The following is a 72,089-nucleotide window of genomic DNA, read 5'->3' as shown; positions in this document are numbered from 1 at the left end:
AGATAATGGGTTCAAATGGAGAACACACTAAATTCAAATAAATTAATCAAATGCTCCAGATATTTTTCAATGATAGATACAGTAACACATCCAAGTACAGATCAAAATGCAACCAAGCTTTATCAGTACAACAGTTTAAAATATCTGTGTACTTTTTCTAAAACATTTTAAATATCATTTTTAGATTTATTCACTGAAGAATTACATTACACCGTAGAGACTAAAGGGATATCTGAATGACTGATCTGAACCAGTGAAAATGCGTTGGTCCTCCCTGAAATGTGACATGATTTGATTACCAATGTGAATCATAGAATTAGCAATCGCAAGACATCAGTTATAACCCATCCTCTGTCAGGCTCAGTGTGTCTCTGTTGAACATGCAGAATGTGTGTCTCTGTTGAACATATAATATAACTGAAGATGGTTCGCCTCATTCGTTATGCCAAGTTTGTTTTCCAGATATTAAAGGGTGGGGAAATGTCTCTCTATTCTACGTGATGGGACTAAGTGTAGAAGGAACTTAAATAATGCTAATCAAATGACCAGCAGGATTTTGCATGGGCATACTGAAAGAATCAACCACATAAACTTAGATTTTTGTGTTTCAGTCAGATTTTCTGTTGAATCAAATCTGGCCCAGAACACTGAGGAATGAGGGACTGTTTGTGGAATCCAGGCAGGAAAGTGGCCAAATGTTAACTGAACCCTTTGAGAGTTCAAATGAAATACTTTCTAAATTACTAAGACATGCATACTGGTGCTCCAGTCATTTGAACATGTAAGTGTTGCAATTTGAAACGAATTGTTCAGTCTTAAAAAATGCTGAATTATATGACAGTGCCAATACATTGAGGTAAAAGCAGGAATAGCTTTTACCAACACTGACAGAAATTGCAGTAAATGCAATGCCTCAGTGGCATTGGAAATCTGATATTTCATTCATGCGATTGAGCTGAAGAAACAAAACAACACCTTGGCTTGTAGTTACGCATACTCAGTGGAAACCTTTACCTGGAAGCCCATTGCATTTCACAATTCTTGACCATACCCTTCTGTGCATCAGCAAAGCCAGTGTTTTGTGTGTGTGCGCGTGTGTGTGTTTGTTCACTGGGGAGAAATCTAAAACTCATTTCTGACCCTCATTGTGGAAGTGTTAATTGGCCTCCTGAGTTAGCAGAATTTCAGGGTAAAGTTGCTATCCTTGATGTATCAGCACTGTAGCCACCAGTGACTGACGCTTTCAACTCGGACGCGTTCGGTGCATATCCTGTATCTCATTAAAGCCCAGCGTTGAAAACCACCCACGGCCCGGCTATGTCCACCTGGGCAGGCGCTTCAAAGAAATCCCAATCAAGCAGTAATTAATCAGGTTTCAGAGCCAGTGAGCCTGGGTGGTGAGGTGCTTACCGCTAAGCCGGTTAATCTGCATTAGAAATGGAGAGTACGGTAAATTCCGCAGAAAGAGACGCAGTTGAAAAGAGACCTCCTGCACATGTCAGTGTGAATTTGTGTCTTCTTTTGAGCTGACTAAATTTGTTAAACGTTTCTAAGGCCATCTTGAACATCTGCTGCATTCAGGTTATCTAGGCTGATCGACATTGAGCACTATGAGCACTAAATTAAAACGTTTTCGGTTAGTCCAGCTATCACTGTGTCTTCGGATTCCATGTTACTTACTGTAGTTAATCAATGAGAAATTAACAAGTGATAAAATAAATAAAATCTAGGTATAGTATGTAAGTATAGCATAAAAATAAATGACAGTTATTCTAACTGGCGATTCAGCCAGAGTTATTGACTCAACAAGTCAAATCCAAATAAACCTGTCTGAATATAACATTTTAAAACATTCCAATGAAGGATACACATCAACAAGTAATAATTCAAATACTAAATACTTCCAATATAAGACATTATTAAAATATTCAGTGATTCAAATAATTATTTAACTTATTTTAAATTGTACTGAAAACATTTACTCTAAAGGATTAAACTGTGTTTAGTTGAAGAATATAGCCTCCTTAACACATTAAACCAATCTGACTTCATACCAATAGTACACCACTGCCAGTCACTTGGGAATTTGAGGAAGCAAAACAGTAATCTGTTCCATAAGAGGAGAGCAGCAGGAAGACCCAAAGCAGATTGTGACACTGAAACATACAGTACCTAAAGGGAAATTCATTTGAAAGTGTTACATTCAAACAGTGCTGGCCATTTGGTACAATTCAACGTGTAATTATGGGTTTACTTTTGCTAAATGTGAGTTGTGATGCATTCATGACTATTTGTTCCAGAATGTACTTCCAAACACGAGGTTCATGTAATTTCTTTGAAAATGATAATGCATGCTTGCTTGCAAAACATCACAAATGTTTGCTGAATTTGTTTCCCAGGACGAAAGTAAAATATTAACTCACTTTCCACTACCGCTGCTTTGCGGGGCTGTCAGAAATGTTTCATCTGATGCCGGCATTTGTAACAGGGCTTCATTTGGAGATTTCAAATCCTTATTTTTAATCCCAAATGTTTTTAGATTGGACAGCATATGTCTGTGCATATGAAAATGTGCAAAAAGCAAAGAACAACAAATATATTTGAGAATAGTTCATGAATATATTCATCATTAAGCAACAGAATATTTTCAGTAGTAATATGCTGTTTGGCTATACATACAATAATGGTATGCAGATTTCACTTACGTTACTGCACAGTCTATTTCTGACAGGAAGGCAATGTTTAAAAACTGATATATGCCAGAGATACAATAATTTAGCCTTGCGATTTAAAAACTAAAAAGAAAAATGCTTACAAAAATAAAAATCCTCCAGAGTATTCTGTACCCACAGTGACTTAAATCTCATTGAATAAATTAAAACCCAGGCCATTTTCATGTATTGATTATTATCGATAAATGAGCTTTTTGCCACTGACAACCTCAGAACAAATTGGGTCACATTGCGCATCGGTTTAAAATGTTCAGTCGGCGAGAGGATGTGAAAATTTCATTTCATTTCACTGCATAAACATGACAGAGTGATGTCAGCGGGGAAGTTATATGGCTAACAAGACTGCTGCTTCACCTCGGGGTCACAGGCCCCGGTCTCTGGCCCTTACAGAGGCACAGTGTTAGACCACTAATCCGCACTTGACCTCCGCAACAGTTTACCAGGGCTTCTGCTAAGCTCGGCCCTTTCTTTACGAAGGCTTTCTTTACCCACGCCATTACCCAGGTCATATTACTGTATACAACTGGGCAGGATTTAGCACCAAGCATAATAACTAACACTAAGAACAATTAGCTCACAAACCATTGCATGATTTGTTAAGGATTTCAGGACAATGCCAAAGCTTTTTAACATACTGTACAGTACACAGATACATAACTGTGAATAAATAATTGTGTTAGGAGCAGAGAGCAGGATCCAATTTTGTCAGTCTGGAGGATGTGTTCTTTAAGTGGAGCATTTATAGAACACAGACTGACCGCTTGGTTGTCTATACTACACACATGCCAGCCAAGTACTGAAATGGACTGTCTGAGATATCAATATTTGCAGCAGACATAGTAAACATTTGAACTTATAGAAATGAGTGGTTAAATTGCTTGTGGAAAAGAAATGTCAAATTAAATGCAACTTGTTGCCAGCTCTCTACTGCCATCTAGTGAGACATAACAAGTGAATAAATGGTGTTATGTTACATGGAGTCAGTACAGTACAGAATGCATTTTAATAACACAAGCCCAAATGGAAGGCTGGAATGAAAAGATTTGAGGTTTCAACCATATATGTTTGATTGTTCAGGGTATGTGTTATTTCCACAACAAACAAACCAAAAAATTGCATACAAATATTTTATCCATCCATCCATTATCTTTACCTGCTTATCCTGAACAGGGTCGCAGGGGGGCTGGAGCTTATCCCAGCATACATTGGGCGAAAGGCAGGAATACACCCTGGGCAGATCGCCAGTCCATCGCAGGGCACACACACCATTCACTCACACACTCATACCTATGGGCAATTTAGACTCTCCAATCAGCCTAACCTGCATGTCTTTGGACTGTGGGAGGAAACCGGAGTACCCGGAGGAAACCCACGCAGACACAGGGAGAACATGCAAACTCCACACAGAGAGGCCCCGGCCGATGGGGATTCGAACCCAGGACCTCCTTGCTGTGAGGCGGCAGTGCTACCCACTGCACCATCCGTGCCGCCCATCAAATATTTTATTTAAAGGTTTATTAATTGTACATTTTTGGAAATGTAGTTCTATTGAGATCTCTCTAAACTTATTAGCATGTGATGTTTTCTGTAAAAAATATCTAATGATGATGATTATTATTGGTATGATTCTTCTTCTTCTTATTATTATTATTATTATTATAATTATTATTATTATTATTAATAATAATACAATAAAATCATGCTTTCAAATAATATTTCAGATTAAGCATTTTACTTTCATGGGCTGGACATTCTCCTACTTTCCCCCCAATCTTGTTCCCAAATAAATAAATAAATAAATAAATAAAAGGGCCATCCCTCAGTGACGATGGCCCCTCGGTTCAGTAAATCTGCTATATTGCAGGTAGACCCAGTGTTTTGGAACCGGGAGATTGGCCCCCTGTGCTATTAGGTGCTAATGAGACACCCCGTGGCATCCCTCAGACCTGACACGCGCTCCAAATGACAAACCGACAGCACTGACCTCTGGATGGGGGTCACAGGCAGGTCACCCCCCCCCCCCCCCCCCCCCTGCTGGCAGTGGGAGTAGGAGGGCTGCCTGCTCTTCCCTAATAAAACACACAGGATAAACTACAGGAATAACTCAGAAACAATTTCTGCACTGCTCCCTGTCATGGACCCCGGTGCGGCTGTGTATGGGGGTCAAACCTTCTCCCCTCTATCATACTTCCCTATTGCTGGGAAGGTCTGCATCAATCTATCTCGCAATGTAGAGGCTGGCCTATCTGAATGCTAACATTATCATCCATCGGGCCTATTTTCTAAATCTACTCTATTGAGATTTGCAAACAATATTGCTTCAGCAGCAGACTAATCCATAGAAAAACAGTTGCTTCAGCTCGGATCCAGTGTATATATAAGTGAATAATATAAAACTGACAATAAAAACTAAAGCTAAGAAAAATTAATAATAAATAAATAAATAAATAAATAAATAAATAAATAAATAAATAAATAAATAAATAAATTAATAGATACTCATCACAGGGCAGTATGTGTTCACTAAGTCATATTACTACAATAATCAATCATATATATATATATATATATATATATATAATCAATAATTCATCATAAAAGTAATAATTACATACAAAATTAACCATTACCACAGAATTTCATTTTACAGGTTGTATAAGGCTTTTACCCTAAGCCCGCTCCCACAACAGGCACTGAACCACTTGATATTTAATGTGCTTTGCTTTCATTTTTTTTTTTTTTTTTTTTTTTTTGAGTGGTAGTGCAGCCAGCGTGACACAGGAACGAAGAGCAGGTCTGCTCCCCTTAACCTGTTCCCATTCACCCGGATATCCCTCTTCAAAATCCCCCCATCTCCACCTCACCAACACCCACATCCACTCCATTAGAGCAGCCAGACGCAGTCAGGTCAAATCAATTTGCAGGCGGGGTAACTATCATTTACTGTAATTTGGCCCCGTCAGCCTGAAGGAGAGGGAAGGTTAAAAGCTGTATCGTCATGGGGTCGTTTCATACGGTCTCCACGGATACCGCGCGCACCCACCATCTAAATGGGACCACCATCTGCACTCTTCCCTGTCCTGAGTGCAAGGCATGCTGGGAGGAAAAACACTACCTTATGCTCTCTGAAGTTCCGCTAATTTTTTACCTTAGCAATGCTAATTATTTCTCGAAACTGTGCGAACACAAGAGTGGAACGTGAATATCAGCGAAAGCCTTGAGTCATGTAATTACAATTAAATGTAAGTAAATCTGAAACGAAGCCGCCCATTCGTTCTGGTCCTAATACGCATTGTATTATATACTCTACAGCTGTGAGTAGTGTAGTATGTTAAGTCCGTGTGTGTGCAATGCATGGCTACAGCACCGTTTCAAGGATGAGAGAATGCACCATAACACCAGTGTGGAGATGGTCAGGGGTGACAGTAAGGGTGATGTTAAGGTTCAGATGCTGTCCCTACAGATAGCTCCTCTTGGGTTTTTCTACAACACTCTGCCACTCTTTGGGAATTACAGCCGTACATTATCTTTTGAGAGACGGCAGACGTATTCCTCAAATGACTCTACATTTACTAAGTCTCTTAAAATATGTACAAATCCCTTAGGTCCCAGTGATGCCGAGAAATATAGAGCAGACAATTTTCCAAAAGTGCAATTTAACCCCTGGAGGGTGGACTGCTTCATATAGTCATTTCCGTTCCATAATTTATGAATGATGTTACTCATGCAGCGCTTCCTGTTGAGATACGTCCATATTGCTTTTATACCACAGATCTTTAATTTAAATGCGTCAGACTTAAAGGTGTGGTTTGAGTCCCTCTGGTGGAGACAATGAGAAATACATCAGAAATTCATCTGCTTCGACAGTTGTGCATTGCTGAAAGAACATTAGACTTACTAAGCAGGTATGAACAATAGTAGTGATAGTAGTTGTATGTACACTGCAATGAAATAGAATATGGTTGTTGGCTAGGTATGTTTGCTGGGGGACTTAATTAAGTTAGCGACGACAGGGAGACGAGGTGGAGGGAAATGGTCTTCACCATACAATCTAACCAGCTGTTCCACTCTGCCCAAGATTCATAAAATGATGGCCCTTCCCCTTTCAGGATAAGCGGGTTAGGATAATGAATGAATGAAACTGCTCTTTCTATCCAGTGCAAAATTCTATGAAAGAAAGTGGTTCCATAACGACTGTAGTGGGATTGAGGTGCAAACATAATAACCGCAACTAGGTGGCAGCACTGGTAACGAGCCGTGTCAGCCACTCCCAGTACAGGGAAACACCTACCGTAGTCGGAATCCAAATCCAGAGACTGCCAGCGTTACATGCATCCATGCATAAGGTAACATGGGTTTTAATATGGATGCATCTCAAGTAGAAACATCTAGTTAAAGGGTTATTTGGGCAAAATGGTTCTTTGTTTTGGGAGCTTTCATGGCTTTTTTCAGTTGAAAGGCAGCACACATAAAATAGCATGTTTTTTAAATAATCTTCTAAAACTCTTTTTACAGGTTTAGAAAAACCACACCCACAGTAGAGAGACGGTAAATGGTGAATGCTGCCATACTCATTGAAGATAAGATATATTACAAGAAACATAGATACATATCCATTCCTAAGCCATATGAGGCAAGAACAGGCCAGCACGCAGACTGGATGCTGCAAAGATACTGAGATTTATAAAGACATGTGTGAGGCTTGGTTTAGTCTAAATAAACAATGACCATTTAAAAGCAGAGATCTGCCAAGAATCCTGAGAATTGTAATCTTGCGGCCACTTTCTTTGTTGGAGAGGCTTCTCCGTCACGCTAATGTCAGATATTGGCACATCAGGGAGTGTTGAGTTGATTTTATAAATAACGCTCATTCATGAGTTTTGCATTAGGAATTTGCATTAAATTAACTTGCTTTAGTTCACTTTGTGAGTTGAACTGTCTACATCCAGACTTTTTCACCATATGCCAATGAAAAACCAGTATTAGCAGAGGCCATGACAGGGTATTATGCATATAGAAATGAATACAGACTCAGCGCTGAACATTGGACTGTTTTCAGACTCTAAAAATGTCTAAAAATCTTGCAGTTCATGGCCTTCAACACTGGAGGGAAATGTTGAGCTCAAAATAAATTTAAGAAAGCATGGATCGGCAAGTCAAAAAATAATGAAGCATTCATCAAATATACCAGACCGCATTTCTGTTCTATTTATTAAGAATTCATTTTAAGGACAATATCATTAACAGGACGATATCTTCTATTGTAAGTAACTGAATTCTTGATGAATACTGCAACACAGGGAACTGGTTAAACAAACAAACAAACAGAAGCCTATATGACAAATTAAATGCATTTCAATCTCAAATTAATATGAAATGAGACCTGGGTATGTGTACTTCTACACTGTGCATGTTGACTACTTTGCAATAAAACAATTTTTACCTTCTTAACCTGAGAATTCCAAACAGAATTTTATTTGGGCATGCTTTTCCCCACAAAGCCTTAGCAAACACTGTATATCCAAAGCAGACTTTCAGGAAACCAATATTTGTTCTTGAAATAGTACAGTTATGTAGGTTTACGAGGAGCCTGTCAGAACTAAAAGAGCTCATTCAACAACCCTAAATTAAAGATGAATGGGGAACGAGACAGCGTCAAAGACAAAACCTTTACATACTAAACACTGCCTCGGTGAAGACAGCTTTCAGATTTCTGTGCTTAAAATTGAATTGGCAAGGCAGAAAACTTTGAAATATGCCCATCTCCATGTTCATGAATAGGAGAATACCAATGAGCTTTCTGTCATTTTGAATCTTAGTGGTCCTGAGTAACTCTTCACGTGACCAGAGACAGCCAGAGGAAGGCATTATTATGCAAAAAAGGGGTTTTTCCCTCACAAAGAGCATACATATCTTGCACAAAAGATTTCTTCACTGCAGTACAACACATGCAGTGTTCCTCTCCTTCAATGGAAATACAGTCATTTCTCCTCTCTGTACCCCTCACAGCTGGCCTTTATGCTATCGCTTTACAGTGTTAAACCGTACAATAAGAAAATTCAGACACCACTCTCTTTTACACACTGTCTTATCCTTGGTCTGCGGTACTACATAACCTCCCTTATTTCCCGGTTGCATTGATTTGCATTCCTCCTCATCGCAAAAATGTACTGCCTAAATGACTCTCTTCATACCGTTAACAAAGACGTCCAATTAGAGGCTTTTCATTCACACGCGCACGCACATACAGTACACACCCACCCGCCCACATAGCCTGCATCTGGGGCATTGCGCAAACATGTCGCTATGGCGATAATGTGCGCTGCAGCCTTGACGCAGTGGCCATCTTGTTTGGCCTGTTTCGTCAGAGGCGCGGCACTGAGACAGCAGTCCAGCGCTTTGGTTTGTGACTCGGGCTCCGCAGGCAAAGCCTTTCATTCTCTATGCGGGAGTGCGTTCAGAGTTATCATGGCATTCTGATCTGATCGACTGGGGTGGCTGCATGGAGAACTGTGGGCTGACAACTCCATTTGGTTTAAACACACAATGTGTGCACAAAAATGGTTCTCCGAGGCACTGAAAATGTACCTTTGTACCTGATGGAAATGTTGGTCTGAATATTTTGATGACTTACTGGATTATGGGATGTACTGTAAATTAAATATTGTATTACACTCTCAGAAGAAGGAAATCCGTCAAAGGACCCTATCTAGTTAAAGGGTTATTTGGGCAAAATGGTTCTTTGTCTGGTAGCTTTCATACTTCACAACTATGATAGAGGGTTCAATAAAGAACTAAAAAGAGTTCCTCTATGGAGACAAGCCAAATAACCCTTTTTTTCCTGTTGAAAAACAGCACACTGAGAAGGATAGCACTTTGTATTATTTTGAATGTTTCTCCTCAGCTGTGTTACAGATGGATGACTGAAGTAAGTTTGGGCCAGATAATGCTATGACTCAAATGTTTTTATTAAAATAGGCGGTACAGCAGGATCAGCAACTTCATGTGGTATTCTGCTGTTATATGCTCACTGTATGCTTCAGAAAAGCTTTTTTATTTTTCAAAATGTCTCACTTTTAGCTAAACACGCATCCAGCATGAAATATCCTCCATCGTGTATCTGTTATTAATTCTGCCACCATGTGTGCCCTAGGCAATTCACTATGTATTAATTCAGTCAGAAACAGAAATCTTCTGAAATGTCACGCTCCAGTGTTTACATAATGGGTTCTCATTATTAATACTTCTCCAGCCATACTATATAAGACTGTACATCTGTTCTTTAAAATGTTGCCCCTTCAGAAGCAAACACTGTTGTACACTAATATATGACAAGTCATATTTCTGAAATGCTACATTCACACACACACACTCACACACACACATGTACACACACACACACACACACACACACAGACATACACACGTATGCAAAAGGAAAAAGGAAAATCTGCCAGTGTTTAAACCCCAGGGCACAATTCATCCGGTTCAGCATTCACGAGCGAGTATTTTTAAACATAAAGAAACCTCAAAGCCTGTACTTAAAGGAGGGGTCATGCGAGGAAAGATGGAGGCGTGCCATTGAAACCGCTGCCAGATTCACAAAGTTTTCGGCTCCTGGTCTGATGAGCCCTCCATATGGAGCTCCCTCTCTCCGTTTGTCCTTAAACCTGGACTTACACCGCTGCAGGGAGACGCGGTTGAGGAATGGGGTACGATTCCACAGACTCTACTCGACTCTCCCTGTTTTTGTAGAGAAATGTGAAACAGAGGGAAGTCGGGGTCATGAAGACAAGGTATCATGACTGTTTCCCCTTTTACAGGATGCTGTCATTCCCCACTCATCGTGTGACACACAACTGAAAGCAACGGCACTGAGCTGAATTTAGACAGCGCGTACTACACTGTCACAAAAACCCACATTATTCCAGACCACCCCCTCAGTTTGAAATACTGCATGCTCCTTCAAGTGGCTGGAAAGGTCTGTATTTACTCCTGCCCACACTACATGAACAGAGCAATAACTTGAGTATTTTGTAACATTCTTCAAAATATATTTTACAGATTTCTTTATATTCAAACCAGATTCAGTTCCAGTAAAAAAGGATTTTCTGAGAGTTCTATAGGGCTATAAAAACAATTTTTATGAAGATATGATTTTTGCCTGTATACAGTGATATGATTTTTTACGCAGTATATACAGTGAAATATTACATTTATTTAATTTGACTGCATGATGCCCATACGTATACGTATACGCCCATACACACATCTGTGTGCTCTATACCCTACACAGAGGTAAAGACTTACTGTATCACTGTTTCTTCATGTAGCACAGACGACAATACCAAGTACCTGCTCATTTTGTCTATGAACCGACAAGAGTAATTCCAAGTTACACAGGGCTGAAAACCCTCAGTATGCTTAATGATACTTTGCAAAGGATGAATGCATTAAGGCTGTAATTACAGAATTCTTTGTGGTTTCTAGAAACGCCAGGTTACTTAACTGAATAGAGGGGGTAGTTTGACACACTGGCACATCCTACATGTGAATGTTCACATGTTCACATGTCAGATGTGGAGGCAACTCTAATGACAGTCTATATATAGAACACACACACATACAGACAATTCATTACTTGTATTCATCGATATTTTATTTTTCCTGTTGTTTTTTTCCTACATATATTGTTGCAGTCAATGGCAGTATGTCAGGCAATTCTCAATGTTTCTTTGACATTATAATTACTTTAAGTGTCACAATCTTGAATGATTGGTTAAGTGACTCTCATAATATTTGATCGCACTCCTTTTTAATGTCACTTCATAACATCATTATATAATTGATGCTACCTGGGCTAAACTTTTAGTGCCTAACTAAAAGTTGGGTAAGAGACAGAACTTTCAGCCAAGTGAAATGTTAGCACTTCTGAATATAGCCATAAATTTGCGAAATGTGCAAGACACGGTACACAGGAGGGTTTTAAAAAAAATATATCTTCATATGAATCAGACTGGCAAGATTCACCTTGTAAATATTTGAACATAATACAGTTTATAATTTTTCTACAAAAATCATTCTTCTCTGTCCTTTTAGGTGTTATGTTTGGCAAAAGTCAACAAGCCAATTGCTCATACAATTTTCAAATGCAAAAAAAAATCCTATCACAGAGCACTTTTGGTTTTCACTTAACAAAAGTGCATCCATATATATCCTGTATGTCTCTGTGTGTATGGTCATCTGTTATACATAATTAACCAAGAACAAGCGGGGATAATGCATGTGCACTATAATCACTATAATACTATGATGGTGTTGGTTTATTATTTTAGCTTTCAGATTTCAATTATTGCTCCATTGTCAGTTATAAGCTGAATCACTTTCATACTAGTTCAGATACCAGAGCAGCCTTTAGCTTAGTGGCTAAGGCACATGACAGGGACACCAAAGGCTGGTGGTTCAAGCTCCAGTGTAAGATCCACAATAAGATCCATGCAGCTGTTGGGCCCTTAAGCAAGGCCCTTAACACCACATTGCTCCAGGGGAAATTGTCCCCTGCTAATCAACTTTAAATATTAGCACTTTGGATAAAAACATCAGCTACATAACTTTAATGTATGCATTATATGGGTACCTAGTTATCCACTAGCAAGACTCAATTTGATTCCTGTTTGACACAAATATTATTGACTATTTCATATAATCTGGCAACTAGTTACTATTTTGGTAACTAACCTAATGAAAGTATCATTGAACACTTGTAATATGAACATGAAAAATATTTTCTTCTCAGAGCTTGAACAGCAAAATCTGGCAGCCATGATTCTACTTGTTTTAGGTTTAGGATTTTTTTTCCAGTTTATCCATTCGTCAAAAATGCTTTAGAGTCACCAAGCTGAGGTTCCTAGTTTCACGGAAGTAAATTGCCAGGCCCCATTGCCCAGTGTTGACTGTCAGATGGCTGCCTGGGCTACAACTCCCAGCACAAAATACAAACAAACACATAGAAAAAGCATATAGATTTTTATATTGACTCAATAAATAGCAGCGCATTAAAACTATTATCATTATTATTATTATTATTATTATAAATTATTATTTTTTATATTTGATGTTTTTATTGACCCAGAAAGAACCGACTCCTTGCCAAATCTGTTATGTTTACATTTCTATAAGTTGCTCTGAATAAAAGCATCTGCTAAATTCCAGAATGTAAATATATTATCTCATCTTGTTGGCTTGTGTCTTGATGCAAATGCACAGAAAAAAATGTTGATATTCATGTATAAGCCTCAGGAAGACACCCTCACATTTCATACTGTACATATGGAATATGTTGGAAGATATTTGTGATCTTCTAAGAGCTGAGTGGTCCAAAAATAAATACTATCGTGGTCTAAAAGATGCAAGCTCAGTTACAAGCCAGTTACAAGCTCAATGTCTCACCTTACTGACCAGTCATACATGCAAAAATGAGATATTCTGTACATAGATATAGCTTTATAGCTACTGTATACTGTATATAATGATGTAACTTATTAGGTTGGGTAACTGCCTTATTCTTCTCAATCACTATATCAATATATCCTATTGAATATCAATATTTTGTAATCAAGTATTACTTCTGTTCATTTTGGGGACAGGCACCATAGTTTGGCAGCAAAGCTTTAATTATGAGCACATGAAATGGGAAATACAGCGACTTTGTGAACGGGAGGAAAAAATTTTTTTGGTCTGATTAATAGTACTACTGGGCATATACCATGGAGGTTTTCAGGCAAAAAGCCAGGAATACAAGGTTTCTGAACTGGTAAATCATATACTGTATCTGGAATTTGCTATTCTGCTACTCTAATACTGATAGCAATGTCCAAGGTAAACACAGCCGGTAAATGTATTTCACAAATGCAAAAATAACAAATCTGCGCTCTCTAAGAAGCTGTTCAATGACCTTGTCCCCGGTTTTGAAAGGGACATGACATACTTATTGACTTGAGAAGGTAAAATATATGTTTTCAACATTGGATAAAAACAGTGGATTGCCTCTTCTCCCCTTTCCATGTATGTATCGCCCAGGTCTCATTTGCTTTGGGATCTTTTTATCTGCCTGGATCTTGATAACATTTCTGTGTGTTACTTTGGACCGTATGGGCTCTTTTTTTTCAGCCCGCGTATGGCGTGTGGGGCAAACCGTGGTGTGGTGAGGTGCCATTTTTGTCATGGATTTTGACTCCATTTTGTAATTTTGTGACTTGCCTTGCACTGAAGTGGGAGGAGAGACACTGTTGGAGTGCACTGCAATTCTGTTGATTCGGGCCAGCACTGCCTGTCTGCTCCAATCAGGCCTATGGCACAAGTCGCAGACCAGTGTACAACAAGTTGCTAATTTCAGCGCCTTTCCATAGGTTCTGCAATGATCAGAACCTATTCAAAAGCTCATCAACCATTTGTGTGGACCAACAGTATCCTGTCCAGTTTAACTGGACTAACTCCCAAGCAGGAGAAATGCTTACTTTGCATTTATTGTTAATTGTCTTTTTTATTTTTTCATAGGTTAATTCTTGTATTTATTTCTGCTTTAAATTGTTTATGGCTGTTCTTATACTGCACTGTGGCCCTGGGGTACTTTATTCCATTCTTTTTCTTAGACCTGTTCCATTTCTTAGTGTGTAATGAGAAGAATGACAAAGAAAGCAACTTGAACTTGAACAATCTTTGAAATGGGATGGGCTCTCCCTCTATAGCTGGGTTACTCCTGAGACTTCTTCCCATTTGGGAGGTTTTTCACACCGCTGTTTGAGGGTTTGTCTCTCCACAAGGGAGTTTTTTTTTTACCTCACATGCTTGCTATTTTGGGGATTCAGTTCTGGTGTTTGCTCTTCTGCAACTCTGTAAATCATCTTTGTGACAGGCTTCTATAGAAATAGCAATACACATAATTTAATTTTAATGACTATTAACATGATAGCTACATGCAGTAATGTCACAGTGAAATCTAAATTTGCTTTTTCATCACTCAATTGGTCATTAGTCAATTCTGTATAACCTCAATAATGTGTAAACGTATGTATACCAAAAATATATATAAAATTGTAATACTTGTGTATTTTCATTCCAAAGCTTTGTTCCCAGCACTTCCTGGAAAATTATTTTAACTGTGATTTTACATCATCGAGTAGCAGTGTGTCTAGTATTTCTGTTAATTTTCCCCTCACGCAGTCCTCCCCCTTCTCATTTGACGTCATATCGCAGAAGCTAGTACTGCTCTAACTTCTGTTTCACTGTGACTCTAACAGTTTTAGTTATTTTCTCAAGTTCATTCATCAACATCATCTGCCTTTGGCGGTTGGCTTGAGCTGCCATTCCATACTGTAGATTATTCCATGATGACTCTGCACCTGGGCTCTGCACCTGTCTAGCTGGCAAAGAACGTCAGCTAGCTACCTTATGTTTGCGTACCACCATGTTTCAATACATAACCAAGTTTGTCACTGGTATGAGCCGGTAAATACCCCAAATCTAGCTAGACATTTTTACAGTGACAGCAGCTAACCAACAAGACCAGAGTAAGGGAGAAAAAATGTGCGTCTTCTGTGATGATTTCATCTAGTTGTGCTAGTTGTGTTTTCCCACTTCACTGATGAAATGATTGGATTTTTTGTCAATACTGTAGTTATGAGTTACTTTAACACACTAATCATAGTACATGTTTTGTACAGATTGATAGAAACATATGACAAAGAAACTGGAATAGACAGAAACACTGATCCCACAGTCTCAATTCAGTGGTACAGTGTTATTTTGAGGCAAAACTCATTGCTGGACATTTTTCAAGAGGACAATCTAATGTCAAAATGAGAAGATGTGGGGTAAGAAGGCTCACGCACAGCCCACAGACAGCTGCGGAAGAGACAGCCCAGAGACAATGTTTCCATTCAGAGCCTGACATTTCTCAAAAGGTTATTTTTACAGAACCTCAGAACCTAAAGCTAACTGCCAAATGGCAACGTATTATTTAGTTTTAGAAAAAATAACTGTGTCATAATATGGGTTTTTTTTGTGCATCAAAGAGTGGTCTCATGTGAATAAAAACAAAGGAGCAATGGGCAAAACATGCATGCAATATTCATACAGTATATGCAGTTAATATGTAAGCTCAACATGCAGGCTGTGTAGCTCTTGGCTTTCACTAAAATTCACAAAAACACCCTTTATAATGGAATAGCTTTCTATTTAATAGAATGTGTATCTTTATAATAGATTCATCATTAAAATTAATCGATCTATATGTTATTTCTTATTGAAAAAAATGGCCACAGAAAAACACCATAGCAATTAATAAACTGCACATTTTGAAAATATCTAGAAAAAAAACTATGAACTAAATATGCCAAGTGTCCAGGGCTTCTGTTTTGAATTGCCAGGGTTTCTGTTCCACCTGCCATACAGTACATGAAAATGTATGTAAGTGGATTTTTTTTTTTACCAAAATGAACTTCCCAAAAAGAGTATCACCTAATTATTTCCAAACAGTTAAAACCATGCAGATAGGGAAAGAAACTGGAAGAAGATATTAAGAGAAATATGTGCGTCACTACAAAAACTTGATTTTGGAATAATTATTTAATCCAGCAAACATTCTGTTCTTCAGTAAATGTCAGTTGTGAACAACTTCCAAGTAAAGCTGTGTATAATTAGTCTTACCTTGTTGGAAAATAAAAAGGACATTGCCTGGGATTCAATAAATATTTGTCCTAGAGTTTGGCCTGAAAATAAATACAACTCCCTTTTCTCCAATGAAAACAAGGGGCTTCCTGACAGTCAACTCTGGTCCTTATGTTGACAAACACCAAAAGCAATCAAAAACCCAGAATCAAGACTAGATGCTAAAAGCTTTCTTGTACCTGCATTAAGGAAGCGCTTGAATACATCTGACTAGTCCAAAACATCTGAGAAACCAACTTCTCAATTACTTTTCTGCTAAAATGGGGGGACTATGTATAAAAGGGATGTAATTCCTACATGGATTTAGATGTAAATACCCTCAAACTAAAGGTGATAGTCTGTAGTTTGCACTTTAACGTCATAGGTATTGTTTCATTGTTTCAAATCCAATTAAATCCAATGAGCTGGAGTACAGAGTAAAAAGAACAGAAATTGTTCCACTGTCAAAATACTTACATATTTCAAAGTATAAAACCAAATATATTGCAGGTTATTCACAGAGGTTTGTTTTCAATTGGGCCTGCCAATGTAGATGTAAATGTCTGGGAAGTAAAACACACGGATATATTTTGATACATTACTCTGCTAGAAATATATATTTCGAAACATACATACTAAAAAATTATTTGGAATAAATGCAACATATTTCATAAAAGTAATTTATTGTAGTCACTTACTGTACAGTTCAAGACAATGCTGTACAATGACTATTATCTTAGCTTTCTGAAATTAAACATATCAAACCCATTCTGACATATTTGTTTCTTGCCAACAAGCTCAAGCCCCACAGGCCTTGTACAGCATTATTTATGATAGAAAATTAATCTTTCTTACAGTGAGTTCCCTAGGACATCCTCTTATGAAGGCAAATGTGCTGCAATATAACTTATTTAAATCCCTCTCACAGATTATATGAAGTGCTTTGACAAGCTTTTCCTCACTTGTAAAGTATAATTCCGTGTGATGGAATAAAATGGTAATCCATTTTACATTTGCAAATCATTTCAAATAGAACCATAGAGGGGGGGCTGACAGTGTGCTCTGAAAGACCTCTTTCCACAATGTATAGTAATGGATAAAAATGGAAGGCTAAATGATGTTTAATTTAAGTAGTGGTACATTTTACTTTATTTGACTTGCATTTTGACATGGTATGAAATAAATGGCTAAAAGCGTTTGCTTCCAGAGCTCATCCACAATGCAGCATTGGCACCAAACCTTACTTTATCACCTCCTGCCATAAACTACAATTTATTATATGTAACAAGAGAATCAATCATAGAATGAGGGAAACATTTCTCCTGACCAGAAACTGTAAGCTTAATTCTCCAGGAAAGTATTGTAAAATAGAGTAGAATTGCGCTTCAGCATGTTTCAGTCTTAAGCTGTGCATTTGAAATTGTATGAGATGGTCAGTATCATTACTCCATGAAAATAAACCATTTCACATTTAATCTAATGTAAAACTCGTAATCCCTTCAAGTAAACAGTCATTTTGAATGTGTCCATCCTTTTATGAGAGTAAAATATGCAGAATTAATTTGACAAAAATTACATGAACATGAACATTCCAGTCCAGATGCACTGAAGAAATGTATTCCATATGTGAAAAATAAATATTTCATAATATAATGGTTTTCAGAATGTTCTCTCAGCATTCTAACCTGCAGATTAACAATTTCCTACAATATCAAGATAAGTCATGGTTGATTCCACATTAACTACACTACACTGCCCATGACATAGTAAGGTCAGTCATGCCATTTTTGCCGGGCTTGGAGGGTAGGGAAGTAATGTCGAATGAAGTGGCACCAGAACTGGTCAGCTAAGTCCTTTTCTTGCGACTGAGCAGCTCAGACTCTGGGTATACTACCTGTGGTAACGATGAATCCAGCCATCCCACCAAGAGACAGTTGGGAATGATTGGATCCAGATCTGCTATATTGGAGGAAACATAGTGTAAAGGCTTTGAATTCAAAATTCCCTCAATTTCGACCAGGACAGTCCTTAGCACCTCATCGTAAACTGTCTGGGCTCCAATAGTGGTATTCAAGGCTGTCTTGATAGGCCTGATCTCTCTCTCCTAAGATCCCATGCACAGCTATCTGATCTTGTAGGGCTGGTTGGAGAGCTGCAAAGGTCTCTTGCAGTTCAGTGTTCCCGCCTTTGAAATCCGTCCGTTGATCAGATATCAGTTTATGAGGCTTCCCTCTTCAGGCCAGGAATCTGCGAAGGGGCCTGTCAGGAAGTGATGTTCTTTCTCCACAGAATGGGGTGGCATAATGCACAGTTTTATCTTCCAGGATCTGTACTGCTTCCACATCTTGCTTTGACCACTTCTCACTTTTGTATGGTAGCATGTCTAACTGTCATCATTCCTACAGCTCTGCAATAGGAGGGTCGATGCTGGTCAGGAGGCACTGTTGAGGGGAGAGGCTGTGCTGGATGAACTTGGAGGGTTCTTGCCATGTCCAAACCAGCTGGGTTTTGATAGCAGCAGGACCACCAGGAGAACCAAAATGCACTGGCTCAGTTGGAGTAAACAGGTAGGGGTAGTTAAATCGGGTCGGTATGTGAACCAAGGCCTACCTCTTCAGCAGTTAAGGCATTCTTGATGATGAAGTACCAGTCTGGCTGAGAGAAACAGCAGTGCCCCAGATAACTCATATATTCTGCCTTACTGTGCATAGCGAAAATCTTCAGATTCACCATGGAAAGTTGTTGGATTGCTTCATATAGGAGTATGGTATGCACCGACCCGTCATCCAACAGGGTATAGGTATCCAAGAACTTGCTACCGTTTATTGCTCATCTTTTGCACCGTAGCTCTTTGTGTGATTTCACGCACTCTTTGTGCTGATCACTGCAAACTGAGTCATCTAACTGGAGCCTCACTTCATACTCCAGCCACTCAGCCAGATACTGGAGGGTTAGAATTGATGTTATCCTGGGGTTCACGTGCCTCAGGAAATGAGCTCTGAGGTCATGGGGCAATTTGGCCAAGAGGCGAGACACCAGAGATCCGTAGCTCATTTCGGTCTAGCCTTCTCGCCCCATCTTCTCCAACATGCGAACAAGTGCTTGCACTCTCAGACCAAAACGCTGGAAAGCCTTAGTATACCCACTCTTCATATTAGGTCTGTCCATCAACAGAGCAATAACTTGCAGGCCAAGCTGATGAGGCTGCCCATACAGTTCTGCAAGTTCGCACATTGTGTCACTGTAAGTGAAGTCGCTGTTTCTGTACGAATCAGCAATAGGCAATGCATCTTCTAACTTTAAATGTTCCACGAATATTTGAACCTTGATGTGACTCCCTTGGGTCTTCACTGACAAAGTCAGGGAGCTTCAATTAAAGTCCACGGTATGTGGTCTCGCGAGCAGGTAGAGACAGGCGGTCAGCGGCCCTGGGATATCTACAGTGGTCAGGTGAGTGGAAGGGCAGGTGGGATACAGTGATAATCAGGTGGCTAACTTGCTCAGGTGGGCACTCAGGTGAGAGAAGTAGGTGAGAAACGGCGACGATAAAGTTATGGTGATTAAGCGGGGCTGAAAACCCTTTTGATCCTCCGTAGCCTCGCTGTTAGCTCCTCAACAACTTTGTCACGCTGGTTACTTTGCTAAAGTGCATTCACCCTGGCTGCTGTTGCCCTTGAGTGTGAAGCTTCGTCCACATTGCTGTGTGAAGGCCTGGGTGGTGGCTGAGTGTATTACAAAGCAGAGGGGAAGGGTGGTATCATCTCAGCTAATTGCCCAATGTCCTGTCTCAGTTCCTGATTCTCATCCCTGGTCAACCGCCGGGCGGCAGCATCATAATCTTCAAAACTCATGGACACGTAAGTTCTGCTCCTATTCAAATGCATATCCCCACAATCACCCTGTTTTCCCCCACTCTATTTACATTTCCTTTCCTGGCGTTTATTTGACGTCTAGGTGTCGACAACCATTTGTCTGCACAACCATTTGGCCTAACCAGGAAACCTGTCAATAAACATTATCATATCTAAAGGAGTGTTTTGTCACCATGGATGAAGCACTTCCTTTCAGATACTGATATAAACTCTGTCATTCCCAGTAATGATTGTGTAAGATTGGTGAAAGCTCAGGAGAATGTACACACTACCTGGAACCACGAATAAAGAGCTGAAACTTGTCTTACACCCTCGAATTTCGAGTAACGACTCTTTCTTTCCTGAAATGCGATTCGAAGTACCAGCAGCGAAACAGTTATAGTATTGAAGAAGAAACAAGAAGTTCTTCTATATGTACACAGCAAATCGATATTACCCCAAACTCTTGTGCTGCAACCGTTATTTCTGCATGGACACGTCCACGTAGTTAGAACATTTTGGGTGTGTATGGCGAGACACAGTCGTGCAGACCCACACACAGGTCTGCGGATGTGTCAAGTATAAATCAAACTTTATACTTTCCACATGGATGGACGCACATTATTTTGATGCCGTCAAATCAATTGGAGCATTTATACTATTTGCAGTTGTGTCTCCACAGCAAACCAATATCATCCCAAACACTTGTTGTGCTGCCATTATTTCTGCATGAGCACGGAACAGCTGTGGGATATAATAAATTCCTTAATATTATCAGGCTGTTCCTTTAGGATTCTTAAACCACTGCTTAAGAAACTAAATTTGGATCCTACTGACTTCAGACGTATTTCAAACCTCCCATTTCTATAAAAGATGTGTAGCTTAAGAGCTCTCTTCTTTTCTTCAGGCTAATAATGTGTATGAACAGTTAGTATGCCTTCATGAAGAAATTTTGGTCAAATCTCCATACTCTTCTGGTATAATGGCGGTCTTTTATACAATAGGCTCACACTTTCAACTTCATCTGCTGGAAAAATCTATATCTCTTCCCCTCTCGGCCGCAAGAAGGGAGCCAAGCTGACTCCTGAAGAGGAGGAGGTCCTGAATAAAAAGATCACAAAGAGTTAGCACAGACACAGAATTCACCATAACGCCCCCCTCGCAGCTTATTGCCCTTGGCCTCATCACTCAATGCAGCCCATCTGTGCTTGACGGGGTGTGGTCAGGAGCAGTTCACTATCACCAGGTGTGAGCTTCAATTATTCAATTATTGTCCTCTAAACTGGTACTCCGTTTCCCTTCAGGGTCCTAAAGCCCTCCAGCAACTCAGTAGGGAAATACCTTCCCTCAATCACCTGACCCAGAGGTATTCTCCAGCGGCAGGCCCTTGATGAGGGCCAGGTTGGCCCAGTGGTACCCTGAGGGCACCTCGGGGTGCCACAGTATACATATATATATTCTTAGCGATTGTTAGCACAAAGTCTTTGTTTATACATCCATTTGGCTAGCTAACCTTAGCCTCACAGAAAATACTTAGCAACGGTAAGTTAGAATGGCTAGCAAATGCTTGGTTGCTTATGATATTCTTATGTTTTATCAAAAACTGTAGGCAGCAATTATGTAAAGTGCAGTTGAACAGTCTGAAAGCAATATATTTTCTTGCTACTTTACAAACATCATAGTCAATGAGTATCTTAGACAGTGAACTGGTGTGGCACTGTAATGCAGTAGTAACATATTTCAGTTGAAAAAAAAGATCCTGTGCTACTTGTGGGCCAAATTACCAAACCCTGTCACATATTAGTAGAACCCAGTCAAGATTTCCTACATGACAAACAAGCAAACTAGAGGCCTAAAAATATGTATATGGCCTGGATCATTTGTTTTTGCTAAGAAAAAAGATCGCTAATATCAGAGCTTGAAAATCCAGGTACAGAAAGTACAGAAAGTCCCCAGTATTTAGTTCCAATCTCATGGAATGGCTAATTAGCACAATTTTTGAGCCAGGTGGTAGAAATGATTAGGAAAATTGGCTGACTATATTCCTGGGTGGAAGAAACGCGTGGCAGGACTTTTACTTTTTGAACCTAAATTCAAAGAATATTAAAGAAATTGAAAGGCCTCCCCAGTATTTTGTTCCAGTCACACAGACTTGCTAATTAGCACAATTCTTCAGCTGGGATGTAAAACTAATTAGTGAAATCAGCTGCCTGAATTCATGGTTGCAAGAAACACATGGCAAGACTTTCTGACCCCTGGACTTTCCATCTTATAGTAGTATAGTAGGCTAATAGTAGGCCAAAGTCCATGGGAGATAAATTCTTACTTCTTACTTACTTATTCTTTGCAAGTTGGATTTTTTCCACATTAAACGTATATTTATATTGAGAAATATAAAGCCTCTGCATGATTCTGAAAAATGGTTTCTGCTTTTATAACCTCCTGGCTGGACTACAGTAATGCACTACTATTTGGTTGCACTAATTGAACCTTGAAAAGTCTCCAACTGGCACAGAATGCAGCTGCTAGGGTTCTTACAAACAAGAAAGGAAGAAATGTGAACCGTCCGGTCTAGTGCTCTAGGACAAGAAACCATGAAGATAGCATCATTGTAATTTTCTAAAGAAATAAAACTTATTACATTTTGATTGGTTCATTAACTAATCCAACCTCATATTTGCTATTAAATGTTGGCACAATCTGATCCCAATTTTACTCATTTATAACTAGGCTCAAAGGCACTCATGGTACCAGGACAAAAAAGCCCTTAAAATAGGATATGCCAAACTAGACCCTGAAGAAATCTCCTTCACTCAGACTGCATTGTCTATTAAAAGCACACAACTTCGGAATTCTCTACCTGGCAGCATGAAACAAATTCATGACTTCCCCATTTTTTGCTCTATAACTAAGCTTGGCTTAAGCAAAAGCTGTAATTATGACCTGTACAGATGTTTCTGTATTCTAACCATCACAGTTGTATTTCCTTTTTTCCTGTAAGGCATCTTTGTAACAATGTACGATATGAATATAATTTAATTGAATAATACAATAAAATAATTGTACTTGATTCCATGTACATTTAATAAAATGTGTTTCTAATAAATGTAAATGGATTCAGGTGTCAATGCTCACTCTCTCTCTTTCTGTCTCTTCTTGCTTTTTTTACACTTACACAAATATGCATGCATGCACACACTCAGCTGGCATGTACTTTGACCCCTGCTGCCGTGCCCATGTTGGCCGACAGCCAGATTCCTGCACACATATTGCACGCCTGTGAGGATTCTGGATCCTCACTACGCCTGAGTGGCCTTAAAGTCATCCTTACATAATTGCCAACTGTCTCTAAACATTAGGGGCATCCTTAAAAAAATACATGCTTCACCAACAGCTGTGTCCTCTCCATTTTGCCTTTCAGATTGTATTTTTTCTTATATAGTATTTTGTGAAATACTGAAGCATGCTATACCACTCACCATACACACACACACACTTGGGGGCAGCATGTAGCCTAGTGGCTAAGGTACATGACCCAGAAGGTTCCTGGGATGTGGAAGGTTGGTGGTTCAAGCCCCGGAGTAGCCACGATAATTTCCACGCAGCTGTTGGGCCCTTGAGCAAGGCTCTTAAACCCACATTGCTCCAGGTGGGATTGTCCTCCTGGAACAAATTATTATTATTATAAAAGTTACAGTAAAGGGCCACATTTGCAGATAGGTACTCTCTGACTCCAACACTTTGAAACTCCTCACATCCCACCACCCAACCACCTGTCCTCTTGACCCTATCCCTTCTCCCCTTCTACAATCCATCTCTAATGACATTCTCTCTTTTTTCTCTTCTCTAATCAACACCTCCCTTTCTTCCAGCACTATGCCCTCTTCCCTTAAGAGGGCCAGAGTCACACCCCTGCTCCAAAAACATACTCTTGACCCCTCTGCTCTGAACAGCTACCGGTCTGACTCTCTTCTTCGCTTTCTATCTAAAACTCTGGAACGGGCGGTCTGCTCCCAACTGTCAACTTATCTTCGCTAGAACAATCTTCACGATCCTAGCCAGTTCAAGAGTGGCCACTCCAATAAGACCGCCCTACTCGCGGTCACCGAGACATTCCCATCTGCTAAAGCCAAATCCCTCTCCTCTGTCCTCATCTTCCTTCACCTGTCCACCGCCTTCGATACAGTCAACCATGAGATTCTGCTCTCATCGCTGACTGGGATGGGTGTCACAGGATCTGCACTGGCATGGCTTTCCTCCTACCTCTCTGGTCATTCCTACAAGGTGACTTGGAGGGGCTCAGTCTCCTCTTCTCTCTATACACCATGTCTCTTGGTTCTTTTATCTCTTCCCATTACTTTTCTTAACATTCTTATGCCGATGACATTCAATTCTTTCTCTCCTCCCTCCCCCCAATACCCAGGTCACCACACAGATCTCTGCCTGCTTGGCTGACATCTCTGCGTGGATGATTGCCTACCACCTGAAGCTTAACCTTGACTAGACTGAGCTTCTCTACATCCCTGCTAAGTCCTCTCCAACAATCAACCTCTCACTGATTGTTAAGGACTTTGTAGTATCCTTCTCCCATATGGCCAAGAATCTTGGGGTGACTCTTGATAACCACCTCACCCTTGCTCTGCATGTATCCTCCACTGCCAGAACCTGCAGGTTCTTCCTCTACAATATACGCCATATCCATCATCTCTTGACGGAGAAAGCCACCTAGCTCCTAGTCCAGGCGCTCGTCATTTCCCGCCTGGATTACTGCAACTCCCTTATGGCCGGTCTCCCAGCTTGTGCCATCAAGCCCCCAGGTCAGCGCATGTCATCCCACTCCTCATTGGTCTCCGCTGGCTTCCTATTGCCACACGCATCTGCTTAAAGGCCCTAGAGCTGACATTTCAGGCTGCTAAAGGGACTGCCCCACTTTACATACAATCTTTAATCACTCCCTCCTCCCCAGCAAGACCGGTCTGCCAGCTCGGGTTGCCTTGTGGTTCCCTCACTACGAGCACCTGCCGGTCGATTTGCATGTCCACGCCTGTTTTCCATTCTGGTTCCTCAGTGGTTGAATGACTCGCCTACCACTGTCAGGACAGCATATTGGAGAGTATTATGCTTCAAATAGGTAAAAAATCTGACATTTGAATTGGAAATAGCTTGCTATGCACTAATTCACCTCATGCACAAGCCAGTGCTTTTCTGTTATCTGATTTAAACCAGTGCCATGGGCCTCAACATATTTGTGCTTGTTTTGCAAATTAATCACATCGCACTTATATTTGTATTGCCATTGTGCTTTCCATTGGACGTAAAACAATCATCCATCCATCCATCCATTATCTGAACCCGCTTATCCTGATCAGGGTCACAGGGGGGCTGGAGCCTATCCCAGCATACATTGGGCGAAAGGCAGGAATACACCCTGGACAGGTCGCCAGTCTATCACAGGGCACACACACCATTCACTCACACACTCATACCTACGGGCAATTTAGACTCTCCAATCAGCCTAACGTGCATGTCTTTGGACTGTGGGAGGAAACCGGAGTACCCGGAGGAAACCCACGCAGACACGGGGAGAACATGCAAACTCCGCACAGAGAGGCCCCGGCCGACGGGGATTCGAACCCAGGACCTCCTTGCTGTGAGGCGGCAGTGCTACCCACTGCACCATCCGTGCCGCCACCGTAAAACAATCATAATAACCAAAATGTTGTAAATTAGTTTTAGAATGGGAATTTCACAGACTTTTTGATATCATAGAAAATCAGACTGTTATATACAGTATAAGGTTATTTTCTGTACAATTACGACACACACTAAAAGCCATACTGTATATATACAAACTGAGCACTTTATTAGGAACATTTTTACTTTATTACACCTACTTATTTATGCGATTATCTAATCAGCCTATTGTGTGGCAGCAGTGCAAAAATGTGATCTACAGTAAATCCTCAAATTGTGTCCGGGATTCTATTTGAAGCCGGGCCTCGGACAATAGCCGGGGGCGTGGCCGATTCGGACAAATAAAGGCCGGCCCCCAAATAATATTGCCTACCAGTAGGGCTATCAGTCCATGAGCACTAGAAGATTTCAGTTTCGATTTAACTCAATGAAATAAAAGAGCTCTTCATAATATTTTATATTGTTGGTTGGTTTATTACTGTTGCCAATGAGAAGTCGTTGTCCTACACCATGGGTCTCCAACACGTTGCTCTCAAGCTACCAGTCGCTTGCCGTCCCCTTCTAAGTAGCTTGCCAAAGGCTGAAGCAGTATACATTTAAACACAATTGTTGCCGCGAGGCATTCCAGCCTACGAATTTAATAGAAAGTAAATCAGGCAAAATTAAAAATTAACTAAATTTAGGCTACTTGGCTACGCAATAAGGTTTCCATGTATTTACAGCACAGCGCACGTTCAATGAATGAATGAAAGCGGCTGCCTTGGCTCGCAATAAACAGACGGGTGGAAATCCCGACACTCTTTCAACGACATAAAACTTAACAGTGAACCATCAAATACCCCCCAGATTTCAGTGCTCATCAGTCCCAACATTTAGCAATAGAACCAAACAGTCCAAAAGTAAATTAAATCCCAAACCAAAGCGAAAATCATTTGATAGCCTACTGTTATGCTGCTCCAAACGAAACGCATGTCTCACAACAAAACGCACTTTAGGAAAAAAAGATCCTTAACTTGCTGTTATCTACGCTAATTTGTTATTGTTCATGAAGGCGTGTCTGGCAAGTTGTTATTTTATGGATTCTGGACTTGCATGTGATTTATTGTGTTTGAGAATATTTGCAATAAACTAAGTCTGTTAAGACTGACACTATGACTTACCAAACGGTGTTTCCTGATTAGCCTACACAAATTGATTTCTGAACGGTTACAGGAACTGTTGAACAGTGTTGGCCCACTTTAAGTGTAGCCTTTTACTTTATTTCTAAGAATAAAATTCTACAACAGAAGCCTAATAAGAAATAAAGGCCTGCCTCGAATACAAGCCTGCCCCAAAAAAAGGCCTGTGCTTTGTGCAGCCTAAGTAAATAAAAGACACAAAGACACAATTTGAGGATTTAGGGTAAGTGACTTTGACCATGGAATAATTGTTAGTGGCAGACAGGGTGGTTTGAGTATCTCAGAAACTGCTGATCTCCTGGGTTTTTCACACACACTATTATCTAGAGTTTGCAAAGAGTGGTGCAAAAAACAAAAACAAAAAATCCAGTGAGCAGCAGTTCTGCGGACAGAAACGCCTTGTTAATGAGAGACATCAGAGGAGAATGGCCAGAGTTGACAGAAAGGTGACAGTAACGCAAATAACCACACATTACAACAGTGGTACGCAGAAGAGCATCCCTGAGCTCACAACGCATCATAACTGTAAGTAGATAGGCTACAGTAGAAGTAAAAAAAATATAAGTCTAATAAATACCTAATACAGTGCTCCCTGGGTGTATTATTGTTCTTATAGCATCAACAGTCTCTTGGGATCAGTAGCTTTAATCTGGGGCAGCAGAAACTAGACCACAATTGCTTCTATCACAGATGTAATTGAACTGAGTGAAACTTAGTTTCTGAGCCCATGCTATTTTTTGTCTTTGAAAAGACACTTTGTAGATTCAGTGAGAGTGGCTGTCTCGATGCCCAGTCTGTTGTTCCTTGAGTGATGTGCATGCTCTGTGACAGCTGTGTCACTCTCTTTAATCCCAGGGACAATAAGACACAGCTGCCCTACAGACTTGCTTGAGAAGCACGTAACAGTTATTGATGCACTTCAAACAGAAATCCAGTGCTGCAATAACTTATTCAATAAGTTATTTTGAGGACAAGTACATTTTCCTTCAGAAGCAGTGGAAGCAACCATGCATTTAATTTCCTGTTCTTTATAAAAAATAAATGAATAAAGATGTACCCTAAGATTAAGTAGACCATGTTCGCCTTTTTCAGGTGTGAATTCATATCTTTTGAAAGCCATATAATCTAAGCAAGGCCACAGCATTCCAAGACGGCACTGGGGTAATGACTACCCCTAGAAATGGGCAGTCTAAATTGAGGGGGAACCTTACTTTGATAGCCTTTTGTAAACATTTTGAACGGAAACGTTTCTCGAAGATGACATGGAATTAGCCAAAGACAATACCAAGGGGCACTCTCTACCACCTCGCAGTCTTCTCTATGAGCCACAGGAGTGGGTGTGGCTGTGAGAGTGTAACTCAGATCAATATTTCATTGCTTCATATTCAGATCCAGCGACCCAGAGGGCCTGCCCTTCATTCCCATAAATTAGTCACACATGTTAAAAGAATTACTCTCCGCTCTCGCAGTAGACAGACTTTGAGGATCCACTCAATCACAGCATGCATACTTTTTGTCTTCCCCTGTTAGCATCTCTCCGGGTTTCTTTCAAAGCCTGGTAGTGTTGTAAAAAATAATGATCTGAAATAAAAATGCATGACAGTGATGTATCGCAGAGTATGATGGGAGACATCGTTCTGTGAACTTGTAAATGTTAATGTCTGTACAGGATGAGAAATGAAAGTCAACATTCGTCTGCAAAATTAGTAGCCATCTTACCACTATACAGTTCCCTTCTAAAGTATGAAGTAGAGTAAAATAGTAGTTATTTCTGCTATATACTTATGGCATTTGGATTTGAGAAGAAAAGATTAATGTGAGACAAAAATGGTCTCTCTGTTGACATGGTTTATTTGAAGAACATGTTTTTTTTATACTCACCCCATTCTCATCCGTGCAAAATTAAGTTTTATATGTGTAAGTAATGAAAAGAAAATCCACCTTCAACCATATACAAATAATCAGGGCTGTTTTTATTTGTGAGCTTTTCGAGGGGGTTGGTTGTAGGCAGTAGGGAAATATTGAGTAACTTCAGAGAATGAGTGTTTTTGTCACACACCTGTGCATGTGACCTCAGCTCAGGCCAACGGATAGAAGCTGCCTCCTGTACAGTTAAGCAGCTCTCCAAAGACACACGCACAAACCCGGTCTGAAAACAGGATGCCCACTCAACGCTTGGGAAAACAAAGAGGTTGTACAGGAACAGAATATATAAAATAAGAATATACTGTAAGAATACCTTATACCATATACATAGCTTTCGAACAACATTAAAGCTGTAGGATTAAAGCTGTGGACTGAAAAGCAAGGAGATTATTTTGCACGTGCTGCATTATCTATTTTGTGTTGCTTCAGCATGTTGATAACCGCAACATGTAACAGAATGTTCTCAAGTTGTCTGTGTTTGATGGTTTCGAGTCATATGTGGCCTGAAGAGGCCCCATGCTCCACAGCTGTGACGCAAGGTTAGGTTTCGTTAGCATATTAATTTTCTGGATGCCTGTTCAAATGACCTGCTAGTGTACTGCATCTGTTTACCTTGATTGATCATAAAAAGTAACTGTAAAAATTGTTTGTCACTGGTGCTGGTACAGAAGTTTGGCTACTGTAGCTCAGAAATATCCCTGGCAGCAATAATGAGGTTTGACATGAATAAAACTATTCCTGTGGGAGGGAAATATTGCAAATATTAAAGATTTATTTTATTCAATAATGTTGCATAAGCTGAGTGAAATAGGGCACCAAAATATTTTGTTTTAACACAAAATACTGTGCTGTCTGGTACAAACCAAGATTCTAATTGTAGGTTTCTCTAATACTTAAAAAACATATTTCAAGCATAGACTTTGAATGGGAGACATGTGTACTTAATTCAGTAGTTTCCCTTTCCTCTAGTTTATCAGAGCCTAGCTGCTGTGTTTATGTATTTGCATGTTGAAATTCATCATGTTGAGTTGACTTCTACCTTGTGTGGTGCCAGGAAGAATGTTGGGGTTCTTACCCTACTCACAGGCATGGTAGCAACTGTGATTAATTGTAATCACTGCAGCAGCTGCCCATTAGTTTGTCTTTGACCAATCAGCGATTAACAGGATGGCTTGCTTATCACATTGTTTAACCCCATTCCTGGCGCCTTTTTTGTACCTCTTTGGAAATGTAGTGACATTTTGATCCGAGGACTAGTCACGGTATCTGCCGGCAATGGAAACACACCGACCGCAGCTTTGGTACTGTACAGCACGACAATGGAACAGGATGGGGTTTACAAGACACAGGTGACACTAGTGATTAAACAGTTTAGAGAGTCCCGGCGGAACCTCACACTGTTTTCTTCAATGGAAAGCGGCAGTTGTGGAACCAGTTTTAATAGTGCTCTCTGTTTTGAAATGATTCGAATGGTTATGATTTGATATGCTGCCCACCCTCCCATGATCCATTAATCCAAATGAAAGCTATTTCCTGTATCAGCGATTTTCCCTCTTTGAATATGGAGGCTGATAGCATGGGGCTAGAGGTCTGCAAAGGGAGGTTAACCTCTACCTGTTGTGAAGCTTCTCCTGAATGTATGAAGTCTGCTTCTTTGCTACTTGTATCTAGCTTACCGCTTGACAGGTTTGCAAAATGCTGATGCCTCCCTTGCAAATGACTTGATACCCAGCCAATTGCTGACAAACTGTTGCCAAGGTACTGGCTTCTGAAAAGATGTAGGAATACACAGTCATTCAGTTCCAAACTCACAGGAGCTCAACTGTGACAAAATCTCATTGAAAAATGGAAAAAAAAAATTATAAATGACAAATTGTGCCCTGTTGTGATATCACTTATCTAGTTTTAATTCTGTATGTGCAGAACACACTAAAAACACTGATTATATGTTGAGATCGCTCTTTTCTGTCCCATGCATTGTCCCATGTGATTTATAGGGAATAAAATATTGTATATGAGAAATGGGAACCAGTTCTATCACACTTCTAAATTCTCCTGTTAGAATTTATTATTGTTTTTATTTTTAGTGTTTCCTTCTAAGAGCAAAAAATATTATGATGATGCTGATTATTCCAGTTATACTATTTTACTACATTGATGAAACTATTACAAGCATTGCAAGATATTATTTGGTCACCAAAACAGTATGCAAATGTATTTGAATTTCAGATTATTTCTTTCAGGCCTTCTTGGCAGCAGCTATTCACAAAGATAGATGAAGTTTTATGTAATGGGACTACTCTTTGTTTACCTTGCAAGATTTTCAGCTTTCAATTGCCAACACCACCAACAAACATGAAAACGGACTATTATCCTGGACAATGTTTAAAATACATTGGTGTGAAACCATGAAACTGTAGTTAAGGATCTCGATAGCCGCATCATTACAAACAAATGTCCATGTGCAGGGCTTTTTGGCTCTAAGTATACTAAAGGCTGATTACTTAGAGACCACAATGGACTGTCAAACAATGGTGGGGGCATTATTCTACCATATGTTTAAGTAGTCCTGTGAGCACTTTGTGGCCTTCCCCGACTCCCCCCCGCTAAAGAGAGGAAGTGAAGCGTACCAGGGACAAAAGACACAGAGCTTGTGCTTATAAAGAAGCAGTCTGGTTAATCACTGTCTTAGACTATAGGAATAGGTCTTTTCCGTGACCCTGTGAGCCAGGGAGTAAAGTTTAATCAGAGCTGCTCTGTATTTCAGCAGTAGTGTGTGGGAATAAGCGTATGAAAAGCCAGAGCTATTCAACAACTTTGACCCTTGAGAAGATATAAGAATAGGGTTTAGGTTTTGCTTCTGCAGAAAATGTTACACTTTTTTCCCCCCGGTCCTAGTTTTGGGGAATACAGCACAGACTATAATGAATGTGTAAATTAATTAAGCGTAAAGTGAACTATTAATATTGTTGCAGCAACATGAAAAGTGTATATTCCGTAATATGAAATGACCCGCCCCCCCCTACTATAAAATTTCCCACAATAAATTACACCCTATTTACAATATTCAACAGCTCATACCTGTGTTGTTACTTTTTATATGTCAGGCAAATTTTAATGTTGAGAATGAACTATCATGATGGAATTTATTCTTGTAACTGATATGATTTTCTTGCATGTTAATAAGCATATAGAGAAATTCAGAGAATTGAATACTATAAGAAAACTGAATTGTAAGCATCAGAACAAACATTATTTTATTCATGATTAATTAAACATGATTATAATTTTGCAGATATAATCATGTTCTGGCATTCATTTTCACACGGCAGTACATTTTATAACAGGAACTGCTTTATTTCTTGCATATCCTGTGATTTTATTTGGTATACTGCACTTTGTGGTTTGAATCTACCCCTGGCCCTCCACCTTTCTGGCTCTGCTGTTCCAGAGGTCTTGCCCGGTACATTTTCCTATGACTCATTAGCGCACGCTTGAACCAAAACAAAAATAAAATGTTATCTGCCCATAACAGAAATTAATAGAAAATTAAGGTCTCAGCCACCAAAACATTTGTTAATGTGGCGTGGCTACAAGTCTGATCGACGTCGAGTCAGGACACAATCACTTTTTGACCTACAATAGGCCAGGGTTTTGTACTGAATTACTGAGGTCAAAATGTCTGGGTGGGAAACTTCATTTCTGCTCCCCCAATTGAGGTCATGTCGACCTCCATGTTGACGTCGATTAGACATCTAACCGACATCAAATATTTTGATGGTGAAAGGAGAAATTATGAGGATATTATTTCCCGATCCCAGCCAAATGTTATAGGCAGAAAGTAACTGTCAATCAGGTTTCATGCCAATTTCAGCTGGTGGGAAGTTGAATGCTGCATCTTTTACACTTAGACTTTCACACAACGTAGTTTCATTAACATTTTACATAGAAACCAACTACCAAGGCCCAAATAACAAAATGCGAATGTGTTTGATTCTATTGCACCCGGCTGCTGTGCTGTATGTGCAACAGTGAATGAATCTAAAGCCTTGGAGGTCCCACTACATACAAATACAAACCATATTTCACATGGCATGAAACATAAAACCATCCCCTAAGAACTAAAACACTTAACATTGTGAACCTACTACTACACTCAACCTGTTACCATAACCATGTCTACTTATTTTATTGCCCATAGCATTATCCCCCAGGGGGGCAAAAGAGCGCAGCTAACCAGGAGAAAGTCAGCCTTGTGTCTCAGGGGCACTGCGGAGGTAGAATCTTCCAGAACAAATGGGCCAAACTGCCCCAGAGACGCTTCAGTGCATGCATGTGGCAGCAGAGAGATCAGGATCTATTCAGACAATCCGAGATGCCACAATTAATTGAAGGTCACAAAGTTATCTACTATCCACCAATCAGCAGAAGCAGTTGCTGCGTGTGTGTGATAATTTCATCCGTAATCAGCAGATACCGAAAATGCATTCATTGGACTCTTACATCGGACTCTTATATCGCCCAGATATGAAGTCAGATATGCCGTGTTAAAAACTTGCAAATTCCAGACAGAATAACAATGAAGGGGTTGAGAAATTAATGTGATCACACTGGCAAGTATTGAGCAGTATACTGTATACTTTATCGGGTAGACAACTTTAATTACAATGGACTTAACTGTTCATGGAAATATGGATATAAATGTAATTTATGTTCAGCCTTTTTTGCATAAATGTTTATTTATCTTTATAAAATCTATAGCAGGGGCTGCCCGATTTTCGTACCACTAAATACAAGCATCACAAATACTTATTCATCAAGCGATTAACTATTCACACAAATTTGCATACATGTAGAAAGGCTCACGCATACAAGCACACACACAGACACACACACAAAGCACAGGAATATTGAGCAGCCTGTGAGAAGGTTTATTATTCACTTGGACAGCGATACAGTTCAGAGCCTGATGAATTGCCTTTGCGGACACGCTGCAAATAAAAGCCAGACAATGCAGAACATTTGAAGTGAATTACATTGTATCCCACACAGGCCCAGGAATGAACCAAAATACTCTTGCAACATTGTCTGTGTACTGAACACCACTCTTGATTTTGGGTTGGGGCTCAGACATCTCCCCAATAATGTTTCTCTTTTTCACAAGTGCCAAAGTCTGCAGTTTATTGGAGGATTGGTTGGCTATGGAACATTCCTGCTGTTACTGACAATGATAGAAAGGCCTGTATTCAAGCTAACTTTATGCTAGTTTGGCCTTAGCTTTTAAAAAGAAACACTATTTTTCCATTTCAGTGGGCTCCAGAATTAAAATAAAAATGAAAAAAGGCTGCATATTATGAACAACACAGATACTAATCTATATGTTACGTTCAAACATATGGGAAACTACTTATATACGATGTTATTTCATACGTTCGTACATATACATTTACTGTCATGTTTCAATGTTTTTTATTCAGTAATGTCTTTCTGAATATTATTGCCACTGTTAACGTAACTATTATTGTAAATAAAATCAAACACAGTGAGATTGCCAACAAAATTTTACTTAGTCAAAAGAAACAATATTGTGTTATTCCATCACTTCCTGTTCCACTAGAATAAAAAATTTGGTGACAGGCATGCAAAATCCTGTTGTCATCCATCAGCATGGAAAAAGCCAAAGAACTGTCAATTCAGAACGGACAGATTGTACTTGTCACAAATGGTTGGCATTTATATAGCGCCTTTATTCAAAGCGCTGTACAATTGATGCTTCTCATTCACCCATTCATACACACACTCGCACACCAACGGCGATTGGCTGCCATGCAAGGCGCCGACCAGCTCGTCAGGAGCATTTAGGGGTTAGGTGTCTTGCTCAGGGACACTTCGACACAGCCCGGGCAGGGGATTGAACCGGCAACCCTCCGACTGCCAGACGACTGCTCTTACTGCCTGAGCCATGTCGCCCACAATTCTTGTAATGAGTACAGAAAAATACATAAAGATGGTCAGGGAGTCCATAAAGAACCCATGGATCACAGTTTAAGAATTGTTGAGATTGGTCGCATTTTGGAGTCCCCAAGTCTCAAAAAGAATCATACAATTGCAAATGCCTACCAACAAACTCTTTGTTTACTGAGCACAATAAACAAAATCAAGCATCTGGAATTATGACTGAAAGAGAGTGCTATGGTCAGATGAGACCAAAAGACCACATGTTGGCCACACATCATTGACATGTTTGGCGCCAAAAGAGGAATGCTTCAAGTAGAAGCACATCATTCATAATGATGGTGGGTCATTTATGTGTTGGAGATGTTTTGCTGCCAGTGGTCTAAGGGCACTATTTAAGACCAATGGCACAATGACTTCAACAGAGTACCAGGGAATGTTTTGAGGAAGCTGAGACTTTGTTGTAGGTACATTGTCCAGCAGGGCAATGACTACAAACATATTAAAGAACACATTCTCTTGATCTTTGTCACCTCAATTTATGTTGCATAATATATTGAATTGGCAGCTCCAGTTATCATGTAATCCATGCACTGTAAACATGGCTAGCCAATTGAAATTAATTTGTAAATCCCCATTGCAGATTATTAAATCAAAGCCAGGGCAGATGACAGTATTAGTTTTGATTGACTGAAGCCATGCACCCTAGAGCACACCATTCACAAGAATGTTCCATTTACAGTAAACTGGCTCTACTCAGCCTACAACAGAAATCTAAACCAGGCATTTACATATTTTTGTAATGCACAATGCTATTACTTCTGCCAGCATACAATTATTTTAAAATATAATATTCACATTGCAGTGAATAAATAATATGAAATATTGACAATATGCTAATGAAATGTTCCATTGAGAATGGAAAGTGGTTTGTAAAATGGTTCCTTTGAAAAAGTGCCAATGGTACATTGTTGCTACCCCCACTACTCCTATGCCTGTGGTATCAATGGCTTTGTAACACAGAAGCAGCTGCATGTAGGCAGATATTTTGCTGCAATAGCCATGGTAACAATTCTCCATTGCTAAATGTGTCCTTTAGAAAACGGCACTGAGACCGTGCCCACCGTTGTCATATAATCCTGAGCTCAATCCCTTTTCTGAGACTGTAGAGCATATTTTCTGATATTTTCATGTTTAAAATCTGTATCAAATCAATGAGTAAATTAATGAGTGCAGTGCATTCCATAAGTATTTGGGCAGTGACGCATTTTTTGTTGTTTTGGCTCTGTACTCCAGCACATTGAATTTGAAACAAATGAGGTGCAGATATAAGCGTAAACTTTCAGCTTTAATTTGAGTTTCAGTGACCTCATTTGGCATTTCCGACCACAGAACTGCTGCTCACTGGATGTTTTGGGTTATTTGCACCATTCCCTGTAAATCCTCGAGACTGTTGTGCATGAAAATGCATTGCAGTCTGGACAGCAACTGAACATCATGACCATGTCTGCATGCTTTTATGCATTGAGTTGCTCCCACATAATTTGCTGATTAGATAGATTGCATTAAAGAGCTGGCAGGACCACCTAATAAGGGAATGATAAAAGGAAACATTGGTTGCTTTTTAGCTCTTCAATACTTGCAGCCTACTGAAAAGCATATTTATGATATTGTCTTGGGCAGTGAAAAAATAGTGACATTTAAATACAGGAGTAATGAAACCTCAGTGTCCACATCTTCATTGGAGTGCTGAGGCAGCCCTGAGCTTCATGTGAAAGAAAAGGAGAACTTGTAAAATATGCAAGCTTTGTAAGTGGCCCCGGATAAGGGTGTTTGCAAAGCAAATAAATAATGTAATGCACACGGGTGTTCTCGAGACTGCATCTGTCTTCACTGACCCACTCCAGAGATGTAAAATAGCGCACTGCAGTAATGCACTATATTTTTGCAGTTACCAATTTGGGGAAGCTTCTTTTTGGCACCACACTTAGGAGGAAAATGTTTTATATACATCATCAAAACCAAAACCGGTCTAAAGACTTATTTTCTAAAGACTTTGGTTGATTCCATTAAATCATTAATAAAGCGCGCTACTTTATGCATGTTGAAAAATGTATGTCAATAACTGTACTATTTTTTTAGTTTTTTTTTAGCACTTTTTGTGAATATATTATCTGGGGTACCCATAATTCTGGAGCCCGCTGTATGAATAAGTGTGTTAATTATAAATACTGTGATCATCTGAGATAATCAGTGAAGTGAAAACAACAAGATTCAATATGACCAATAGTGCTATGTGTGAGAGCAGAGGCTAAATAAAAGCATGCTTGACTGGACATGTAGGCCATGCATCAGTGCATGAGAAGCTCAGGCTTGATGGTTCAGAGAATATTTTTGAGTCAAGAAAAAATATATTTTTTGAATGTAGATGACTGTTTGGGGCAGTTCATATTCTAGAAGCCATGATAAACAACACATCTCTCTGCCAGAAATGTATACAGTGTATATCGCTGCCTCATATGTGAGTGTGTGTGTATATACGCATGCATATATGCATTATAAAAGTAATATGTCTGGCAGAGAAATACACTCAATGAGCACTTTATTAGGTATTTATTAAACTTACAGTACTGTGCAAAAGTCTTAGGCACCTGTATAATGTTCTGTACAGATAAGATTTTTTCAAAAATAATTCAATGAAAGGTCCTAAATAAACATACTATTCATTTTACATTACATTTTAGTAATTTGGCAGAATAGTTAAAAACTGAATCGAATCAATATTTTTTTGTGACCACCCTTCGGTGTTAAAACTGCATCACTTCTCTGAGATAGCCAACGCTGTCCTGCAGTTCTATAAGATAATCAGCAGGGAGGTTGTTCCAAGCATGTTGGAGAACTTGCCACAGTTCTTCTGCAGACTGGTTGGCTCCTTGCTTCTGATATCAGACAGCCTTGATCAAGTTTTTATGTAAAAAGTAGTCAAAAAAACATATTCCTGAATAAAAACATTGAAATGTGAGTAAATGTATGGAAATAAAAGTATATCATTTCCCATACAGTATGTTTGAACATAACAGTATAGATTATTATTTGTGTGTATTTTTATCAAAGGTGCCAATAATTCTGGAGATGTATAAACTATTTCTGGAAGCACATATAATTTATTTACAGTTAATCTTTCTCAAATTAATTGTATCTAGTGAATGAAGTGACTATTTCTTTGAAGAAAAATGGCAGTCTTTATTGAGTCAGCAATGTTGTCTCTTTCAGTAATGCAGTTGCAGCCTGAATGAAGATTCAAATAGGAAATAGCGAGTTGCTAGGAAAATGCTATTTCCGTAAGAAATTAACATTTACTATAAAAGCCAATTATCATCCACTAAGTACTGTATGCTTGAAAGCAAATCTCTGAATATGGAAATGGGGCTGGGCTATAAATAGAGTTCCTTCATCTTTAGGAATGAAAGACTTTTGGGATGTCATGGAGCAATCCTCAGTTTGGGATTATGAGTACTCTGGAAGGCCTCTGAGGTGATCAGCTGTTTTGGTGATTAGAGTGTTAAGGTCTCATTTAATAACCATGGTTAAGTAACCAACCTACTTTCATGTGCCTTTGGTGAGCCTTAAATAGGATGGATTACTCATTTTCTCAAGCACACTTTTCACTGTCACATCTACTGTATCTACAAGCAGGCGCTCTAGCACTGAATCAATCACCTCAAAACTAAAATACAAGAACAGTGACTTTCAGCTAATTCCATATTAAAGACAGAAAATTCAAATGAAAATGGCATGATTTCACCAATTTCATGTAGAAAATATTCTTTAAAAATGGTTATTTCTTTTTTACTTCTCATCTGTTATACTGTATATATTTCTCCTCTGGGAATACGTAAGGGATAATACCCTATGAACGAATCAGTTATGAGGAAATAATTGCCCGACAGGGAGGTGACAGCCTAAAGGGCAATTATTTCCTCATAACTGACTCATTCATAGAGTATTATCATGCTTATACCATGGCTAACATTCAAAAGTAATGCAGCTAAGTACAATTTATTTTTAGTTTAGAAACAAATGTATAAATTGAAACATGATGGGGATGGGAGAAAAAAAGAAAGTTTTACATCACAGCTACAAAAATCATGTCTTGTTCTTGCAAGTTACTCTCCGAACACCAAGTTAGCTCACTATGTTCCGAACAGTGCAACTTTCATGACAAATAAGTAAAAAAATACATCCAGATCAGCTTTGGTTTTTGTGTGTGTGTAAAGTCGACTTCCTTCCATTTTCATAAAACTTGGCACGAGTCACATATGCAATCCATTTCAGCATACAGTGACATAGTAATGGTGATCCACTGCGACATTGTGGTGGGGAAGCTGTTGCTAACGACATCCTACGAACCGGCCAGGCTATACGGCGGTGCTCGGACCATCGTGAACAAACATGGTCTTCCTAACACAGGGACGTTATGCAATTAATTGTCGTTTTCTCTATAAATATTGGTCCGATTCACATCAATCAAAATGATTTAGTGTCTGGGATAGTGAATAAGCAATCATAATCATATCATACACCACATTCCTCAGGAGAAAAATTACCACTGAACGGATGTTAACTTCTGGTGGAAGCGGCTGCTTCCCTGTGTTATATTAAGGAAAGCGGTGACTTTAAGTTGTACGCTCAGTTACATTATGTTTGAAACATCTCCCATGGTTAGCTTTCCGACAATGTAAAGTGCAATGTAGCCTACAGTAACATAATTTTTGTCACCAGGTTTGCTATAACTGGACTACTTGCAGGAATAAGTAATGCGCTTTGCATGATATTCCATGCACTGATATTTCTTGGATATTTTGGGTGTGAAAAAATTCTGCAAACCTGTTCGATCTGTTCTCGTTAGCAATGTTATACAAAGATACTGCACATCCACGTGACACGTCTCGGCCAATCAGAATGCCGTATTTGCCCTAGGTGGTCAGTTATTTTTATCCGTGCCGTGGAATAATGGAAAGAGAATGGTACTATTTTTAATCATAATTTACAACAGTCATACAGTACAGTGAAATGTGAATACTGTTATTAGTGATTTAAACCCGGAGGTAGGTAATAAACATACAGAATACACATATTCTTTTTTGTTATGCTTTCTTAAATATATTCATTTATGACATTAAATCCTTTGCCATCCACATATGAATTCAAAACTTAAAGTGGATTTTTTGTATGTATTAGTAATAAATACAGCAACTACATGTCTGGCTAATTAAATTGGTTTCTAAAAACATATAGATTACTTAATGCACCTGTGCTATGAATTGTTCATAAAAGAGGTCAACATCTGTCTGCTCTCTTCAGTGTGTGATTCAGTCATTACTGGGACCAATACTAGCTAATTAGTGACAGTTAGTCACTAACTTTTAGTGATATTAAATGACAAGAAATTGCATTGCTGATGTTCCACTGTTTGAAACGGCCTGCAGGACAGATTTAACATGTTGTTCTTTGGCCCACTATGATGCACCACTCCTATAAAACCAGCAGATAGAGTCTTGGCTCTATATGCTTTTCTTCCACAACAGCTGACAAAGATGCTTTGAAGACGATGAGGCGCTTCCTCTGCTGGGTGGTTACTCTTCCCCTAACGACTATTTCCCATCACTGGCCGCACAGCCCTACCTTTTAAACCGCCACTTTAACGGTTTTTAAACCACTTCCACCTTCTGTGCTCTGCAGACTGTGCTGTGTGTTTGGATAGGGGCAGCCTGCAGAGCACAGCTGCCTAGCATAAGAGCTAGATAGCATCACACAGGAAAGATGATTTGAAGCTGTATGGCCTAGTATGAAAAAGCACCAATAAAAGCCATTGTGGACTGGCAAGCAATGGAACTTTCCAACTGTCAGTAGGTTCATGAGGGTCATTATGTCAGCTCAGTCTGATGCAGTGTTTCCTGACTTTTCCCTAAGAGATCACAAACCCAACCTTGGTGAAATATTCAAAAGTGTTCCCAATATCTAAACTTCCTTTTCATTGTTACTTACTGTACCAAGCACATCATAATGATACAGTAAGTGATAGTGACAAGAAGGTCTGTGTTTATAGCAGTTGTCGTGTAAACAGCACAAACGGGAGCTGTTTTTAGTTTTCATAAAAAGTATACCTATACTGCCTACAGAATTATTGGCACCCTTCATAAATATATGCAAAAATACTCTCAACAGTTATTGACAAAAGCTTTATTATTATCCAATATGTGTCAAGTGGTGTGGTGTACTGATTATGCAATAGAATCAACCAAAGTCTTACATTTTACAAATAAAAAAATATACCCAAAAAACAGGTTTCAAAAATATTGGCATCCTAGATGACAGCCAGTCTTTCCCTCAAATTTGTGATAAGGTTAGAGAACACATTTGGAGGGATTTTTGACCGTTCCTCTATAAAGAACTTTTTTTGGTTTGGGCTTGTGGATCTCCCACTTCAGGTCAGACCACTGGTTTTTGATTGGATTTAGGTCTGGAGACCACTAACATGCAGTCAAGGTAGGCAAGGTAGGCAGTGCCTACCCTGTGAAAATCACTGGATTGAGCTTTTCTGAAATAATGACATTTAATAAACTTGTATGTATAATTTGTGCTTTTTATGTTCTTTCTCTGCATATTTGCAATGTTTTTAAGATTTTAAATATTTTATATTTTAACATATCCTTTTATGCTGCTTCAAATATGAAGAGAATGCCAGATGATAGGTAGGCCCTGTCTCTGCTTTTTTTACCTGTTCAATCTAAATGTGAGTCTCAGAGCTCTTTCACACATGCACTCTTTCATTAATATATACTACACAATTAATCAGAAGGCACAGCTGTTCACTTTCTTTAAGTGTAAATATGTCTATATTGTATTGTAAATGCAACTGCCACATTTAGCTACATTTTATGCGGTTGTGTGTATCTCAATTTGAACAGTAGCTAGCTAAGTGCTGAGAAAATGGAGATACAGAAAATTAAGTTGTTTTCAAAGCTAGATTTCCAAGTGAAAAGGTAAGTTTTGGACAAGGTGAGACCCACACCAGAGTAGGCCAGGTTTGGCAAACTCTAGGTGCTTGGTTCTGTTTATTATGCCCAGTAAGGGCTGTCTTCATGCCACCCTTCCAAAGAGTCGGTTGGTATGGAGGTTCCATTTTATGGTCCTTTATGAGACTTGGTGACCCCAAGATGCGACCAATCTTTGCAATTCTTAAACTATGATCCTCGTCCTCAGTTCCTTATGGCTTCCCTCACCATCTTCCTCGCCATCCGTGGGGACAACATGCGCTTGTCTCCTCTTCGTGGCAAGTTTGCAACCATTCCATATGTTTAAGTTATTATTATAGCGCTAATTGGTATGTTTAACCGTTTATGTATTTTTTTGTATGCGTTACCAGACTTGTGACCATCAATTACCATCTGTGTCTTCATAATTGACAGTTCTTTGGCTTTTCCTATGTTCATGGATAACAAAGGGATTTTGCAAGCTTGTTACCTCATTTTTATACTATAGTGAAACGGGAAGAGATTGAATGACAAAATATAGTTACTTTAGACTGAGATTAACTAAATCAAGTACAATTTTATTTACAATTTCACTTGGTTTGATTTTATTTACAACAATTGTTAGGGGTGCAATTATTTGTGCTGTTTACTAAATACAGCCATTTTTCAAGGGTGCCAATAACTTTGGAGCTCACTGTGTGTATGTGTGTGTACGGTATGTATATGTCAATTTCAGTTTCTAATTTTCATCCAGTTAAAACATGATAGATGCAAAGCAGGAAACAAAATCCTCATAAAAGACCAATGCTGCAGTATAATAACAACATGTACAGTCCCCTCAAAAAGTATTGGAACAGGAAGGCCAATTCCTTTGTCTTTGCTATACACTGAAGACAATTGAGTTTGAGGTCAAAAGAAGTACAGGAGATGACAGATCCAAGTTTCAGCTTTTATTTCCTGTTATTTTTATCTAGATTTGTTGAAAAGCTTAGAACATATCACCTTTTGTATGAGACCACTTTTTAGGTGAACAAATGTATAGGAACATGTGACTGACAGGTGTTTCCTGTTGCCCAGATGCGTCCTGTTAGATTGATTGGTAAAACAATAAATAGTTCTGAATGTCTACTCTTGGTTTGAGCCTTCTAGTTTTGCCACTGCATTTAGATAAACCAATAAGAAGACCAGAGAGTTGTCTTTGGGAGAAACGCAAGGCATTTTGAGCCATTGCACAAGCATTGGGGATAGCTTGTACAACAACTTGGAATGTCCTGAAAAAGAAAGAAACCTGGCATATTGAGCAACAGACATCGAACAGGTCAACCAAGGAAAACAACAGCAGTTGATGACAGAAACATTGTGAGCTGTGAAGAAAAAGCCCAAAGCATCAGTCAGTCACAAACAATCTCCCCAGGGCAGAGGTGAAGGTATCTCAATCAACTGTTCGAAGAAGACTAAGAGAGCAGCAATATAGAGGCTATACCACAAGATCACTCATCAGAAGTAAGAGTAGGAAGGGAGATTACAATTTGCAAAGAAGTACAGAGATGGGCCACAAATGTTTTATGGACTGATGAGACCAAAATGGTCCTCTACCAAAGTGATGGAAAGGCAAAAGTGTGGAGAAAGAAGGGATCTACTCATGATCCAAAACATACAAGTTCATCTGTAAAGCACGGTGGAGGAAGTGTCATGGCTTGGGCTTGCATGGCTGCTTCTGGACTGGGCTCACTAATCTTTATTGATGATGTAACTCATGATGGTAGCAGTAGGATGAATTCAGAAGTCTACAAAAACATTCTGTGTGCCAATTTACAAATAAATGCGTCCAAACTAATTTGGAGGAACTTCATCATGCAGCAAGATGACCCAAAACACACTGCCAACACAACAAAGGACTTTGAAAAAGTGGATGGTTTTAGACCCTCCAAGTCAATTACCAAACCCTATCCCAATTGAGCATGAATTTCACCTCCTGAAGAGGAGATTGAAGGGCAAAAACCCCCACAAACAACTGAAAGAGGCTGCAGTAAAAGCATCACAAAAGGCAATAGTTTCACAGGCTTGATACAGTTATTGCAAGCAAGGGATATATGCTACCAAATATTAGGTGCTATTTACTTTGATTTACTGAAATACTCTCTGTTCCAATACTTTTGCTCACCTACAAATTAGGTGGTCTGATGCCAAAGGTTTTATGTTCTTAGTAGTTTAACACATCTAGGTATAAATACCAGGAAATAAAAGCTGAAATTCTGAACTCCTGTCCCGTGTTAATCTTTTTATCTGAACCCCGAATGTATTCCGTTTATTGCAAAAACAAAGGAATTGTCCTTGCCATTCCAATACTTTTGGAGGGGACTGTAGTACAGGGCATGGTAGTTCACAAATTAGACAAATGCATCACTGTGGGTGCAATACAGAGGCACCATGCTGTGACTGTGAGAAGCTTTCAAACCACGTAGTTCACTGCATTAATCAGCTAATCCACCATATGCATGGAATTTCTGTACACTGCTATGTGATCTTTCACTATTCATGAAGGGTATGTAAAGTATTATAGTAAATCAATGCTTTCTCGACTTAACCGTAAACCTTATGCAATTACTTTGGCTCTTTGGTTTACTGATTTACAACAGCCTTTTTTTAATACTTCCTTCAACTGGTACTCTCATACAGTACTGTATGTGAGCAGTCCCTGGCTTACTGCAATGAGTGACTACTGTTTATATCCTACAAAAAGGAGGTAAATTTCTTCATTTCTGTGAAATGAAATAATTTAGCAAAGTGTCATTGAGTGAACAGAATTCAAACCTTAGGGTAGAAAGCAAAATGATCACAATAGTCACAATGCACCAGTGTATACAGCTTAATCAACTTACTGTAGTGATATAACAACTTTAAACAGCGGAAGTATCCCAAGATACAGACGTAAACAAATGTTCTTGGCAATGTACCCCTTCTACCTCATGAGACCCTTAGGGTCTGTTTCTGACACTGACTGCCACATATTTGAAATATAGGCTCAGGCGCAGTTCTGTCTGTGGCTGGATCTAGTACATAAAAACTACATCCTTAACGCCTAGCCCCTGTGAGGATGTGAGATGCACTGCAAGGCCTCGTCCTTAGAACAGCCTGTACTCCTGTGAGGTCTCTGTCATTTCCTGTCACAGGATACGGTACATTCAGTTGGAATTGTTAATCACCCATGTCCATGTCTGGCCCTGTGTAAGAAAATCTCACATAATAAATAAGTAAATAAATAAATAAATAAATTCATAAATAAATATAGAAAATGGCAGGCCAGCCTAATTTATTTACAGTGGCTTCAGAAAGTAGTCAGACCCCTTCAATAACCCACAATGACAAAGTGAAACCATGCTTTTAGAAATTCTTGCAAATTTATAAAAAATCTAAAACTGAAATCTCAGAAGTATTCAGACCCTTAATTCAGTTACCCCTTTGGCAGAAATGACAGCTTTGAGTATTCTTGGGTAAGTAACCACAAGCTTTGCACACTTGGAAAGTTTATCCAATTCTTCCTGGCAGATCATCTCAAACTCTATGAGATTGGATGGGAATTGTCTGTGAACTGCCATCTTCAGGTCTCTCAATTGTAGGGATGTGACAAATCATCAGTTTTACCATCCCATTTTCTAAATGGTTAACCATGTAACCGATACTGCTTATGACCACTAGGGGTTGTATCTTATTCATGAAAAATAAATAAATAACTGGAGTAGCCAACTGACCGAAATTTAATTGCACTTACAAACTTTATGTTTGGCCATCTTGAATAGTTTTGTTTAAATGTCAACATTGTAAGTGAGATAATAGCCTAATTGCCAAATTAAATATTTACTTTTACATTGACATTGTGCTCACAGATGTCCAGCAGTCTGTAGTTAAAGCCATATAGGTTACATCCAGGCATGCTGTTCAATCGGGTGTCATTTTTTAAAAATCTTTGCGTTTTCATTCTGCTAATCTATGGCTTCTGCCTGACAGACTTTGTTGGCATGAAATGTGACCAATGTGAAAACTTTGTTACAGACAAGGTTGTGCACTCAAAATTCCGTGGTCACGTTAATGTCCATTGTCCAATATTTGCATGATATATGGTAACTTGATAACACCGTTTCATGGTAGCCACACAATAAAATCTAGTCTATTTTAGGCAGAGAATTTGACGGTGCAAATATAAAAATGGGATTTTGTACAGATACCATAATCGACTGGTCTAATGATTTAATTTTATGCCAACAGTTTGTATGCAGTTTAGCTTACATTTAAATGCAACCATAAACTTTGCCCATGCATTTGATTTCATATGGCACAGGGACCGTCTTATCACACCAGAGAATCTTTTTCCAAATGCCATTTGGGCTGTCATATGTCTTTTATTCAGTGACTTCCGTCTAGCCACGCTACCATAAGAGGACTTCTGAGGCTTTGTTAGAGTGACTGGATGGCCAAACCTTGGATGAGTCCTGGTTGTTCCAAACTTCTTCTATTTCACAATTATTGAGGCCACTGTGCTCCTGGGAACACTCAAAGTTTCAAAATGATTTTGCCCAGATGACACAATTTTATTGCGGCCAAGGTCTACAGAGAGTTCCTTGGACTTTATGGCTTGGTTTTTGTCCTGACATGCAGTGTAAATTGTGGGACCTTATATACACAGGTGTGTGCCTTTCTAAACTGTGTCTAATCAATTCAATTTGCCCAGGTTGACCCCAATCAAGACATATCTCAACGATAATTAAAGCAAGCAGGGTGCACCTGACCACAATTTGCAGTGCCACAGCAAATAGTCTGAATACTTATATAAATGAGATATTTCAGTTTTTTATTTGTAAATAAAATTAAAAACATGGTCACAAATGTTTGTCATAATGGGTTATTGAGGGTAGATTGATGGGCACAAATGGCCATTCTATCCATTTAAAATTAAATCTACAACACAATAAAGTGTGCAAAAGGTAAAGGGGTCTGAATATTTTTTGAAGCCACTGCATGTATTTGCTTTTGTGTATTGCTTATTTAAACACTTGTAAAATCACATTTGCAGTCATGCAATGAAGTGTCAAGAAGGAACAGGTATTCTCATGAGGTGTCAATGCTGACAGAAATATTTTGTGTCCTGTGCCAGAATTTGGCTGGCATGAAAACAATGGAATATTTAGGTGTGTGAAAATCTAATAAAACTCACATGGAAACAGGATGTGTCAGACATTTATTTTTCTGAGGGCTAATTTTGTCATTTTTCTAGTTCAATGAAAAGACCTGCATGTGTTTGCCGGCCCCAGTTTCCGAAGCAACGTGCATCTGCCTTGGAAAAGCCTCCTGGTCCATCTCAGGGAAGCTTGGCTATCTACAGTATTCCACTAAAATTCCCCTGTCTTTCTTTATCATAACACACTTGGGGTACTACCAACAGAAAGCATATTTACAGCAGCTCATCAGAAACCCTGTAAATATCTAACATATAATATATCACTACTCACAAAAACTATCTGGGCCAAATGCTGGACATACCCTTGATCGGAAGCAATGAAATATTGTCCCCCTTTGATTCGGACTCCTTTCAGACTTAAAAATGAGTGTTGATGATAGTGGCATTGACCTGCCAAAATACTGTATGTCAGACTTCTGTAGCTGGTAGACCTCAGTGGCTCAGCTTTATCAGGGCAGCAAATTTGACCAGGATTATTACACAAAAAGCCGTTCTAGCCAGAAATGCCGATTAATAGGGGTAGTAACAAATTGCGTCAAAAATGTGCCTTCTCATTTTCCCCTGGTAATTTAATCCTAATATCCCTCTAGGATTTAGAGCATCAGCTCTTCCAATTTACTCCACAAAAGAATCCCTGATCTCTCATAAATATAAGCCCTTTTTTCTTATACCAGGTTTGTAACCGGGTGCTAATTCTCCATGCTAAATCTTGCTTCCCTGCTTTAGAAAGTAGTAAGTGGCACCTAAAAGTAGAATATAATTCTACTGCCATTTCTGTAGAAATGTTGTTTCAGTCATTGTGGTTTTGTTGCTCATTATCGCAAGCCTTCTCATAGTTTGTGCAACACAGAAGTGAAGTTACAGATGCAAATGAGTAAATACTGTTACATGATACAAATAAATGAAGGAAACTGAAAATTACATTTCCCAGACCTGAAAGATTGCAATCAGTGATTCTTCCCATGCATTGTAATAGATGGCAATACAGTATTCAGCAGGGCTCTAAATACATTTAACTTTTGAAGGAGATTTGCTGCACAGGCACATCTAATACCTCCGAAATGGCACAGAAAGTGATTCGCACCAAACACACAATGTCCTGTTGTTTAATAGAGCAGATATCCTCTCTCTCAGGGTACATTTCCTGCATTTCCTCTTTCCATTCATCTACTGTACAAAAACAGTGAAATACAGTGCACTATTCATCATTCATACACTGCACTGCCCACCATTCATACACTACTGTTCATCATTCATACATGGCACTGTCCAGAATTCATACACTACTGTTCATCATTCATACACTGCACTGTCCACAATTCATACACTACTGTTCATCATTCGTACACTGCACTGCCCACCATTCATACACTACTGTTCATCATTCATACACTGCACTGCCCACCATTCATACACTACTGTTCATCATTCATACACTGCACTGTCCACAATTCATACACTACTGTTCATCATTCATACACTGCACTGTCCACAATTCATACACTACTGTTCATCATTCATACACTGCACTGTCCACAATTCATACACTACTGTTCATCATTCATACACTGCACTGTCCACAATTCATACACTACTGTTCATCATTCATACACTGCACTGTCCACAATTTATACACTACTGTTCATCATTCATACACTGCACTGTCCACAATTTATACACTACTGTTCATCAATCATACACTACACTGCCCAACTTTCCATACACTGCAATGCCCACGATTCAAACACTGATGTTCATCAATCATACACTGCATTATTCATTATTCTTACACTTTACTGTTCATCTTTCATACACTACTGTTAATCATTCATACACTGCACTGTTCATCAGTCATATACTACACTATCCCCCATTAATACATTACATTACATTACATTACATTACAAGGCATTTAGCAGATGCTCTTATCCAGAGCGATGTACAACAAAGTGCAGTTCAAACACAGGAACAAGTGTGAAGAAGACGGACCCGAGAGGACAGTACAGTTCCGAGTCCTAGCATGACCATACAGATACAGTTGGAACCCTTGAAGAATACGTCAACTTCCGAAATAGCATACCACGGTTGGCAGCTAGAATACCCTGAGTACAACAATATAATATAGAACAATAGAACAATATCTATATATAACTATATATATACATATATATATACATAGATACATATATATATATATATACAAGGCTAATCATTGTGGTGAGAGGGGGGGGAAGTGGTCAGAGACTCTTCTGACATCTGCAAGAAGGTCATTCCACCACTGTGGGGCCCGAACAGACAGCAGTCGTGAACGAGAAGTGCAGGTGCGGCGAGGGGGAGGTACCAGGCGTCCCAAAGTAGTGGAATGGAGGGGTCTTGCTGGTGTATACATCTTTATAAGTGATTGATTATATACAGGGACTGATCCCTTAACTGCCTGGTACGCGAGCCCCAAAGTTTTACATTTGATGCGAGCCATAATAGGCAGCCAGTGGAGGTTGCTGAGCAGGGGGGTGACATGTGAATGTCTGGGAACATTGAATACCAGACGGGCTGCGGTGTTCTGGATCAGTTGGAGGGGTCTGATGGCGGATGCTGGAAGGCCAGCCAGCAGAGAATTGCAATAGTTCAAGTGGGACAGGACTATTGCTTGTACAAGGTAGGCTAAGGCTAAGTGGAGTAGGTGGTGAGGAAGGTTGGATTCTCCGGATGTTGTACAGGATGAACCTGCATGCCCAGATCACCGTACTAATGTTCTCGGAGAAGGATAGCCTGTTGTCCATCACCACTCTGTGGTTTCCTGCACTGGGGGATGAGGTCACTCTGGTATCCCCCGGTGAGATGGAAAAATCGGAGAAGGGAGAGGTTAGAGCAGGGATGACGATTAGCTCTGTCTTACCTGGGTTGAGCTTTAGATGGTGGTTGCCCATCCAGCTCTGGATGTTGGTCAGGCAAGCCGAGATACGGGTAGAGACCTGTGTGTCAGATGGGGGGAAGGAGAGAAAGAGTTGGATGTCATTGGCATAACAATCATATGACATGCCATGAGCAGAGATAACAGGGCCAAGGGATCTGGTGTAAATGAAGAAGAGGGGGCCGAGGACTGAGCCATGGGGGACTTCTGTAACAAGGGGGTGAGGGGTTGACACTCTTCCAGCCCAGGTCACCTGGGAAGAGAGATAGGATTGGACAATTTGACTAATAAACTAGCACAACTGAGAAACTCGCAAGGTTTCCTAAATATCTAATACTTACGCGCTAAAAACAGAAACAATACTTAAGTTCTCTAGACGGACTGGCTTCAACAGCTACAAGCGCCTGGTGGAAAAAGCACTTCTCTCCTCCATATACACACACTTCTCTAATCATATATTACATATAATCCATATACACAATCCATATACTGTACTTCCCTGCATTTATCAGAAAGTAGAAGCAATAACCCATCAATTTACATATTTATTTTCTCTATGTGAAATAGTATTTGAAAAAGAGTTAATGCTCATTCACACCAGTAATACCTATCATCTAGGTAGAGTAACAATGTAACTGTTAGTACATCTAAAAATACAGTGATATCTGATATGGAAATGAATTAAATCTCAAGATTGTAATCACAGTTTACTAACCAGTTGGATAGCAAAGAAAAGTGAGATGGGTAGCTCTATAACTCATGCTGTAGAAGACCTCACAGTATTTAATACATTACATACAATATGGCACTATGCTCTTCTGTCCTCTTCTCACTGTTTATTAAAGAAACCTTACAGCAGCAATTTGCTGCACTCGGCTACCACTGTACCAGCAGAGAATTTGACTCTGTGTGCTGTACTGTAGGCATTGAAACTGGAAATAATTTATGTCTGATTTTCTGAGCCTGATCGACTGACAAGGGCTGTTTTAGAAATGCAGTTCTTTTTCTGATCTGTTCCATAGTTATTTATAGTATGACAATGTAGAAGGGAGCAGTTAAGCAGACACAGGGCTTTCGCTCTAAGCCAGAAATAAATCACACCAGGTCCAAATAAATAAGAGAGCACAGAAGCTGCAAGGTCAGACTGGGAGAACACATTCACAAGACTGATATAATAAAACTTGTTTGACTTAGGGTTTCTGTTTGTGTGTGTACATGTCCATGTGTACCTGTGTCTTATTGCATTCAAAGATCACAAAGAACTTTTAATGTTTTGCCTGTTATTCCTTGTTGATTCAGGAGCGCACACACAAGCTTTTCTCCACAATACGTGATATCAGTCGCTGCTTCTTATCACAGTGCAGTTCACAAGTCTGGCCCACACCGACAGGATTGAGAGGAAGACACACACGTGCAGACAACAGGCAAACTAGCAAAGTTTCCATCCAAATGTTTCGCAAATATCAAGCGAATTACCGAATTTCCAAATGTTCTGAAGAGAGTAGAACAAGATTACATAATCAAAAGACTGCCAGCCAGGGTCTCTGAGCCAGCTGCCCATTTTTGGGCTTTCTGGAGTGGAAAGATGTGACTTACGTTGAGTCATCATTTATTCGAAAAATCAGTTTCCAACCCTTTCCATGACCCTTTTTCATATCTTCTCCCTATCGATACATTAACTTTTCCTTCTCGGCCAAGCGTGAAAACGTTGCAATGTTTTGGTGTTTTCTTTAGCTATGCGATGAGATGCAATGAGTCAACCCAGCCTCAACCCTACCCAACCCAACACTGAGTGATGCTCATTCAAATGTGTCGGTTATAACATTGGCACAGTCTAAATTCAGTACCAGACCTCAGGCCCTAAACACTGTGCTAGAACAGAGCTTTAATAGGATGAACCATGCAGCCCCCTCGTTTTGTATGTATTTTAATCAAGGGTTTTATACGGAATTGTGTTTGTAAGAGGGACACATCTTAGTTGTGAAGCCAATTATTTAAGCAAAACTAGTTAGCCTGTGTGAATGAATAAAAAGCTTAATTAATTATTAAATGCCTGAATTGAAAATGTCCACTAAGTTTACAGTAATATCTCAGATTCAGCTCTCCCTGCTTTGCAAGTTTAATCCTCAGAACATAATATGCATGATCTCTTTCCTGTATCTGTCAAGGTCTCTCATATTCTCAGCTGTCCACATTGGCTCTCTCTTATCTGTATTTTACAGTTCTTTCCTTGTATAACAGTCACACTGACAGCACAGACCTTTGAAATATGTGACACTTCAGACTTAACTTCACTTCAGAAGAAAACATCAAACACTAAGCCATTCCTGCAACTGCCTGCAAAGTTGAGATATTAGAATTCACTTTTGGCAGATTCTGCGATCTTTCAGCTTTTTGAGCTCCGTGCCATGGTGGTGAAGATTTAGAAATGTCCCAAGTCAGGGCTTTTTGAATTGCCAAGTTAGCAAAGAACTCCTTCTGAAAAGGTGATATTTCCTTCATGTCTCGATGAGGCTGAAAAATAATCTTTTTTCTTTAGGGAATACCAGTCTAGTTTTCCATGTTGGAAAACAATGTATACAGTACATTGCTGTTTTGAAATCTATTCATGGTTTCTGCACAAAATATATTTAATCACATGAATTAATGTTTATTAATTTTGCATTAATTATATACAGTGTTCTTGCAGTATTTAAAATTCAAAAATATGAAAAATATTAATTTAAGGAGAGGTGAGACTGTTCAGCAGCGTGGCTGGCCTATCCTACCCTGCTGCAAGCAATGATTCATACCCAGCTCCCTCAGCTGCTCAATTAATATACAACAATTTCCAGATTACATTTCTAGAAATAAATTATTGGCTCATTTGACTTTTATCACGTTCACTGCTCATGTCCATCCTAATGCATCTGCACAGCTAACTGTTTAATTTCAAAGGGAAGGGCAATTAAAATTGAAAAAAGCATTTCATTTAAGAAAGCACACCATGTGGTTACAAATCACAGAACTGATTACTGGTGATTTCTGTCTTCATTTAATGCTCATATATCATCATATGCGCTTAGGATATTCAAATAAGAATCTCAACATTACCAAAGGTTATCTCAATGTGATTTTCTGAGGATGTAATTATTACCAAATGATTTTCTCAAGATGAACAGATATTTAACTTCTGATGCTTGCAAATGTATTTTCTATCAGATCAAACTTATTATATTTATTATCATATTTGCATTACATGTATATTCACAGCAATGATTAATACAACTCATCCAGAATGCTGCAGCCCGTCTGGTATTCAATGTTCCCAGACATTCACATGTCACTCCCCTGCTCAGCAACCTCCACTGGCTGCCTGTTATGGCTCGCATCAAATTTAAAACTTTGGTGCTTGCATACCAGGCAGTTAAAGGATCAGCCCCTGTATATATTCAATCCCTTATCAAGACCTATACACCAACAAGACCCCTCCGTTCTGCCACTTCGTGCCGTCTGGCGCCTCCCCCTCGCCACACCTGCACTTCACGCTCACGATTGCTGTCTGTCTTGGTCCCACGGTGGTGGAATGACCTCCCGGTGGATGTCAGAACGGCAGAGTCTCTGACCTCCTTCAAGCGCAGACTGAAGACCCATCTCTTCAGGCTACACCTTTCCCTCCCCAACTCACAATCACCATGATTAGCCTTAGACTGTAATGGCACTTATGTATAGATATCGTTACTTGTATAGGTATTGTTGTTTTTATTGGCTGTTGTATTGTTGTATTCTAGCTGCCAACTGTGGTATGCTAGTTTGAAAAGTTGATTGTACTCTTCAAGGATTCTGAATTTCTGTATGTTTACACTAGGACGCGGAACTGTACTGTCCTCTCAGGTCCTCTTGGCACTTGTTCTTGTGTTTGATTTGCACTTTGTTGTACGTCGCTCTGGATAAGAGTGTCTGCTAAATGCCACGTAATGTAATAATAATGTAATGTAATGTAATGATTATCTAATTTTAGTCAATTGTTTTGCTCATCACACAATCTAGGCAGGAAGTAAAAGAGAATCATGCATTTGCTACAGGCAGAAAGCTTCATTTTTATGTCAATGTAAGGTAGTGAACAATGTTAAAACATGGTGAATCAGCAATACAAACAAACAAACAAATAAACAATGTTCCACTAACAATAATAATTGAAGGACCTGTGTATGTAACTGTAGTTATCATGTGCTTGCTGGAGACACATATACAGCTCAACTCAACTTGTCATTTGTTGTATATACTGCCACTTTTTACCCACTCGAGCAGCAAGGACAAATTTCATTTTTTTAATTTCCCCAAAGACCCGTAATTGAAAATTGTGGGAGAAACAATGCAGTCATGTGCAGTTATGTTGCCATCGTTTTACTTGCCTTAATTGCATGAATGATAATGTTCAAGTTAGCGGGATAATATTTGGGAAAATATATTCTATTGCACCCCTCCCAGCAAGATTCCACACGAAAAAGGCAGTGTGGCCTAACTGGGGCCTTTGCTTACATCGAACACCTGGAATATTCAGATATGGTGTGGGTTTGTCTAGAGGTGAATGAATTCTGGAGGAGCATGTCATCTGCATTGTCTTGCAAGACTGGCAAAACTGTCCTTCATTAACCAATCCCTCATTCACTGAATGATGACTCATTTGCAACTGAATGTGAGACAGAGGAGGATCTGGCTTGCCGGACTGACAGCAGTCAAAAACCTTATTGTATAATGATGGCTACCACCATGTAGACTGTACAGGACTGCTTGGTGGTGCATTGTGTGTTCCCATATTGTACACCTTGCCAGGGCCTGATATGTAAAAGATAATTGGAACAGTATGGCAATAAGAGGGGGCTGGAGCTGTCATGGGGAGGGGGTGAGTGGGCGATGGTGGAGGTAACTGTGTAACTGTCAAACAATGACTATTGGATTTTTCAAACAATAATTAAGTTATTGTTCACAAGCAAAAAAGTGATCTAGCTAAGTAACTTTAATGTTACTATGTGCCAGTTAGCTACTGTCAGCTGGATAATGTGTGGCGAGTTACCTCAATTAATGGTAACACTTTTACAATAAGGTTCCATGAATTGGCGTTATGTAGTTGTTAACTAACTATGACTGAGAAGTTAATCTGTACAGCCCAGTTAATGTATTTGTACATCATTAATTCATGTTAACAACTACATTGGTTATTGCCGATTCATATTGCAATGAAAAGGTCAGTTAATGGTGAAATAATTATAAGTTCATCCTATAGTTTGCTAATGTATGCCGTGACACAACCCTGAGAGGATAGACGAGCTGGACACAGAGTCCAGAAGACATGATGAGTGCAGGCATCAAAGGGATATGTCACTATATCATTTCATGAATGGTAGAAAAGGGAGGGCCAACATTGTTAAAAGGGTATAAATGCCAAGTGTTTAGATACTGTGAAACTAATGGAAGCCTGCACTCCATCTGGGCTGTGCTTCTCCATGCGTCTCTTGCTATGTAGCAGAGGTGGAAAGTCTGAAAGTAAAGTCAGAAAGTAAACATCTTGCCATGCGTTTCTTCCACTCAGCTATCAGCCAGCTGATTTCACGAATTAGTTCTACCTCCTGGCCGAAGGAACTGTGCTCATTATCAAATCCAGGTGATTGGAACAAAATGCTTGGGAGGACCTTTACTTTCTGAACCTGGATTTTACACCCTTGCTATGTACCATTACTACACTGATGAGGCTGAGCTTTTGTGGTATATTTACCACAATTACAACTTGAACCAGCATAATGGTAACTGAAGTAAAGCTGATGTCTGATTGGCCAGCTTGGGGCACAGTAAACAGAAATGGAATGTGAGAGGTTGTGGATCAGAGAAGTCCAGGTAAGATTTAAAGGTAGACTGAAGGAAGCCTCTGTCTCATTCCCCATTTGATGTTGTAATTTATTTTTGGTGTGTAATGTTTTCAGGTCTTTGCAAAAGAGATTTTGATCTCAATGGGGGTTTCCTGGTTAAATAAAATGAGAGTAGAGAAGTAGGTGATGTGAAAGGCTAGGTTTCCATGGCTATTGTACAGAATGTGCAGATCCAACTCACTGCCATGACCTGGAAGAAAACGGGTTGTTGGTTATTTCATATACATTCAGGCTTTTTTGCTATGAAAAGCATGAATGTATGATCATTAAATACTGATTTCTAGCTAATATTTGTGGTTCCAAAAGAACTACCTATGTTCATTTCCAGGTTGCACTGTTTATGTTTATGTCTGTCCCCTTTTTGACAGAATACTTAAACAGTCATAAACCCTGGTTGGAGCATTACCTGATATTAATTGTTACTTTTTTATATAATTCCCAAAGGGGGTGGATGGTGTTGTTGCACCGCATGTAGTCCGTGGTTAGATGGAGATAAGCAGGGAAACACTAATGTCTATTTTACCTCTCACTGCTTAGCTAAATACCTGGGGTTAAGGTCATGTAAGGAAAAAAGGAAGCAAATATCAACAAGGACCTTTTCATTAATTTGATACCCAACAGTGACTCAAGCCAATGAGCTAACAAGCTGTAAATGTCAAAATCCCTGGTTAATCAACTAATGAAGTGTAGATAATCACAACCCTTGAAAATGTTTTTAATGTCAGAGTGTTGTGGTGCGTGCCTTATGTTGAAATATTGAAATTGACTGAAATCAAATTACTTTATTGTATGTATACGTTTTTGAATGCATATTCATGATCTTGATCCAACCATAACAAAAATGACAAAATTATTGTACAATGATCTCAATGGCCCATACTGTAAATCCAAACCAAATGTAAACAAAGCATGTAGATAATTATACATTTAGCATTGTTTTCAAGCATATTATTTCTTTTTTTAAATTATTTTCAAAGACATTACTTGAAGAAAGACTGCACAATGGTCAAACTGAATCAGAAAACATAAATATCACAGACAGACACATTCACAGACATCTGGTTTTGATATTCACCATTTCCAGTAATTATAGTAGGCCAGAATGTTAACAAAATGTACTTCCTTTCCCTGGCCCTGGCTCCGTGATACTTGCCTTGGCATAAGTGTGTGCTGAATAGTGGTACCCTTGTAATGTGAGCACCAGTACTATCAGGCTCATTACTGGATGCTTGGCATCACTTGGATCAGCCACTCAAATTGCCTGACAGCTCAGACCAGCTCTGTCAGGAAACTGTGCAATACGCTGCTTGCTCAGAGCTGTAAATTATATTCAATGTAATTATCCTGAGCACTTTCAGTGAGCCTGAGTGTTCAGCTAATAAGCTCAAAGTCATAATCTATTCCTCCTCCAGGAGTTTTCAGGAGTTAAGGTACTTGAGGGTGTCATGAGTTCAATCAGTTTAAAGAATCATGAGATTAGGCGACACAACACATTCCGAAATGATAAAGCTCTTCCCCAACTAGCCAAATAGCATAATAATGATAAGCACAGCATAGACTGTACAATGTCTAGAATGCTGTACCATGCTTTCCTCTATTAGTACCATGTTGTCACACAATGCTTTCAGATCTTAAGAAAAAATGTGATATTAGACCACCAAAATAAACCGTATAGAAAAAAAGGATATTGGGGATCCGTGTAGGAATTACAGCCCTTTTTGTACATAGACCCCCCATTTCAGAGCGCGATACTATTTGTCCACTCCACAATCCTAAACTCAGTTTCTCCTCATGTTGGTTCTCAGGGAGCCACAACCTGACAGGACTCCACTCAACGAGGGCCTGGGGAGGCAAGAGAGGAAGACGTTTTCTTTTTGTGTGGAGATGAGACTGTCAGAACAAATTCCCGGAGCAGCACACGCATGACAGAGCTGTGCTCGCCCGCTCCCAGATCAGAGTGGGCCTGTGGGTGAGGGGCTTCCGCACGGCGTAACAGAGAGGCCTCCTGGCACTGACAGGTGAGGACTCCCCTACAGCTGAGGCCTACACACATCTGACCTGGATAGGGTCCTGCGTTCCCACACTTTTCCCTCACGCCAAGTCTCTTCTCATTGATCTAGGTCACATATGTTTGGTTCACTTGGCTGGTATGGTTCACTTGACTGATCTGCCTCCTAGTAAGGTGCTACATGCTAATTTTGAGCTTCTCTGCTCATCTCATTTTGTAATATATTCTAGAGTTGTATTAGAAACTAGAGATGTGCATTTCCTTTCCGAGAAAATACGGCGTGTGATTGCGGCACATCGGTGGACTATTTTTACTACTGCTACTACTGTGGTGTTTAAATACTTCAATTTACAAGCTGGGGTACAGGTGTATCTAATAAAGAGTGTATTTGAACTGTGCTAGAGCACAGAGGCTATTGAGACATCATGGCAAATCGGTGGACTATTGCCACTACTGCAAATACTATGGAGTTTACTGAGTGTATATGAACATTTTGATGTATATTTTATGTATGTAGTATAAAATTGAGAGAGTAATGGCAGTGTAAAAAAACATCAAAAAATGTCCATTCCACCTGTCGCCACTGTATATTCCTCCAATCATTTCTATTGGACATTTTCCCCTGGAAAACCTTAAATATCTTGGAGCTTAATGGGAGTATTGTCAAGCTGTGAACAAGCACACCATTCGGGACCAAGCAGTTCATTTTCCAGTTGGTTTGGTGTCGATATCTCAATAACTGTTAACTGTTAACTAACAATCCACTGGCCAACCCACTATCACTTGAAATAAGAAATTATTTCTCTACATAATGGAAGCAGTCGCTTGTGTAATACTTGTGTGAACAAAAACACAAACAAGTGGGTGCTGCTTGTTACTAGGGCAAATGTATGTACAGTATGAATCTTTGTGCAATGGAACAAACTAGGGTTTCAGTTTTTACCTCTGCAATTCATCTCCTGTAAAATGGTTGACCTTGAGATAGCCATGCCAGAATGTGCCAAAGAAGGTACTGGAATGTGTTCATTTTTCTCAAACAGGGATTGTTTAATACCTCTGAATTTCAGTGATCTGTTGATGGTTTCACAACTGCTGAATTTATTGACAGGAAAAAAAATAAAAATTGAAAGAGGTGGGTGGGGTAAAAAATTACACCTTTTTCCACAGATGAGCATTAGCTTTGCTTTCGTACATTTTATTGAATGGGAATTTATTTCAGTGGTGTGGATACAAACTTTAGAACAAATGATACTTGAACAGTCTCCTTCATTTTGTAATGCTATGAAAAATTATTTGATGTAGCCACATAATATTCAATCTAATCATTAATTTAATTTACACACTAACCTATACTGTACAGCACAATGAAGCAGTTCCTTTTAAATATGGCTGGCACGGTTGATAAAGGTGTAATGATTGACACTGGCATATATACTGGCATATATGTAATCCTATGTCCCCTGTCTGCCTCCATGTAATGGTGGGTGAAGTAATGCAGGTGAGGAAGAATGCCAGAATGCCAGATAATATACTAGAGGTCACTGAGCAATCACAGAACACACTGGTTGGTAATTGCAGATTACACAGACTATTTGTGAATTTAAACTCAATGAGCCAGTATCATAGACAAGGATCAAACCTAGTCCTAGACTAAATTCTATGTTGAATGGACATTCGCCATCCAAGACCAAAATTAAGATTAATCTTTGTCTGTGAAACCAGCCCAATATATTCCCCAATATATTATAAATGCATATTTATAATAAAAAACTTTATTATAAATATGCATTTGCTTCATATGAAAATATAAAATATTGGAATCCAATAATTGTTCCAATAATATTGGAACAATTTCAGATCATTAAAAATGTTTACATGTTCCCAGCCTTATATAATAGAAGTGTGAAAACTGAGTAGCACTATGGTATATGCACCTCTGAACTCAAATGCACAAATTACAGAAAAGAAAACCAAAATGCCAACCATTGAAAGGAAAGTTTATGTTCTCCAGAAGATCGAGACTACAGAAAGACACAATGTCCTTCTTCGACAGTGGACCTCAGTTTTTAACCCACTGTACAGTTTCCGACTCGGTGTGCAGTTTTGTGTCCCTCTGGATGCCGTCTTTAATCGAAGTTTATGCAAATGATGTCGTTCTTTCGAAGGTGTATGCACACCCATGTGGATATTATCAATGCCCCTCAGCTGAACCCCACAGCCTGCCAGATCCTGAGTGCTTTAGGATGCAAGCTGTCTTTATCAGAGCTGCAGGACCATACCTCCTGCTCACTGGCGCAGGGCCTTGGCAGATGCCACATCAGTCCCTGGTGTAGTGCTTGGATCAGACCTGGAGCAGCTAAAGCTAAAGGCTTGCTAGCGGTAGGCAGCCATCCACACTGACCAAGCTTCTGGATTGGCCTGAATTCGCTTCACAACAGATGGAGTCGTGGAGAGCCCATTATGGTGGGTCTCCAAGGATGCCTGGTGCACTGAGCTCTGCTGCCTTAGTGGCCCTCTGTGTTGATCAATCTGTTTAACTCGGTGCCAATGGGGAAGAGGCCTATTGCACAAAATGCCATTCGATTTCAAACATACTGTAAAAATGTGTTTTAAAAAATACTGGTTCCTTTTTTTCCATGACAATTATTGACAACTATATCATGCACACAATGTTATATGATATGCAGCAGATTCTCCTTTGTTGTGAGCCTGCAGCCTTTGTCATGCGTTCTGGGGAATGCCCTTTCAAACCTCAATGTAGCAACATTTAGCACTTAAGCACAGTAAGTCGGACCTCTGCCTAAATAAATAACAGCTCAGTGCTCTTCCTTACCTCAATGTTTATTCTTATCTTTTCCATTTCCCATTTACTCTGTGGCTCTCTTCAGCTCTTTCTTCTCCCCACACAGACGCTTACGGTTTAATATTCAGCCCAGAATGTTGGCTGGAGAAGCAGAGAGGTCAGCCCTATGAATATCTTATCCAAGTCAAAGTTAAAAGAAATCAGCTTAGCTTTGCACAAATGTGAGGTGGCAATGCTGCTTCAAACCTGTCTTAAGTATTTAATAATGCCAGCTGTGAGAGACTGATTATAATTGCCCAATGTAAAGCAAAAAATGATTTCCTTTAATATGTTACCATTGAAGTTGCCAGGATGAAATCAGACACACTGTGCATTAATTTCAGCAAGTGAGTAAACCACAGGTGAATAAACCATGTTGCACATAGAAACAGTGGAAACGAATGGTTTCTTAACGATTCTCCAAATTGATTAAGTGATTAAATGATTAAGTAATGCCAATCTATGTACAAGTACTTGAACTACAGGCAGTACTGCATGCGTGTTGAGAATGTAATACTTAACCTTCAAAAACAGCAAGGAGAGAGAAAATATTTTAATATTTTAGATTCAATACATGTTCAGCAACATATTTTCCTCAATATTAGAGAGAATGGTATTTTATCATTCTTTAAAACTTTAAAATGCAAATTACATAACAGTACTATGCACTCTGAAGCCTCGCTGAATATAATAATGTACAAAGAAAATGTTAGCCACATTTCAGTTGTCAAAGTACAGTACAGTATTTTTGTTTGCCAAAACACCTGCTGGTAAAAGACTGTTGGAGATTGTTAATGATACCAAATTTGTGAGGAAAAACAGGAAGATGACAGTTGTGTAGACCAAAAACCTCCAACTGCATTGTAAGTACACAGTATCTACCTAAGATGAACCACAAACACCCCTAAAAGTACTTGGATGGATTTTTTTCTAAGCTGCAAAAAGGCTTGCTTTTCTCCCAAAGACAGCACTCCGGTGTCTGGTTTTTCTTTTTTAACACAAATGCAGTCTTCACAGGCGAAACTCAAGACTAAAACCAAGAGTAGACATTCAGAACTATTTATTGTTTAACCATTCAATCTAACAGAACACATCTATGTAACAAGAACCTAAAAAATTGGGTGGTCTGATACAAAAGTTGATATGATATGTTGTTTAACAAATCTAGATAAAAAATAACAGGAAATTCTTATCTTGAGTTCATCTGTCTATCTCCATCGCAGATGTATTCAGTGTATTGCAAAAACAATACAAGGAATTGGCCTTGCTGTTCCAATACTTTTGGAGGGGATTGTACATTATGAATAGAAACTTCAAACTACTATGTTTGTTGTATGTGTTAAGAGATTAGTTAACAGAAAGCTCAGCAAAGCTTTCCCTTCACATGTGTCTCTGCAGTAACCAGTGACAAGTACTGGAATGATGCAGCCTGAAAGGCTTAAGTATTGAAAGGAAGTGAGAAGTTAGATTCTGGTAAATGCTGATGTCACCCATCTGTTTTTAGCAAAGTAAGACATCTCTGACCAGCAGCAGTTTCCAATCTATTAACTAATAGAAAGCAAAACTTCACATGCAAAAGAAAATTGAGAATATAGATCAGAAGATCTATGCTGCCTTGGCTCAAAAATGCTACACAAAGGGCCAGTTTCACAGACAAAGATTAAGCCTTGTCCTAGACTAATCGAGGACTACGAAGTGTTTCACAATTGAAATATCGTAATTTCCTTTTTGTCTAATCATTAAGACCATACAGAAAACCAGTACGATAGCTTGAGTCGAATGGAAGTATTCTTACAGGAAATACTTTTGAGGTTAAAAGAGGAAAAATTAGTCAATGTACCTTAAAGTAATCCAAATTATGCCATAGAAGGCAAAAAGTAAAAAGTGTCACAAAAATCTGAAAATAACCACACAACCCACATAGTGCATTGTGGCAGCAGTCGAGTGAATAACAATACAAGAGAAAGCTTTACAGAATATTGATTTGATGCTGCTTTCAAGCAGTGGAAGATCTGGAGTCTGAATTATCCATGCTCTATTTCCTCCATACCGTGGATATTGCCTCAATTCAACTCATGCTTGAGAAATGGTAATCTCTCTTTACATGGTTATTTCATGAATTGTTCAGTTCCTACTGTAAAACCAGCAATGTAATGCTACTGTTGACCAAAAACGACAATTTCAATTATATTAATGGACAAATATGCAGGTTTTTTTGCATTCAATTTGTAAACCAGTGTAGATATTAAAGTCACACAATTAGTAGATTCTCCAATTATTTGGACTATAAAGTATTTTGCCTGGGTTTGGACACCACACACATGATACATTTTAGAGCCTTTGTTTGTGACATTAAAACCAAAAATAATTGCATCTAGCATTATTGCAGTGTACAATCTGAACACTATCTAATGTACACTAGAAAAAGCACTCACCTTTTTTGTGAAGCTGCAAACCTAACTGTAGCTGGCCATGTAACCCCCCCCTTACGGAAATTCTATATCTTTGAGAATATATCAAATTGAAAATATTTGCCAGAAAATTGCCACATCAATATCAAGTAGTTTGTTAACAGTAAAACCTTCCAGATGTTTCCCTTGCAAATGGTAATGAGCTTTGAGCTTTCACCGACACAACAGTGTATTCCAGCTGAGATCATCGTTTTATATTTTCATTTTTTGATGAAGATGTAAAAACAGACTGGTATGATAAAGATTATCCCACAAAAAAGGGGTTTTCCCAACCATTTCTTTCATTTACCCAAGGTAGCATGGCATTAATGGGTTTTTCTTTGGTTCCAACTGATGGGAATAGCATTTTTTTCACAGTCCATGTCTACAGTATTCGTTCATTATGCAACCATATTTATTTGGTTTTATTCCAGAGGAAATAGAAACTGAAAAACACATTAGTTGTGTCTGCTCGTACAGTAGGTAATGAGTACAATTGTAGGGATGAAAATCAGCAGAGTATTCAATTAAGAAAGTATGCCTTGCCTCCTAAGTCTTCCAGCAAGCTCTTTTGACCCAGTTGCAAATGAGCTCACGTAATTTATGCAATCGTTTTTTTTGTTTGTTTAAAAAAAAAAAAAATGTACATGACTGTCACTGAAAGGAAACGGTATCTAGGTGCTCCAAAAACATGTTGGAATACCTTTGGACTACACTATATGTCAACTAATCCCATTGAATTACTGCATTATTATAATCACAATATTATAATTATAATCACATTATTACTGCTCAGTATCAACCAGGCAAGCAATTGACATTAACAACCGATTAATTTCACAATGGGACAGACTTATATTTTGTTCAATATTGTTCAGACCAAAGGTAACAGCTCCACCTTCTCTCACATTACGTTTCCTGATGAAAATGACTGAAATGATTATGTAGCCAATACAGCACATTAATGTCACTAAAAAGACAGCTAAAGCGAACATGATGATGTTAGAATTCAGGCAATCACAATTCACCGGATAACTGTATTCAAATTCAACTCAGTTGGAAAATTGTGAGGCAACTGATCGAGGAAGCTCAAAGGTCAAGGGATGGGATGAGTAAATTAATTTAAGGTAACTAGCTAGATAACCTGGCTGGAATGGATGCTTCTGAATATATTTGATTATAGGAAAGATGTTGCCAGCTGGAATTACCCAGGAAGGTGACAGTGTCCTGTGCTAGTCCCCAAGAAGCTGAGGAAAGCAAGAGTTCTGGCTCCAGTGTGTTGTACAAACTCAGAAGGATGTGTCTGGTCAGTCAGAACCAACTCGTGAGCCTCACCAAAGAAATTGGCTTGGTCTTTGAAGACGCTCTCTCTCTCTCCGAAGTAGGCTACGGCATGAAAATATTGGTAGGCTAGCTACCTATAAACAACACCTTTATAAATCTAATTGTGTCAAGTGTGTCAGCTAAATACCTAAAATGTAACAATGCAAAATGTAACAATGTAAACATGTCAATTCTCAAAGACAAAAAAAAAACTAAATCAATTTATGTTGTGTGTTGGTTGTGGGTATCAAGAAGATTCAGTTTCTCCAAAGGAGGTGATCCAACTGAATAGCCTACATTTCACAAATCTGTTCCCTAAAAATGTAATAGTTTTGAAATGAACTATTGTAACTAGTTATAGAGAAAGGCCTAGATATATTACCTAAATAATAGCTATCGAGAGCACATTGAATTGTGTGTGTGTGTGTGTGTGTGTGTGTGTGCATAAACCAGAATGTGCACACTCCAGCATGCATTTGCCTCGTTATTATAGCATACCCACCTTTTCCTTGACCCTAGTACATCCTAGACATTTAGCTACCTCTGTTAAGTCTCATAATTTCAAGCTATGATTCAAATATGTTCAAATATCATTATTGTTCTGGGGCAGAATTAACCTCGCCCCTCCCTAACATCAGTCCTGAGATGACTTCAGTGGGTTTTTTCTTCAGAAAAATGTGCACATTGCCTACTCACATTCTTGCACAGAAATCAGTTTGACTGCAAGGAGGAGCCTCGCTTCCACCGTTTTCATCCTACTCCAATAGAGTGCAGACCAGCCTTATCAGTGTGTGCTTGTCTAGCCAATGGTGCTACTCTGTATAGCTCACATGACGGCCTCTTCTCTTGTCGTTCTGCATGGACAAAATATCGAGACAGACAGGATTTAGGAGCTGAAACTACAGCAGCGGGATGTCTTAAGGTGCTCAAGTTGCTGAAGAACTGCAGATATGAAATGAAAGCAGCCTATAGATATTTTTCGAACGGACTTTTCGCCGTTTATAGACCGCGTTAAAGTTGAAGTCTTTAAAATTCTACATTGAAAATTATTTGTAAGTATTCCTTCTTTCATACTTGCACTTTTGCATGACTGATCTGACACGGTTACTGTGTAGCCATTGAGAGCTGAAACTGTCGCAGTTTGTTCTTCCGTTTATGAAAACAATTTTGACTGGTTGCATCAACGTCAGAGTAATGTTTCGGAAAGTAGAAGAAAAAAGAATGATAACCGGATCACGTAGCCTATCGGTTCGATATCGTTTTGGTAGACTCTTTGTTCAAAATGTTTATTGGTCCGGTTAGTACCCAGCATTTGATTGTTATCAGTAGTTGATAGTGTAAACACTAACTGGTTTATACATTACAAGTGCGTGCAGCGGTAAACTCACCGACCCCTCCCACGAGGTGCAAAATTGTCCAGCCGCCGGTCGACATGGCTGAGTGAGGATAATAAGCTGTCGGATTGTAATAGATGAGGCACACACCTATAAAAACCATTCGGAATAGCATGGGTTAATCTTCCCAACAATATTTCAAATTGCAATGTGCTCTACAAATGTCCGGCATTTTTAACATGTGTTATTCTGGTCATGCTTATAAAACATTGGTTTCCAAATAGTCTAAAAAAATAAAAAATAAATTGAGCTTTTACATTCAAATAAACTAACATCATGTAAAGTGTATTCTGAACTCCCATCGGAATAAAAAAGCTAAAAAATGTGCCACTTAAATTTAAAGGTTTTTTTTTCTAGATTGAAATTTAATCAAAATGAACTGTCAAACTGTTTGATGTTGAAAGGCCTCAGATGTGTTTAATTAGTACTTCCACAATCTGTCTGTCTCATTCTCCTGCCGGTGCCCTGAATAAAGGCAAGGAGAACACGGAAAGTCACTTCAGTGGACGAACGCTTAATGAAATTTTTATGTATGTTTTTTTTTATGCCGGTATGTTTCTTCTTTGTCTGGCTCCTCTGTTATCTACCCCCCCCACCCCCCAACTGCCGCCCACTGCGGACTAAGACACCTGAAGGCTAGACATAATGATCAACAGAGCTCGAGTCTGTCTGGAGTGCAGCCAGTTGTCGTCCACCCTAACCCCCCCCACAATCAAGGATCCAGCACGCGATGTTTGCAGGGCCAGTTCCGCCTTCATGTATAGATCAGAAGTCTGGCACTGGAGTGCAGGGAATCATGACTGTCCCCCCCCCCCCCCTTAAGCTAGCTGTGTTAACATGCCTCTGCAAAATTGTGAAATGCCTCATACAGTTTGTCATGCAAAAAAAGAGGCATGTGCCGCATGTTTGTCTGCACCCAAACTGCTGTTAGCGGACTGCAAAGCAAGTTTGCATGACATGCATTGAACGCGGCTTCAGTGACACGTATTATTACGTTCTCTTTCACACCTGTTTTGCTATTACAAGAAATACCTCTCTCCCATCTACTCGCTGTGGTAGGTGAAATGGACTAGACTTACCACAGCGAATTCACACTTCTCTCTAAATTGATGAGTTGGCAGTGCTTAGTCTGACTGTGAGATGGGATTTTCTATAAATTGTGCCTCACTGAAGTGAGTTGCTGGGATTTGGCACTCCACAGCAGTAATGCTCAGGTTTACAGTTTTGGCAATAACATAAATGAAAATATTTGTCCTGTCTCTCAATTATCAGAGTAGTGCACAAGTTTGGCACGTCCATTCTTCGCCACAACAGCTTGTTGTAATTAGGATATTGGTACCTTAAATATTACCGCTCATTTTATGTTTTCCTTGGTGTAGCTTTACCAGGAGGCCACATGGCAGTTTCTTATAGAGATAACTTCCCCCCCCCCCCCCCCCCCCTCTCAATAGGATCCTTATATCCTTTTCAGTGTTCCTGCAAATGAAATCTTCAGAGGATTTCTGTTCTAATTTAGCATGTGTAGAGGAAGGGCAGAAATGTGTGGAGTCTTTGTGAGCCACCCACACGTCGATCTGCTGTTTGTGTCCACAATAATTGTGGAAAACAAAGTGAGCACATATTATGCATGTCACTTCTTTTTCAGAAACTAGTTGCAAAATAACAAATAATTGTTGAATTGGATTATTCGTCAAGGAAACTATTACTAGGATGTCACTGTAGGCCTGTTGTAATCGTATGGGAATGGTTGCGTTTGGCAGGGTCTATTGTAATGTCGGTTCCGACCGGATCTTGCTGAAAAAGGCTGCATAGCCATATACGAATGGGGAAATTCAGCTTGAAGATACACCATGTCTGCTGAGTGTAAATTTCAGTTTAAGTATGTTTTGTGAAGTGTATTTACATTAAAAGCTGAGAGATTGTTTTTTTTTTTGGTCAAAAATGAATGTGCATTTACAGGTAAATTGATAGATTGCATTGATTATATCCCAGTTTAGACATCAGTAAACTATATTTTATGTTCACTGTGACATTACAAAAGATGCAGCATAGGTGCAACTAACACTGTATATGTTTCTTGTCACCGTGCCAAAGCATTTGGACTTCTTTATCATTTTGCGATGATTTTTAAGAACGATTTAAGCGATGATTTCTAAGAACAACGTAGCATTAAGAAGATCTCGGATCTCTGCCACCGTCCTTTGAAAGGATATTATAAAGGGTACAATGGAGGCTACAAGGTTTTTGTGGCATGCTTTGAGGCATTCTACCTGCAGCTGAAAAGGAGGCCCACTACATTTTCTACAGAAAGGCGTGTTTATTGGGGGCTAAGTGAGGGGGAAGCAGAGCAGCTCAGGGGAAAGGTGCAGTGTGGAAAGTGTGCTATCAGCCAGCCACTTTGTCCTTCAACCCAGCCATCTTCTGAAGGAGTCCAGATCAGATATGGACCGGCTGCCAGTAAGTCAATGGGGAACATGCTGTATTTGCATCACAGTTTTACTCTTGTGTTTCAGTTCTGATATGAACTTTCATATACAGTAGCCTTTGGCAATTCCATTTTTAGAAAGCATGCATTTGGTTATTTTTAATTGTGCTTCGGTTTTATACAGTACGCTAAATTGCTTGCTGAATTGCTTGCTGGAATTTCACTTTTGTAACTTCCTAGAAAATAAAGCATCATTTTACACAAGCTGTATTTTTTTGTGGCGAGATTCGAAGACTGCTCGATTACTATGGACACCCTTGTTTTAGATCTGTATATTTTTGTAGTTGTAAATGGGCCCGTTTCCTTTTCTACTTGACTAAATTAAAGGTCAAATTATATAGTAATTCTCCTTGAGAAAATAACAGCATTTGTTCCGAGTATTTCCTGGAATTGAGAGCGCTTGATATTTATTTAAAATGCCTGGAAAAGACAAATTAAGAATTTTCAAATTGGCTGTACTGTAGCTATTTTAATAATGCATGTTTAATATCAATTGCGATAATTATGGATATATTTAATACTCTGAAATACCGAATAAATGAGGAACACTAAGTACCTAAGAAAATCACTTAAAACTAAATCATAAATCAACAAGATTTATGTGTAAATGTCTTAACTTCTGTTGAACATATGCTGCGGTCTAGAGCATACCACATTTTCATTATTATTGTTACTGATTAATATATTCACTTACTCTTCAGCGGTTTCCTGGGAAAAGTCTGCGGCAGTGAACAGGTTAATTGTTTTCAAATCTTTATGTAAGGCGAGAAAATGGAAAACTGCAGGATAATTGAGCTGCCGGTTATTTGGGTGCATTATGGATTACTGTGTCACAAGGAGAAGAAAGCGCATGTTGTGAGATGACGCCGCAGGGGTTGTCTGGACTTTTCAGAGAGTGTAAAGTCTTGTTTAGTCAATGCCTCTGTGAGGGATGACCTTCGACCCCACATGCTCCTCCCTGTTCCAGGTGCAAGCCCTAGCCACTGCTGAAGAATTGTGTGCAGCCCCCACAGCCTAACTTTTCTTCACACATCGAGACAGATCTTTCCGGAAACATAGTTTTAACATGTATCATTATGAGCTTTTAGGACAGACCATTTACTCCATATTTGTAGTCAATCCTATTACATGTAACCATTGCTAAGCATAAATTCATAAGGCATGAAAAAGTCATTACTTTACGTAAAATAAAAAAATTATGTAAAACATTTTGACAGTGCTGGAACAAATCACCTCCGGCCCTGGTGACTGCTGTCTAATGCTGTTAATGTGCTTTATTAAAATGCCCTAACGGAATGAACTATCAGCGTGCCCAGTAGTTCGGTGCTGTAAGGTTAATGAGGCAATTTACATATAATCTCATGCCATCTGGATGGAGCTGCTAGACAGCTGCTTGGTCATATTCTACAGCAGTTCTGGAGTTTACATGGAACACTATATCATTCCTGTAGATGAAGGCATTTTATATTTTGATGTTTGTATTGTTGAGGACTTGATGTCATTGCATGGCCTATCTCTCCGCTTATGTTACAGCCAGCCCTAAATTGTGTTCTGAAATTGCTAATCCCATTACCGACTAAACAATTGTGCTTGATGTGTACAGGCATGTTGGTCATGTCTGTTTCTCGGTCATCACTGTCCAAGTACCGATTACCCTGGTCCTTTAACCAGAGTCATTTTACTTTGGCCATTTCAAGCTCAACAGGTTCAGAGCTAAAATGTAATTTACCGAAGAAGGGATTACCGTCAAGTCATGGCTGTTTCATCTCGTGAGTCGGTTACAAATGGTTAATTTTTACTTCCTCTGCCTGTGGAAGACACAGTGCTACCTCCTGGCAATCAGACAGTAATGGATCTCAGACCTGATCACTTCTGCTGTGGGATGTGTTTAAAAATCAGAAGAGCAGGCCTGCTTACGGTCCCCTTTGCTAGAATCAGATAAACTAGCAGCGTCCTAGCCGAGCAGCGCTATCTGAAGGATATCCTTCCTCCTACCTCTAATAATAACGGATTCTACCACTGACTGGGGAAAGAAAGCGAAATATTTGAACGTCATTGCGCCCTTGTTTTTGAGATAGACCGGAGAGACCTGCATGATTGGAGGTGTGGAGTGATTTTGATAGGGGGCATGAGTAAACAGCTCTGCACTTGATGACAGGGAGGATGTGAAAGATTAATTCCCTGTCACCCCTGCTCGGCGTGAGAGTTATAATTCCCCTTCCTTTTTCAGTGATTAAAAAAATTGCCCCATTTAAATTTGACAAGATGTCTGGTGCGGTGCGAGTGTCTTAGATTAGCTCGCCGTACCGTAAAGAGATGGGGTGAAGAAATGCTACAAGGCAACAAAGCTGAGACATGAAAGGAAAACCTTGCAAAATATTATAAAGTAATATTTGCCTTCATGGCTCTATCAAAGCAGAACAGCAACCAATGAGCTTAATTTAAATACTGGTGGTAAGCAGCATAGCGTGAAAATAAAAATGTAAAGTCATTTCAGTTGAATTCTTTCCAGGTACATTTGAATGGTTTGCATTTAATTTGAGTCTATTCAGACATCAGAAGCCTTTCTGTAGCAGCTGCTTCTACATTCTGACTGCATTGCACAGCTGGGTTCTACTGCATAGACATTTTTATCAGCGTAGACAGCACCTTTTTAAATGTCATTGTTACTTGCATCGTTTCACCCATTACAGTTACAATTTGGTTTTGTCATTGAAGATCCGCGGTCCCCAAAGGTTGTTGTAGAGATATTTTGTTAATATCTCTGGAAAAGATCCACCATTTTATTCCCCCATCATATGAGGCCAGTGAGCCAACCTCATGTGCCTTTCATTCGTCTATGAGACTGGATCAATGAATAGCATACTGATCCGGTGAGTAGGAGAGGAGGGGTGAGCCTCACTCTCTTCAAATAATATTTTCATCTGAGAAACCTGTACTCAGCTAAAAAGAACATTTTACAAGAAATAGTTAAATAAAATACTATACTATAAAATGCTAAATATAAATAAAATACTATGTGATAAATTATGTAGGTGCTTTTCACCCCGATTTAAATGTATTAAATTGATTTTCTTCTTGGTTGGAGGGAGAAGGACTTACATGTTTTGTGTTACAGGTACACTATAGTATCAGCTAGTACGTATCAGTAGCACTGTTGGCCGAATGGAAGGTGGCAGTGTGGACAGAATACATTGGCATCTTTCAATGTTAAAATGTCCCTGCCCACATCCACGTATGCACTGATAACAGGCCGGCATGCCCATGCAGGACGGAGGTCCACTGCTGTAAGCAGTGAGTGTGTGTGCAGGTCACCCCTGACAGAGGGATGCGAAATGGCCGCCGTCCCCAGCATTGTGCTAGAGGCAATTGTTGGCCTCAGAGGCCCTGGAGAGATTGTCTGTTTGAATGAGTGTTTGACCCTGGGTCCATCAGCTTACCCTCTGCAGCCAGA

The sequence above is a fragment of the Conger conger genome, chromosome 4, assembly GCF_963514075.1.
Source record: "Conger conger chromosome 4, fConCon1.1, whole genome shotgun sequence".
NCBI lineage: Eukaryota > Metazoa > Chordata > Actinopteri > Anguilliformes > Congridae > Conger > Conger conger.
Note: the sequence above shows the minus strand (reverse complement) of the source record.